The sequence below is a fragment of the Oryctolagus cuniculus genome, chromosome 5 (genome assembly GCF_964237555.1).
Source record: "Oryctolagus cuniculus chromosome 5, mOryCun1.1, whole genome shotgun sequence".
In the NCBI taxonomy this organism is placed as follows: domain Eukaryota; kingdom Metazoa; phylum Chordata; class Mammalia; order Lagomorpha; family Leporidae; genus Oryctolagus; species Oryctolagus cuniculus.
This window is the reverse complement of record NC_091436.1, coordinates 3,926,005-3,998,093: the sequence shown is the minus strand read 5'-3', so window position 1 is coordinate 3,998,093 and position 72,089 is coordinate 3,926,005. Positions and strand designations below refer to the sequence as shown.

The following is a 72,089-nucleotide window of genomic DNA, read 5'->3' as shown; positions in this document are numbered from 1 at the left end:
CCAGGCCACAGTGGAGAGCTGTACTGGAAGAGAAGCAGCTGAGATGCGAGCTGTACCCATACGGGATGCCAGAGCTGCAGGCAGAGGCTTACTCTACTGTGTCACAGCACTGGCCCAAACATTCCTTCTTGAATTGCACTGATATCTGCACATTTGAATAAGCTCTCTTCTGACTTTACGGGTTGGATTTCACAGGAAAAGCCCTTTAATTACTGTGAACATAAAAATACCACCTCAATGGACTGAGTCAGAGTGCTGGGTCCAGGATGAATTCCAAGAACGCACAGGGACATTGGTTCCAAGGATGAGCAAGAACACTGGTTCCATCCATGTGCAACAGTACTGGTTTCAAGGCACCCATAGTGGCACCACCTCCACGTGGGAGGTGCAGCATCTCTAGATCCAGATCCAGAGGAGGCATCTCTAGACTTGGTAGCCCAGAAAAGTGGTTCCATTCCTGGAGAAGTGCAATGACAACTACTGCCCTGGGAAGTGGGGGATGGTGACGACTCTGGAATTGAGGAGCGCAGTGGTTTTCCATTACTTTCATAGCTGAGGTTAGTATCAGCGAAATGTTTTCTGGATGTCCATGGTCATGTCAATGCCCTCAGTGGTGGGGTCCTCAGTGGTGAGAATCTTCCTGTTCTTTCCCCCTACATACGCTAGCCACAGCTGAAGACATCCCTCTTAGCACTGAGCTATGCCAGTGTAGGGTATGGAGTGAGTGTCACAAGTAAAGCCACTCTTAGATTTTGCCCTTCACTGTGTTGCTGCATTTTCTTAATTGTGTTTGAATTCTGGAGCTTTTCCGGAATGGATTCTTACTGAGTAGTTATTAAACAACTAATGTTGTTGGAGGTGGGTACGGGCTGGACATTCTCATCTGCCATTTGCTGAGGTTGGACTCTGATAGATCGTATTGTTACTCTAATTGACACTACAGGCATTATCTATGTTTACATTGTAACTTCAGTGGGACCCTGAGCACTCACACGGTGTACAAACTCAGCAGAGTTGTAAGGAAAGTCCAAACAGTAAGGGCAGAAAGGACACAAATTGGTGCCAATATGGGGTGCTGGCATTGTAGGTGGTGGCTTTACCCACTATGTCACAATTCTGGTCCCAGTTTACTTCCAATATTATGAACTTTTGTGGTACAGAAAGCAAGCAATGCAAACACACATACACACACACAAATCCTCTGAAAGAAAGAAATTTTAGGATAGATAAATGATACTTTTAGCTAAAAAATATTGGAGAATCACACTTATGAATACAAAGCATCATTGAAAAAGCAGGATTAAATTTTGCAACCTTTTTGAGTGCTTAGCAGTAAAATCTTCTATTAGTGGAGCGATTGTCATAGATACACATAGGTCTTGCAATTAGGACACTTGAAAATTGATAAATTTCAATACAGACTGAGAAAACAAAAGCAAAGATACATTACTAATATTAGAAATTTAAGATGTGTTGTCACTATAGACATTATAAGTATTAAAAAATAAAATGAGGGTGGCAGTTACTTGGCCTAGTGGTTTTCAAGTTAGGATGCCAACACCTCCTATTAGAACAAGATTTCACATCCAGATATGGGTCCTCACTTCCAGCTTCCTGCTAGTGTATGTCCTGGGGAGCAGCACTGACAGCTTAAGTAACTGGATTGCTGCAACCCATGTTGGACACTTGGATTCAGTTCTGGGCTCCTGGTTAGATTCAGTCCAGCTTCAACCAATGGAGGTATTTGAGGGGTAAACAATGGTTGGGTGCTCTCTTTGTATCCTTCCATCTGAGTCTCAAATCATTAATCAAAAAAAGATACCCTGAGATACTACTAAACTAGATGTTACATTACAAAGAAAGACAAAAGAGGCAAAATATGCAAACTTGCTGGCATTTCCTTTTTTAAGAAGATTTTTATTTGAATACAAATTTTATATGTATAGCTTTTAGGAATATAGTGATTCTACCCCATATTCCCAGCCTCCCACCCCTACTCACATACTATCTCCTACTCCCTCTCTTATTCCATTCTTCATTCAGATTTGTTTTTAATTGACTTTATATACAGTGGATCAAGTCTATTCTAAGTAGAAATTTCAACTATTTGCACCCACACAGACACACAAAGTATAAAGCATCATTTGAAGGCAAGTTTTACCATTAATTCTCACAGTACACCTCATTAAGGGCAGAACTCCAACATGGGGAGTAAGTGCACAGTAACTCCTGTTGTTGCTTTAACAATTAACACTCTTATTTTTTATGTCAGTGACCACCTGGTGCTCTGGACATGAGCTGCCAAGGCTATGGAAGCTTTTTGAGTTCACAAACTCTGTCGGTATTTAGACAGGGCCATAGTCAAAGTGGAAGTTCTCTCCTCCCTTCAGAGATAGGTACCTCCTTCTCTGACAGCCCCTTCTTTCCGCTGGGGTCTCACTCACAGAGATCATTCATGCAGAACAGTTTTTGCCACTATATCTTGGGTATCCATGCCTGAAATGCTCTCATGGGATTTTCAGTCAGATCCGAACACCTTAGGGGCTGATTCTGAGTTCAAAGTGCTGTTTAGGGCATTTGTGATTATATGAGTCTGCTGTGTGGACCGCTTCTCAAGTTGAAACTTTCTCTCCTTTGAAAATCCATCTATTGTTATTACCAGACACTTGGTCTTATTTATGTGATCCCTTTGACTTTTAATTCTATCTATAATATCAATTCCACACTTACTATCATCACTTTATCACATAAAATGGGATTAGTACCACTCATCTTAATGGGATTTGGATTCCCATGACAAGTTTTTAGCTTCACCCTTAGGGGTTAAGTCTTTGGGAATGTGTGCCAAACTGTATAATTCCTCCATCATTCCCACTATGCGGTAGAGTACCAGGGAGATGAAAATATAAATAATCCACCAAGTAGCTCTCATACTGCTTCACAGCCTTAGAATTTCCAAAGCCCAGAATCTTCTTCTTATTATAAACAATCTCTATCCTTGTTTAGTCTAAGCTAGGTATGGAAAATTCTTTCATACAACATTATTAGCATCTTTGGAGTTTCCTATGCATTTGGTTAGGATTCACATAATCTCTAAAGCTGTGTCTGTAATTCTTTCAGAAAGGTGTTTTTCCATACCTTGGACAATACATGAGACAGTTGTGGGACAATGGTTTCATGATGCTTAGAATCCTTTTCCACTCTGGGAGAAAGTATCTATGAACAAATGCTTCAAGCATTGTCCCTTGATTAGAGGCCTGTCTTATAGCCCCATTCCCATGCCCTCTATTACTTAGAGAACATTGTAAGGATGAAGAATTTTCCCCCCTAATTTCTCCAATCCTAACACCAAGTATCCCACACTACCCCTAAATTTTACCTACACATTGAATGCCATGGAAGAAGGGAATTTCTGAACAAACTCAGCTAAAAATTTCACAGAGGTCGTCTGAGTGATCAGAGTGCAAATCCCTGTAAAGGAAGTGAACAGGAACTTATCAGCACACCTGTCCTATCCTTACCATGCAGACACTGTCTTCTCATAACTCTTTAAACAAGAGGTGTAACGCAGATTTTCAAACAGAGGTCTTAATTTTGCTCTGTGAAAAATCTGCTGTCAGGCGGCATCGTGGCTCACTTGGCTAATCCTCCACCTCCAGCGCCGGCACCCCAGGTTCTAGTCCTGGTTGGGGTGCCGGTTCTGTCCCGGTTGCTCCTCTTCCAGTCCAGCTCTCTGCTGTGGCCTGGGAAGGCAGTGGAGGATGGCCCAAGTCCTTGAGCTCTGCACCTACATGGGAGACCAGGAGGAAGCACCTGGCTCCTGGTAGCAGCCATTTGGGGGGTGAACCAACAGAAGGAAGACCTTTCTCTCTGTCTCTCTCTCTTACTGTGTAACTCTGCCTGTCAAAAAAAAAAAAAAAAAATCTACTGTCACACAGGACGATGTCCTAAGTGAAGACAGCAAAGATATTTGGAAAGAAACATTCTGGAATTCAGGTCCATGAACCTGTATGAGGTAATGCTATCCCCTTTACGGAAACTGCCTCCTCTTTCCTGGCATTCACCACAATGTCTTTATTCAGAAACAGGGGACTATTTTACTAACAGCTGAGGCCTCTAATGACAGAAAGGAAGATAACACAGAAGTTTCTGGGTAAAAGGACTTTAACAATATTTTCTCTCTTCTATCTACACAATTTACAACATAGCAGAAAATCTCTACCTAATCTTTAATTTAAATTAGAATATTTTTAAAAGACTATGAAAGAGATATCTGTTAAACAACTACAAACTGCATCACAAAACAGAAACAGAAAATACTTGAAGACCGGTTATTGGTTGGGTTATCACACAATTTTGGTTTATGGTGAGGGTGGCTTGGTGGAGGCGATGACTTAGGAGTGAAGGTACTTTGCAGTAGGAAGGTTAAATAAATGAAGAAACACTCTAGCATTCTCTCTCTCTCTCTTTCTCTCTTTAATGTATTTCTCTTTTGCTTTCCTATTCATTTTCTTTCCTTCCACTCCTTGAAGGGAGAAGGTCATGGTGATGAGTGGGAAGAACGGAAATCAATGGTGGCTGGCTCCTCAGCGATATGAGTCAGTCCATCAGACAAGCTGGTGGCAATCACTCCGCCTGCACAGTCACCACCCTCCGCTCTGGCAAATGTCACATTTGGAATTCATTTGCATAGCTGGGTAGCACTCCCTGTGGAGGGAGGGAGTTCCATTGAGCAATCTTGCAGCTGTGGCAGCTTGAAATAGAACAGCTAATGCAATTATCAAGTGGCTTCCTCTGGGCCTTCTTTTCCAAACCCTAACCATGCCTTCTTGACATAAAGGGTGAGGGTCTCTAAGAGTGGAAGGGAAGTGTGGAAAGCTCTGAGGTACTTTATGGTTATCATGTACCCTGCATTTCTAATGCAACCATTCTTATGGTTATCATGTACCCTGCATTTCTAATGCAACCATTCTTATGGTTATCATGTACCCTGCATTTCTAATGCAACCATTCTTGGCTCTGTTTCTTTGTGTTTTCCTCTGATTGTATTTACCTGCTTTGCTTCATGGACTGAAAAGAATAACACGGTTGGGCTCGCTGGTAGGCACATTTCCTTTGCCTTGTGGGAAAACAAAGACTTACATAACTTTCCTAATGTTTAACAATACAGCAAAAGTGTTTTTGACTCCAATCTCTCTCTCTACTTTCTCTCTCCCTCTCTCTCTCCCTCCCTCCTCCCTTTCTTTTTCCCTCTCCACATGCACTCAACCACATCCCCATACATACACAGACATATGAAGCTAACATATTTTGAAACAAAGGATTTTTGTTAATAATCTTTAATTAAGATTTTAAAAAGATTTATTTATCTATTTGAAAGGCAGAGTTACAGAGAGGCAAAGACAGAGAGAGGTCTTCCATCCACTGGCTCACACCCCAAATGGCTTCAACGACTGGAGCTGGGCCAATCTGAAGCCAGGAGCCAGGAGCCAGGAGCATCTTCCAGGTCTTCCACACAGGCACAAGGGCCTAAGTACTTGGTCATCCTCTACTGCCTTTCAGGCCATAGCAGGGGCTGGATCAGAAGTGGACAGTGGGGACTCAAACTGGTGCCCATATGGGGTGCTGGCACTGCAGGTGGTGGATTTACCTGTTACACCACAGTGCCAGCCCCTAATTAAGTTTTATTATAGAAGTAAAACAGTCATAGAGTTGGATGCATATAAATTTATTTAATTTTAAAATTTGGTAATTGAGGAATAACTTAGCATTCAATGTAAAGATCTTAACTTTATTGTCCAATGAGCTTGCCCAGTGTTTAAACACCAGTGTTGCATTCAGCACTGTTCAGATGTAGGTAATTTTCATCACACTAGAAAGCTCTTGTAAGAGCTTTTCTAATCAGGAATGTCTCCAGTCCTAACAAGCACTGCTCTGATTTCTGTCTCCGGAGATTATTTCTTGTCTAGGATCCCATGAAAACGGAATTTGTTCAACAGCTCATACAATCTTTACCTGTCTGTTTTTCAGCACTTTCAGCAGAGTTTTTAATTCTCAAGCTTGTCTACACTGATCCTGCAGTTTATGAACTACAGCTCAGGTGTCCAGTCCTTGGTACTGTTCCCACAGCGGGTTTTGTTCTTGGGCTTCTGCTGCTCTAAAGTGTGCCTCCCTGCAACTACTAGACTTCACCTTCAGTTACTGGGTCAGATTTTTGCGTTTGGACCTGAAGTCTTGGATGACTCTGAGAAGACTTACCTTTTTTTTTTTAACCTTTTATGGTGAAGAGGCACTGAGCAATCGCATTCGGCCAGACTGAAGCCAGCAGCTTGCATCTTCATCCTGGTCTCCCTCGTAACTGACAAGGGCTCAAGCGCTCAGGGCATCTTCTGCTGATTTCCCAGGGTGGTAGGAGCAGGATTGGAAGTTGAGCAGCTGGCACACAAACTGGTGCCTTTTATGGGATGCCAGTGTCACAGGCAGGCTGCTTTACCTGCTACACAACGTCAGCCGCTGGTTTACCAGTTCTCATAGCCGTTGGGAGAAATGCTTAGGTTTTTTTCCATATATATCATGTTATTTGCAAACATGGATATTTAATTCCCTCCTTTCCAATTGGGATGTCCTTTATTTCTTTCTCCTCCCTAATTGCTCTTGTTAATTCTTCCAGTACTGAATTGAATTAAAAATTGTGAAATACAATCCAACTATAGGCTCCCTATGAAACTCAAGTCACAGTGTTACACACAGATGGAAAATAAAGAACTGAAAAAAGATATACTAGGAAAATTGAAATAAAAATTGAGCATGATTAGCTATATTCACATCAGATGAAATAGCCTTTAAGCCAAAAAATGTACGAAGAGACAAAGATGGCATTATATATTGATAAAAGGAATGATTCAGGAAGAAGGTGTAACAATCATAAATATAAATGCACCCAACAACGGCCTGGCCTGAATCGCCAGTATCCCACATGGGCGCCAGTTCGGGACCCGGCTGCTCCACTTCAGATCCAGTTCTCTGCTGTGGCCTGGGAAGGCAGTAGAAGATGGCCCAAGTCCTTGGGCTGCTGCACCCACTTGGGAGACCCAGAAGAATCTCCTGGCTCCTGGCTTCGGATCGGCTCAGCTCTGGCCATTGCGGCCAACTGGGGAGTGAACCATTGGATGGAAGACCTCTCTCTCTCTCTCTCTCTCTCTACCTCTCTTCTCTCTGTGTAACTCTAACTTTCAAATAAATAAATAAATCATAAAAAGAGAAAAATAAATCATTTACAAATACATGGAAATTAAATAACACACTGTTGAATGAACAATGGGTCACTGGATGAATTAAAAAGGATATGAAAAACCTTGAAACAAATGACAATGTAAACAACATCTCAAAACCTGTGGGATCCAGCAAAAGCAATATTAAGAGAGAAGTTTATAACATGAAGGTCTTACATTGAAACAAAAAAGCCAGAAAGGTCTCAAAAATGGTCCAATGATGCATCTTAAGAATCTAGGAATACAAAAAAAAACAAGCCTCTAATTTGTAGGAAGTGAGAAATAACAAGTTTCAGAGCACAAATAAATGAAATTGGAACTAAAAAAGCTTCAATGAAACAACAAGATGATTTTTGAGACAATAAACAAAACAGAAATTTAGCCAGACTAATAAAGAGAAAAACCTGGAAAAAAATTAGAGATGAAAAAAGAGGCATTGCAAAAAATAGGGCTAAAATACAAACCATCCTAAGAAACTACTATGAAAAACTGTATGCTAACAAATTAGAAAGCCTTGGATAAATGGATGAAATCTTAGATAAATCAAGAAGATATAGAATATCTAAACAGACCACAGCAGGCAACAGGATTGAAGCAATACTCAAAAGTCTTCCATAGAGGAAAAATCCAGAACCTGAGGCTTTACTGCTGAGATCTACAAAAACATTTAAGGTGGAACTAACTTCAGTACTTCCCAAAAATATTCCTGTGTGGGTGCAAACTGTTGAAATCTTTACTTAATATATACTAAATTGATCTTCTGTATATAAAGATAATTGAAAATGAATCTTGATGCAAATGAATGGGAGAGGGAGCGGGGGATGGGAGGGTTGTGGGTAGGAGGGAGGTTATGAGGGGAAGAAAGCCATTGAAATCCATAAGCTGTATTTTGGAAATTTATATTTATTAAATAAAAGCTAAAAAAACACTTAATTTTATTTTTATTCAGACTGTATGAAAATAGTGGACTAATTTTCATTCAGTGACAGTTTTCCTTTTTACATTTTTTTTCCTCATTTGATCATTCGACAATTTTGACTAACATTAAATACCTGTGCATTTATATGTAGTGTAATGTAAGACTTCAACACATATATACTGCATAAACTGATCAGGCCAGGCATCCATTCCTACCCTACCCTACCCAACCCTCCTCTCCCTCTCCCCCTCCCCTCCCCCCTCTCCTCCCCTCCTCTCGCTTCCCCTCTCCTCTCCTCCCCTCCCTTCCCCTCCACCTCCCTTCTCCTCCCCTCCCCTCCCCCTCCCTTCTCCTCCCCTCCCCTTCTCACCTCTCCTCTCCTCCCCTCTCCTCCCCTCTCCCTACTCTCCTCTCTTACCCCCTCCTCTCCTCCCCTCTCCCTTCTCTCCTCTCCTCCCTTACCCTTCTCTTCTCTCCCTATTCTCTCCTCCCTTTCCCTCCCCTCCCCTCCCCCTTCTCTCCTCTCCTCCCCTCCCATCTCCCTTCTCCCTTCTCCTCCCCTCTCCCTTCTCTCCTCTCCTCCCCTCCCCTCCTCCTCCGCTCTCCCTCCTCTCCTCTTTTTTTCCCTCCTCTTCTCTCCTCCCCTTCCTGCTCTCCCCTGCCCTCCCCTACTCTGTCTTCTTCTCTCTTCTCCTCTCCCTGCCCTTCCCTTTCATTGCATTCCCTTCCTTTTCTTCATGTGTGGAGTCCAGCAGTGCTCGTCTTCCAGGTCTTACTATAGTATGTAATTCATTACTGTAAACTTTTTTTGCCTCCATTGCACTATGGGAAATGAGAATTTTTATCTCTGTCTCACTCTTTTTTGGTACCTATTATTCAATATACCTCCATTCCTTCTGTCCCTACTCTTCCCAGCCCCTAGTACTCACTATTCTAAGTTCAAATATACTTTGTTAAATTTCACATGTAAAATATAAGATACAGTATCTGTCATTGTGTTTGACTTTTTAAAATTAATATGGTTTCCAGCTCTATCTATTTTGCTGTAAATGTCATATTTCATTCTTATTCACACTGATGGACACCTGAGTTGATTCTATACCTTGGATATAATGGATAGAGTTACAAAGACCCTGGAAGATGAAGCATTTCCTTGTGATGCTGTTTTCATTTCTTTCAAATGCATACCCTCAAGTGGAATAGCATCTATTTTTTAGTTTTTTTAACTAAACATCTTTCTGTTCTACACAATGGGATTGCCACCAATTGTATATAAACATTCCTTTTTCTCCATATCCTCATCAATTTTATTATTTTCTTTTTATAATAGTATTTCTATCTGGAATAAAATGCTATCTCAATGAGTTTCTAATTTACATTTCCCTGGTGGCTAGCAGTATTGAACAAATTTTCATGTATTTGTTTTTTGTCTTTTGAGAAATACCCATTCAGATCTTCATGTATTTCTTTCTTTTTTTTTTTTTTTTTTTTTTTTTTTTTTTTTTTTTTTTACAGGCAGAGTTAGACAGTGAGAGACAGTGAGAGAGAGAGACAGGAGAGAAGGAGAGATAGAAAGAAAGGTCTTCCTTCTGTTGGTGTTGATCCAAAGCCAAGAGCCAGGTGCATTTCTTATCTGGATTGTTTATGTCCTAGTTGTTGAGTTTACTGAGCTCCCTGAGTATTCCAGATGTATCACTTCTCAGGTGAATAGTCTGAAAATATTTTCTTTTGTTCTGTTGGTTGTCTCTTCACTCGGTTCATTGTTTCTTTTGATATGAAGAAGCTTCTTAGTTTGATGTAATCTTATTTATGTTTGCTTGGCCAGTTAGACTTTTGTGGTCTTCTCCTGGAAATCATTGTCTATGCCAATATCTTAAAGTGTTTTCCGTATGTTTTCTTCTCATGGTTTTATAGTTTTAAATCTTACATTGACATATTTTACCCGTTTTGAGTTGATTTTAGTATGGGTGAAACATAGGTTCAAATTTCAGTTTTGTGCATATGCCTATTTTGTCTTCCTATCACACTTTATTGAATAAATGATTCATTACCCAGGGTATGACTTCAGTGGCTTGTCAAAGATTATGCATTCATTTCTTGGTTCTCTATACTGTTCTATTTGCCAATGTGTTTGTTTTTAGCCAGCATTATGTTTTTGGCTATAATTACTCCATGGTATATGTTGAAACCTGGCATTGTGTTCCATCCATCAATGTTCCTTTGTTCATTTTTTGATTATTAATGGAATTTTGTGCATCTATATGAATTTTAGGATTGTTTCTTCTAATTCTTCACATAAAGTTGTTGGTATTTGGATGAGGATTGTGTTGAATCTATAAATCACCTCAGATAGTAGGGACGTTTTAGTAATATTAATTTTTCAATCAATGAAAAATAGTAAGTATTTGCATTTAGGTTTGCATCTTCTTCAAATTATTTTGTTGTTAGTATTTTGTAATTTTCATTGCAGAGGTATCTCGCATCCTTGGATAAATTTATTCTGAGTTATTCTATTTTTGGTAGTTTTGGGGATAGAATTGTTCTTATTATTTATTTCTCAGGGTGGATGTTGGATTTTATCAAATACTCTTTTTCAACTTCGATTTTAATCATTTGTGATTTTTATTCTTTGTTCTCTTGAAGTGATGAATTAGATTCATTGATTCATGAGTTTTAAGCTATCTCTGTATCCCTGGGATAACCCCGTTTGATGATGATGTGCGATGCTTTTCTTGTGTTGGCATCTTTGACTATCTACTAGTTTTAAAAGAAATTTGGCAGCTATTTTCTTTTCTTTTTCTTTTTCTTTTTCTTTTTTTTTTTTTTTTTTTTTGACAGGCAGAGTGGATAGCGAGAGAAAAAGACAAAGAGAAAGGTCTTCCTTTTTGCCATTGGTTCACCCTCCAATGGCCGCCACGGCTGGTGCGCTGCGGCAGGTGCACCATGCTGATCCGAAGGCAGGAGCCAGGTTCTTCTTCTGGTCTCCCATGAGGTGCAGGGCCCAAGCACTTGGGCCATCCTCCACTGCACTCCCTGGCCACAGCAGAGAGCTGGCCTGGAAGAGGGGCAACAGGGATAGAATACGGTGCCCGACCGGGACTAGAACCCGGTGTGCCGGCGCCGTTAGGTGGAGGATTAGCCTAGTGAGCCGCGGTGCTGGCCAGCTATTTTCTTTTTTTAAAAACATTTTATTTATTTATAAAAGCAAAATTACAGACAGAATGGGGGAGACAAAGAAGTCTTCCATCTGCTGGTTCATTCCCCAAATGACGGCAATGACGAGCTGGGTAGATCCAAAGCCAGGAGCCAGGAGCTTCTTCCAGGTCTCCCACATTGGTGCAGGAGCCCAAGGACTTGGCCCATGTTCCACTCCTTTTCCAGGCCATAAGCAAAGAGCTTAATCAGAAGAGGATCAGTTGTAACACAAACCAGCACCCATATCGGATGCCGGCTTTTCAGGCAGAGGCTTGGCATTCTATGCCACAGCACCATCCCCAGCATATATTTACACCAGAGATATCGGTCTATGGTTTTATCTTTTGCTGGGTCCTTGTCTGATTTTGGAATATGGGTAATGTGGACCTCATAAAATGATTCTGGGATGTTTTCTTGAAATTGTTTGAAAATATTGTGTCTTAGTTCTTCCTTAAAAGTTTGGATTGAGGCTATTTGATCCTAAGCTTTTTGGGGGGACATTTTATTTATGCTTTAATTTTCTCAACTTTTTCATGTCTACATGATTCAATCTTGGAAAGTTGCATGTACCCAGAAATTTATGCCTTACCTTTCTATTGTTTGCAATTGTATTATTGCATTCTTGTCCATAATAATCTTTAATGATCATTTGTATTTCTTTGTTACCAGTTGTAGCATCTCCTTTTTTTGTCTATGAGTATTTTTTGTTTTAATCTTCTTTTCAAATAATTAATTTTTATACACTGATGCTTTATATATTTAATTTATATTTCTTTCATTTCTGTTCTTATCTTTATTAATTATTTCTTCTGGTTTAGGTTTGACTTGTTAACTTTCTAGATCCTTGATATGCATATTTAGGCTGTTCAGTCTATATATTTATACGTTTTGATGTAGAACATTTTGCTGTAACCTTACCTGTTGGTACTGTTTTAGCTGTATTCCATAAATTTTGATATGTTGTGTTTCCATTTTCAATTATTTCAGAAATTTTAAAATTACTCTTTGATTTATTCAGTGACACATTATTCTTTCAGGAGCATATAATCATTTCCATGTATCTATATAGTTGTTAGTTACTTTTTTATTGACACCCAATTTTATGTCATGTTGTCAGAAAAAGGTTTACATGATAGAATTTTAACACTTTTGAGGTTTTTTTAGGCATGTTATGATCTAAAATATTGTCTAGTAGAGAATGTCCCATATACTGATGATGAAAAGAAAGCACGCTGTGTGGCTTTTGTATAGAATGTTCCGTAAATGTCTGTTAGGTTCATTTTGTCTATACTATAGTTCAATTCTGATGTTTCTATGTCTTCTTTTTTTTAATTTCAAAGATCTATCCAGCAATGAAAGTGGGTTGTTCATGTTCTCCAATATAATTTCACTGGAGCTATCTCTCCCTGTAGACCTAACAGCACTGTTTTATAAAAATTTGGTGTTCTAGTATTACATGCACATATGTCTGCATTGATCACACCTTCTTGTTGAAGTCATCAGTTGCTCATTAGTTAGTGACCTTCTTTGTCCTTTTTGACAGTTTTTGTTTCACAGTCTGTTTTGTTTGATGTGAGTATAGCTACTTCTGCTTGAATTGGTCTCTGCTTGCATGGAGTATCTTTTTCCATCTGTTCACTTTCAGTTTCTGTGTGTTATTGTCTGGTGAAGTGACTTTCTCAATGGCATAATGTCATTGGGTTCCGTTTGTTAATCCATATATTCACTGCATATTTTCATTGTAGAATTCAGTCATTTACATTCAAAGTTGCTGTGGATTGGTATTTACAAGTGCTGTAACTTACAAAAAAGTCCTTCTCTTTAGTTTGAATCCTCTTTTTTTTTTCTTGTGAGTATTGCATGTTTTCATGTTTTTAGGTTGAGATTTTTTTGTGTGTGTGAATCCATTCTATTTGTGATGAATTCTTTGTCTTGGAGTTCTTTCATGAAATACAACTTCACTTGGTAAAGAATTCTTTATTACTAATTATTTTTCATTGATAACTAGGAGTACGTCTTCTACACCCTCTTGGCCTGCAAATTTCTGTGGTTACATCTGTGATTATTCAAATGAAGGCACCCTCATAGTGACTTTTCAACTGCCTATTGCAGATTTTATAATTTACTTTGTGTTGTGTTTTGTGAGTCTGACTATAATGTATTGTGGTAAATATCTTCTCTGTTTGTATTTATTTATAACTTAGATTGGATGTTCATTTCTTTCTTCAGATTGAGGAAGTTGTTTTTTACTATTTCCTTGAATAGTCTTTCTATGACTTTCTTCTTCTATATCACAGGAGTTTCCAGATTTTTCAAAATTAGTTTCTTTAATGGTATTCCAAAGGTATTGGAGCCTGTCTTCATGTTTTTTCCCCCTTTTTAATCTGCTTTTATTTTTGTCCACCTGGGATATCTAAAAAGCCTTGTCTTCAAGTTCAAATATTCTTTTTTCTGCTCAAAATAGCAGAAGAAAAATGAAAGTTTCAACTGTATTTTTTATTTGACATATTGAATTTTGAATTGACAAGATTGCTGTTTGTTTTATTCAACATCTTTATCTCTTTGTTGAATTTCTCATTCACATGATACATTCCTTTTCTAATTTCCTTTTACTACATACTTGTATCCCTTTTTATCTCTTTGATTATCCCTATAGCAATTCTTTTGAAGTATTTATTAGGAATTTCATCAATGTCCTATTCTTGGGAATATACTTTTAGCCAATATCACATTTCTTTTCTATTATCACATTGCCTTACCTTTAACTACTTCTTGTGTCCTTGTGTTAAGATGTGGGCATCTCATACATTAGTTGTCTCTTGCTTTATGAAGAGTAATTTTCAAGTACTTAGGACTATTCCTGAGGATGTGTCTTTGAGTGTCAGTTTGGTAGGCTTCTTTGGCTTTAGTTCCACTTGGATGATGCTGACATGTAGAATCTCTATACCCTCTTCCGTTGTTATCACAGCGGTGGCAGGGATGGGGGAGGGCAGTCTCCTTTGATTGCTAGCAGGGTGTATATGTCCAGTGGCATTGTTCAAGGTCATAGCAGTAATTGGGCCAAGTCCAGAATGTGTATGAGTAACTTCCTGGACCAACTAAGCTAGGTTTGGCATGAGAAGGGGGAATGGTAAGGTCAGAAGCCAGGGCTGCAACCAAAGCCAAGGTGAGATGAGCTTCTGGAAAAAAAAAGAGGTATTAATGAAAGGAGGAAGACAGAAATGTAACCTACTATGGAGTGAATTTGGAAGTACAATATATTACGTTTTATGAATGATCTGGTTTATTTCAATTATCATGATAATTTATAGAGATAAGTATTATTTCCATTCTGTAGATGAGAATAGTAAGGCTCACCAAACCTTACATGAGCAGCTGGTGAAGTTAGCATTGTCCTTAGAGGGGAAAAAAAAAAAAAAAAAAAGCAGAGCCTGTGCTTCAGACGCCTTCATTACAGGCTTTCTCTAGTCCCAGCTCTGCAAATAAGGAATGCGTGACTATCAGAAAAGGGATAAGCCTACTTGCGCTCTGGGTTGCTGTCTCTTCAAAAGTTTTGGCTTTGTGTGCAGGTAGGAGTCTTCATATGTATGTACATAATGTTTTTCTTGGCTCAACCTGGAGTTGGAATTAAGAGGAGTTAGTGTTAGGCCAAGATCTTGGGGAGAACTCTGAAGATTTTTTATTGAATCCTAGACTTCAGTTCTTATAAAGCTTTATTTAACAAGGTAGTAGTTATTTAAAATTCTGGTAGATTGGTTTATATTTTTTTTATTCACAAATGCATTTTATATACATAAATAAGCATTTTGGGTCTTAGGAGTGGTAGGACTGAGTAGAGTCTCAGTGGAAAAACCAGTCTTAAAACAAGTCTGTTAACCTCCAAGATCTAACAATTCTATGACTAAATCTGATTTATCTCCACCCTTTCCCTTTGTGGAAGAAATATGTGGAAGTTCTATCAGTTCAAATCAACACCTCCTTTATTTTCCTTTTTCCTACCTAAAATATGGAAATTCCACATAGGATCTTTTTTCATAGCATTCCAATTTACCCCAAGGAATGAAATCTGAACACCTCACCATGCCAGTGCTATAAACAATAAACAGAACTTGGCCACATCTCACATCTTTCCTGTAGCTCATTCCATATTCCCTTTCCAATTCTAGGCTCCAATATTTTGCAGCCAAAAAACTCATTTGTTTTTCTTCACCAGGTTATAACCAAACCCAGTAGAATCTAAACGAATTGTTGTTTATTCACAAAATACTTATTGGATATTATAGTTCATGTAAACCTCAAATAAAGTTAAGTCATTTTCACAACAGAGATAGATTAATTTGGGTGCAAGAAAATCTTTTATAGAATTCCAGACCTCTATTTTAAGGAATGTGATCTTGTACAAATTTTGAAGACAAAAAATCCCAGACATCAAGATATCAAGAATGCTGTGTCAAAAAACAATTTACAAGGCTGGAACTGAGGCATGATGGGTTAATCCACAACATGGGTATCCCTCTTAGGTGCCAACTGAAATGCCAGTTGCTCCATTTCCAATCCAGCTCCATGCTATTGTTCCTGGGAAAGCAGCAGATGGTGGCCCAAGTGCTTGGGTCCCTGCACCCATAAGGGAGACCCAGATGAAGCTCTTGGCTTTGGCCTAGCCTAGTCCTGGTCATTAAAACCATCTGCAGAGAGTGAACCAACAGATCAAAAATCTCACTCTCTCTCACTCATTCTATATATATAACTCTGCCTTTCAAACAAATAAAATAAATCTTTTAAAATATTAACAAATCCAGAACATTAACAGGATTTTTAGAATAATCTTAATTTGTTTTTTAGATTTTCTTTATTATATAATAAATTATGGAATTGTATGCTTTAAAATTAGAGAAAGTTTTTAAAATAAGAATACATGAAGAACAAGTGCCACGGTTAAGTTGATTGGTTTTTATATTTTACATTCAGTGATATCCAGGATTCAAGGAAACATGCTGTGCTTTCACGATTTGTCTTAGCCTAGAGGAAAGTCCTGCAGTGTGTGGGGGAGGGTAGGCAGAATGCACTCCTACAGCAGTGAAGCAGCACTCAGGAATTCAGCACATTATTTTCATCTGTAATTTAATATTTAATCATGGAAACAAAAAAGGCCACTAACTTTTCCCCATTAACCACATCATTAAAATTTTTACTTAGTAATTCCTAATATATGAGAATATCCTCAAGTTTGGGTGCACTTTAAGTTGGTTGGATCACTTCTGCTGATTTGATGCAAGAATTTTTTTATGTATGATTTATTTAAATCACATTTGTTTTCTATTCTCTCTTCTTTGCTGTACCAAAATGACTAGGTAGCATTTCTAGATCTAACTGTTTTTATTTAGTATGTAACTGTACAGAATTTCGTTTTAGAGTATCCGGTGGTGAAGCAATCTGAGCCTGCCTGGGTTGTTTAGATGTTGTAGGTGTTTAGTTTGTAAATTAAATTAATCTAAGTGAAATAGTGCTGTTCAGTTTCTCTGTTTCACTTGAATTAGCATTAGCAATTTCTGACTTTCTGGTACTTGTTCTGCTGCAACTACATTGCGAGTTTTATGAAAAACGGGTTCTCCACAGCATCCCTCATGACACACAACGCCCGTGAGTTTTATGAAAAACGGGGTTCTCCACAGCATCCCTCATGACACACAACACCCGTGAGTTTTATGAAAAACGGGTTCTCCACAGCATCCCTCATGACACACAACGCCCGTGGTGTCTGTTGTGATGCCGCTTTCCTTTAACCTCCATGTTGGTGTTTGTTTTCTTCATCAGTCTGCTAGAAATGTTTCTCTGTGTAAACAAGCTTTTAAAAGAGCAGGCATTTGGTTTTAATAATTTTTATGTATGCTTCTGTTCTTAATTCCACTGATTTCTCCTCTAGGCTTTTAGGTTTCTATTATGGCTGTTAAGATCTGTCCAAAGTTGCCTTGTTGTTCACTTCATGATCATTTCTTCTTTTTCATGTCCTTTCCTTTGGCTTTTCTCATATATTATGACACCTGTGGTGCATATGGTTTTCCTTAGTTTTATCTTACTTGGGATAAAATTTCTGCTTCAGCTAGGGCACGGCTCATTTTTTTAAAATAATACTGTGAAAATTCTTTGCTAATAGAACATTATTTTAAATTCAAGCATATTTAAGGCATTTCATACATACAATTTTAAGCACATAATGATAGTTCCTTTCTTTCTCTTCTCTCTCTCTTTCATCCTTTCTTTCGCTTTCTCTTTCTCCTTTTAATTTCTGCAATGCATAATTTCAATTTACATTATAACAAAGGCTTAATTATCAACTAAATAGAGTTCAACAAGTAGAAAGTGGAAAGACTACAGTTCAACAGGAATATAGACAAGAGCTATAAACACTAATGAAATCTCAAAATGTCAATGTCACTCATATACATTATATTTTTTGTATCTTATGTATTAGCTACCACGAATCAGAGGACACATCAAAGCATTATTATAATCCATTTTCTCCCTATTCTGATTCCGGAGCTCCTAAGCACATAAATTAAAATGACTATATGAACCCATTGCAAAATTCTTTTGTATTTCATTTCAATTTTAAAACTTACTCTGTCACATTTTACTTTCTATTTTTTTCTGTTGGATTTCTTTTGATTTTCTTAGTTTTCTTTCCACAATATGAACTCTGTTACTAAACTTGTTCATTGACTTTTAATTTCTTTTATTTCTGAGATAAACATAAATTCTCATAAAGTTGCAAGAAATAATACGATATATGGACATCTATAACATATTAGTTAATTTTTCCAAAAGTTGATTGTGATATCTTACAAGTATTGGATACAATACTACAGCTATGAGATTTATAGTAGTACAAATTACTGAATTTACTCAAATTTAACAAGTCTTATTGCAGTGTATGCGTGTGTTTTGAGAATGTGTACTTACATGCAATGTAATCTTATACATAGAATCATGTGGACACCACCATTTGAACATACAGAACAACTCTGTCAGAAGGATTCTTCCTGCTACTCTTGTAGACAGAAAGAATTTCCTCACCAGTATCCAATAATACCTAATCTATCCTCATTATGGAGCTGAAATATTTATTTCATAATTTGTATTATAATTCAATACTATTTTATCTTGTTGCCAAATTAATCCAGTTTTTACCATGGATTTTTAGCTGACTCTTGTCTTTTTAACATATCCTCATTCCTTTTGGATATTTTTAAGACATCCTTACTTTCTGGTACTACAGTTTGCAACAATTCATTTTCTAAGAGCGTATGCTATGTCTGTGTTAGATTTGGTTTGTGTTGTCATATTAAGTCTTCTGATGTAGGAACAAGGGTGTTTTCCTATTTATTTGGGTCTTCTTTAATTTCTGTCTACAAAGTTTTTCAGTTTTCTGTTTTCAAGCTTTGTAATTATATTAAAGTTAATCCTAATTACTTCTTTTTGATGTTATTATAAATGAAATTGTTTTCTTAATTTTATTTTGGAGAAGTTTACTGTGTAACTGTATAGAAATGCAAATGCAAATGCTATTAGAATTTGAATATTTTATATGGTAATTGCTGAAATAATTGATTAGCTTTAATTGGTTCCTTTGTGATTTCTTTAGAGTGATCATAAGATCCTATCACCATGGCCGGCGCCTTGGCTCACTAGGCTAATCCTCCGCCTAGCGGCGCCGGCACACTGGGTTCTAGTCCCGGTCGGGGCGCTGGATTCTGTCCTGGTTGCTCCTCTTCCAGGCCAGCTTTCTACTGTGGCCAGGGAGTGCAGTGGAGGATGGCCTAAGTGCTTGGGCCCTGCACCCCGTGGGAGACCAGGAGAAGCACCTGGCTCCTGCCATAGGATCAGCACGGTGCACCCGGCCGCAGCGTGCCGGCTGCTGCGGCCATTGGAGGGTAAACCAACGGCAAAGGAAGACCTTTCTCTCTGTCTCTCTCTCTCACTGTCCACTCTGCCTTTCAAAAAAAAAAAAAAAAAAAAAAAAAAAAAAAAAAAAAAGATCCTATCACCTGCAAAACAGAGATAACTTTACTTCTTCCATTCCGATCCAAGTTTTTTCTTGAAGTTTAACTTTGGTTGGAGCATCCAGAAATACTGAATGATGGTGCAAAGAGTCGTCACCATCTCCTGGTTTCTGATCAGGAAATGAAATGATTTCGAATTATAACATAGTTTGATGGATCTGGGATTTTGTTTTTGGATTGCATCAGATTGGGAAGTTTCTGTCTATTTCTAATTTTTGAGCATTTTATGATGAAAGAATATTGGGTTTTGCAACATTTTTATGTATCTATTGAGATAATGCTATTTATTATTTCCTTTGTTCTAAGAATATATTACTTTGATTGTTTCTGAATGTTGAACCACCCTTCAATCCTATGACAAATCTTACTTGTGCAAGCTTTATAATCTTTTTGATAAACTGCTGTATTCAGTTTGATGTGATTTTGTTTAGGATTTCTGCATCTAATTCAAAAGGGATAATAGTCAACAGTTTTCTTGTGATAGTTTGGTATTAGGTAACACTAATTTCATAAAATGAGCTTAAAAAATTCTTCCTTCTCCTGTATTGGTGTTAATTCTTCTTCAAATAATTGGCATAATTCATGAATAAAGTTATTTACGCTTGCATTTTTCTTTGCATGAGGCTTATTTATTTATTTTTTTTAATATTCAGTCTCCATACTCATTGTGGGCATATGCATGCTTTCTATTTGAGTCAATTTTGGTAGTTTGTATTTTTATAGGAATTTGTGCATTTCATCTATATTATTAAACCTGCTGGCACACACTTGTTTAAAGTGTTTGTTACAATCTATTTTATTTCTGCAGCATCATTAGTAATTTCCCTTTCTCATTCCTGAGTTTGGTCAGTTGAAACTTCTCTCCTTTTGTTTGCTAGGCATGTCAATTTGGTTGATATTTAAAATTTTCTGGCTGTGTTGATTTTCTCTATTGCTTTCTAGTTTGTAGATGTGGTGAACAGTTATAATCTGTTAGCTTCAGTAATGTAGATATTCTTCATAAGGCTTCAATCATATGGAAGTCCTAAGAGCAAATCCAAGATTCATCTCGGAAGAAATTCTGGGTTACAACTATAGCCCCAGTTCCTGCCTGAGTTTCCAGCCTGTGGGCACAGTCTGTGGATTTCAACTTGCCAATCCTCACAACCTTGTGAGCCAATTCAAACATACACACGTACATATGTACGTCATCAACAGGATCCTATTGATTCTGTTTCTCTTAAGAACATTGATTCATACTGGTTCACACCACATATATTTACCAACTTATTTTTGCAGTTATGAAGATCCCTTAGCTGAAATTATTGCTCTGAAATGGCCTAACAGAGCTTCTTAAAGTCATATCATTACTATGCTTTTAATTTGGCATTCTATATTAAATAAAAGCTTTATTGCCCTTCCATTTATTTATATTTGTATTCTTATATCAATATAAATAACACGGAATGCAATCTGTTACTGATATTTATTTTTATGCTCAAGTTGTGTCAGATTTGGCCAATGGAATTTTTGGCAGACCTGATTGTTCTATTCTTATTTAAGCACTTTCATGCCAAAGAGAATGATGATGCAGGGACAATGTCTAGTACTCACTTCTCACTCATGAAAATAAAAATTTCTGTAAGGATTCTGATAAGTTTAGGTTAACAGTACCTTCTAGAAACAAAGAACATGTTGCCAGGAGTGCTCACAGATACTGAATTATTGTTATTGCCTTACGCTTTTGGACAGAGTTCAAACCAAGTACTTTGTGTGCAAGTGTTGTCCTTGGTTTGCTTCTATCATATTATTGTTGTGGTTTTGTGAATTGATGTTTATTAAGATCTACTTACATGCTTCTCGTCTTTCCTCTAACTCATACACTTAATCTGCAATCACTTCTCCACTTCCTCAAGAAAGCTTCTCTGATTGGGACCTGGTGAAAAAAACAATCATAATCTAGCTTGCCTGAAAATACAGGATTCTAAAAGTTTTCTTTGAAGATAGATGTGCCAAAAAAGAAGTGTCTAGACTGATAGTGTACCAGGGTATCTGCCACTTCTATAACTGGGGCTGAAAACCTGTTCATCAATTTGTTCTGATCAGTTTATAAGTTACCTGATTTTCTCTTTACAGATTTTATGATTGATTGGTTTCTGATACTCTGTAATTTCACTGAAACACACCTCCATGAACATTGAATGTTTTCTGACTGAAACTCAGGGGACTCCCTAAGTGCGTATGTTGGTATGTTTCAGTAAACCTGTGAAGTTGTGAGTGGCATCTGATTAGTTCTCCTCTCTATTCTTTCTGGAGTCCGGATGCTATGTATGCTGGGCCTTCTCTCACTGTTCTGTGAATCTCTTTTCTTCTTTCATATGTACTCTCTCCCTTTTGCAGAACACATACTGCATAATATCCTGTGGTCCATATAATTCTCTCAATTTTTCACAATTTTTCTCTAGTTGTGCTAATTTTGTCCCATTTAATTTCTATTGTAATTTTACTTTAGAGTTTGTGCCTGATTTATAGTTGTTGATTGTCACATATTATATTCTAGTTTTTCTTCATAATATTTGTCAGTTTTACTTCCTTAACATATCAAGTATACATTGCATACAATGATTTTAAAATCTGTAGTGAATGTGTGCTTTTCCTGGTAGCTGAAAATAGTGTCTTTTTATTCTTAAATTTAGAGATTTTGTGTGAGGGTTTTTTTTTTTGTTTTTGTTTATGTTCCTTATAGCTCAAAATTCTCAGTCAGAAAGCAGATTTCAAGTATGTTTCTTCCAAGTAGGTCTCTTTCACTTTCTGTCTCTCTCTCTCTCTCTCTCTCTCTCTCTCACTCTCTTTAATTTTGCTTCTGTGAGGGGCCAGGAGGCACTGCCAGCCCAATATTAACATAAACTAAATGTTCAGCTTGGATGTGAAGTCAAGAGTGTTTCTGTTTTATCTGTAAAATGTACCACCTATCAGATTAAGAACATTTCTTTGATTCCAATTCTCACTCTCTTCTCTCCTGTAATACATGGCTTCATAAATTTATTTGACTCATGAGAAACTGGTAAATATACCTGGGGATAATTCTGACTTCAGAGTTTGCTTGCCCTGTGGTTTCATGATTTATTTTTGTCTCTGGCCAGGATGTTATGTAAGAATCTTTAAATCCTTGCTTTAAATTGTAGCTTAGTAGAAGTGAATTTAATCTACCGTTCCTTGACATCCAACATGTTGTTGATATTTATGGGCTAGCAGGCTTATTTATAACAATGTATTTAACAAAACAATTTTTATATTTTATGTAAATATTTATATACACAAACTATTGCAATAGAAAATTATATTAACAATGCTAGTTACCATATATTTCATAAAGACTTTAAATGTTTTAAATATTGAAATGTGGAATGTGTATTTTAAATTATATTACTGTACCCCTGGGCATGGTGACATAGGTTGTAACTAATAAACTGTACAAGCATGAATATTTATATGCAAACATAAGCATGCATATTTAATCATGGTGCTTCTTCTGATTATTCCAACACTGAATGAATTAAAATACATTCCCAGGATCAGAACCTTGACTATTTATGGAGACTGTAGTGAGAATTCATTGCCTTACTTGTGCAACACCCAAGAGAAATCCCCTCTGTCAAGAGTTTCACATCCATTTTAGGAACACATTCACCATGTTCAACCCAGGAACATTATTTCTTTGGAACAACATTCAGGAAGATGCCCCTGGGAAATACAAAAGGCAAATCATAAAGTTTAAAGGATTGCTTTAAAAAGTTGAAGAAGTAAAGACTGTGTTCAGTTGCTAAGATTGTTTGGTGGTAGCTCCATGCATTTTCTTTAGTTGGCACAGTTAGGCTTTGCTTATGTTCAGAGAAATCCAGAAACAGTTGGAATATAGAGCAGAGAGCCAGAACACAATAACTTTACTCCATATACAGATTTGGTCTTGTGGGCTCCCTCTGAGAACTTCAGCATGTTCTGCCTTGGAGTGTGTGTGTGGATGTTTCTGACCCACCACACACAGCAGTAAACCCAGCGCTTGGTCTCAGCCCACATGCACAGCACTACATCACAGTTCCAAGCCAAGAACAGGAGGACAAGGGTTATAAATGCTTATCGCCCAGAGACAGAGAAAACACTCTGGATCTTAGAAAGATGAGAGTTTGTTTTCTGCTTTAAAATATCTCTTAGGGGCCAGCATGTGGCATAGTGGGTAAAGCTGCCACCTGTGTTGCCAGCATCCCATACAGGACTCAGTTCACGTCTCAGCTATTCCCCTTCCAACCTAGCTCCGTGTTCATGGCCTAGTAAAGCAGCAGAAGATGGCCCAAGTGTTTGGATCCCTGTTGCCCTTGTGAGAGACCTGGATGAAGCTCCTGGCTCCTGGCTTTGCCCTGGCCGCTGCTGGATGTTGTAGCCATCTGGTAAGTAAGCCAGCACACAGAAGATTTCTCTCTCTCTCTCTCTCCCTATAAATCTTTTTAAAAAATCTTTTAAAATGCTAAATGTGATATATGATTAGACATTTTGAATGCAACTTTTTCTTTAAAATCTTATGAATTTTATATTTTAGCACAAAGACATAGAATTTGACCAAAGCTACACAGTTAGCAAATGCAATAGCTTTTCTCATGTTTTCCATTGCCATAACTTCATATACTGTATTCAAATAAAGTCAGAGTTCAATGTACAAACCATGATAAAACCTTACATTCATATATTATTTGAAAACATTTGTAGACTACTTTGTCCATGACTACAAATGCTAATAAAACCAAATGAGTTTTGAATGAAGGTGCAGAAGCATTCAATGGAGAAGATCATCTTAAACAAATATGCACACACAGGAAAAAATAAAAAAAGAAAACACTCATTAAAGCTTACTTTTTGTAGAAAAGTTAATTTATAGACCCAAATGTGAAGTATAAACTGTGTCTTCAGACAACACAGGAAGAAACCATTGCACATAGGATGAAGCAGAAATAGTACACATGAAACCAAAGGCCCAATTTATCAAACACAGAACAAATACAATGGTGTTCACCAACATTAAAATCTTTTGCTCTGTGTAGACTTATTTAAGAGGATGTGAAGGGAAAACAAAGACTGGGAGAAAACATTACCAAATCACTTATCCTGTAACATATCCTGTGGAGTATTTATTACATTGTACATTCATTACAGATATACACATATATGTATATGTATAAGTGGATATATATATATATATATATACACATAGTTTCTAAATGTAACATTCTAAATTTAACATCAAGAAAATAAGCAATCACATTAGAATATGAACAAAAATCTTGAGAGATATTTCAACCATGGAAGAGGATACACAGTTGCAAATATTTATTTAAAAAGGTGTTCCCATTATTGTCTGTTAGGGAAACCCAAGTGTAAATTAGAATGAGATACTAATACGCTAATAGTTAAAGTAAAATATTGTTCGTTCACAGTAAACCATGTTATGATCAGGATGTAGAGAAATTCAAGCACAGTACATTTTTTGACACTCTAACATGTGCCTAACCACTTTGTAAAACAGTTTGGCTATTGGTGCTCGGGTATCTGCACTATGTAATGCAGAAATTATGTCCTTAGGGAATGAAAACAACTTCATACAAAATCCTAGAGTAAGTCATGATCTTCCTTAATGTTTGTGTAGTTTACTTAGGACTCTATAACTTGGTAACATGTCCCACACAAAATCATGAACACAGTTGTCCATAGTGGTAGGATGATATTTCAAAAATTCATGGTAAATGGAATTAAAATGTTAGGTTATCTGGTGCAAAAACATGAAAGTCATGCAGCTTTTTCATAGCATACATTTTTCATGAACTTTTTAACAACCCTTATTTATCTTGATTTTAAAATGGTTTTGTGTAGCAGTCACTGTGTCATAGAATGGTAAGCCTCCACTAGCAGTGTCAGCATCCAATATGGGCCCTGGGTTCCAGTCCCAGCTGCTCCACTTCCCATCCGGCTCCTAGCTAATGAGCCTGTGCTCCTGGGAAAGCAGTGGAGGGTGGCCCAAATGTTTGGGCCTTTGCACCCACATAGGAGACAGGGAAGAGGCTCCAGGTTCTTGGTTTTGGCCTGGCACAGCCTCAGGTGTTGTGGTTCCTTAGGGTAGTGGACCAGGAGATAGCATATATATTCATATATATCTATACATAGATATATATATATCTCACCTTCTCCCTCCGTATTTATGCCTTTCAAATAAATGAATAAATCTAGAAAAATTATTTTACACGAAATAAACATCTTACAATGCCAAATTTGTATCAAATGAAAAACAGACAAATTAAAATTAATGGCATGTCTGTAAAAGAAGTATTATCTATAATAAAAAGTATGAAATTATGCTAAAATATAGAACCTAAACAACACTATATTAAGTGAAAGAAGCCAGTCATAAAGGAGTAGATTTGTTTTTCAATTTTTAAAATTTGTTTTATTTATTTGAAAGGTAGAGTTGCAGAGAGAGGAGGAGGAGGAATAAATGGTGGAAGAGAGAGAGAGAAGGAATCGTCCATCCACTGGCTCACTCCCACAATGGCCACAACAGCTGAGGCTGGGCCAGGCCGAAGCCAGAAGCTTCAGGAGTCTCTCCCAGATCCCCACATGGGTGCAGGGGCCAACGTACGTGGGCCACCTTCTGCTGCTTTCCCAGGTACATCAGCAGGGAGCTGGATCAGAAGTTGAGCAGTGGGGCCAGCACTATGGCGCATGGGTTAATACCCTGGCCTGAAGTGCCAGCATCCCTGATGGATGCTGGTTCGAGGCCTGGCTGAAGAAGGAGATTTTGAATAATTCTATTGATCTGAGATTTCTGAAACAGAAAAATTCATAGATTTTTGATTGCTTGTGGGGATTGGGTTTCTTTTGGGGATGAAGAAATATTCTGTAGTTAGAATGTGGTGATGGTTGCCAAACTCTGTGAATACAATAAAATCCATCAAATTGTACCTTCTAAAAGTTATGACATTTATGACAGGAATTAGATCTTATTAAAGCTGTTAAAATAGTTTATATACTTAATCATTTCATTGTGATACACTTTTTGCAATGTCAAAATTGCAGTGAGAGAGACAATTCCATAATTACCAATGCTCAAATTGAGAGTAGAATTCACCAATATATGATAATTAGCATTACATCAATGTCAAATTCCTGGTTCTGATAATGTGCTATGGTTTTGTAAGATGTGTTCATTGGAGGAAGCTTGGTAAGAGACACATGAGAATAGATTGTTTTTAAATTTTTTTTTGAATTTCAATGTTTTTAAATTACAATACTTTTGAACATAGGACTATAAGGAAAGAATCTTTCTTTTTTTTTAAGAAAGGAACTTCCTGACATATTTGGAGCCAGCATTGTTATAGATCACAACCCAGTTGAATTCTGTGTTCCTGCTATTGCTGTTGGTTGGACATTTAGCTTTTGAACTTCAGCCTTGTAGTGGTTCAGTTATGCCCCAATCTGATCTCTTTGAACTTTGAAGTTCCAACTTTAGAAAACATTACCTTCAACATTTACAGAGATATTCAGTAAAGAATACTGTGGTTCTAAGTAACACAGCACTTACAGGTACACAGTGTACTAGGCATTGGAAAACAGATAATACAGGACTCAAGGTAGTGAATTAATGGAAAAGTAGAGGTTAATCATATAAGCAGCAGCCTATTAGATACAGATCAGCTATCTATTAAATACACATTGTTGTACCAGTGTTTTTTTTTTTAATACAACAAAATGGGTGTGTTGACATTGCATGTTCCTGAATAGAAATTTGTCATGTTTTACCCATGAGCCAGTCACTGAATCTCTGTGATCACGTGAGTTTGATGAAAAGAAAGGAAGCCCAAAGAGGAACCTGTTGGGTCTGCCAGTTCCAGAGCACGTTTGGCAGTTACAGGGCAGTGCCACCACTGAGTTAGAAGGGCTATCACAGTCATTGAGCTGTGCTGACACACCATCCAGGCAGCATCTGGTGCTTTATTTCAAATGAATGCCCGCATTTCCCTGTGAATGTGCTTGTGTGTGATGAATTATGTGGGCTGTCTTGATTTCCCACAGCTCCTTCGAAGGAGAGGACACTACTTTTTACAAACCCACTACTAGACTTTGTACCAGCTGAAGCCATCAGAGGCATGCAACAGAAATTTGAGTTTTACCCTGAAATCTTGCTCATAAGAAGTGATCATTAGCCCTATACAAGCTTAATGAAACATAGAAGAAATTTTCACTATGTACATGAGTATTTTTGGAATATTGACCAGATTTTATGAAGGAGCATTGCTATTGGAAAACTATTATCCTTGCTCCAAAGAAAGAGAAAGTCATCAAAACTGATTGTGAACCTCGTGCAGTTCAGAGAAAAGTCTCTCACTGTGCTGTGACTTATCCTCTTGTCTTTGGGTCCATTGGAAGGCAGTAGTCATGAACCACTGCATAATTGTTTGCAGGATGATCAGGGGATCAGAAACACATTTAGCATTAGAGCATTATATTCCTTTTGAAATGTATTAAATATTTCTCTATGACATTCTTCACAGATAGCATCTTAATTTTAGTATATTACATATTTATCATGCTTTATCGTAGGAAAATGGAGCTACTCAATAGAGAATAAGATATATTAATTATAAAGTAGCTATAACAATGCATTGACATAAAAGGAGGTATATATGGAAAATTTACAGATTACAACTTCATGTAGACAGAGATGAACAACTAACACAACACAAATAACTATGAATATATACATATGTTTTTCATTTTTCTTTTTTTCGATTTTTATTTAATAAATATAAGTTTCAAAAGTACAACTTTTGAATTATAGCAGCTTTTCCCCCCATAACCTCCCTCCCACCTGCAAACCATCCCATTTCCCACTCCCTCTCCCATCGCATTCACATCAAGATTCATTTTCAATTATCTTTATATACAGAAGATCAACTTAGTATATACTAAGTAAAGATTTCAACAGACTGCATCCACAAAGACACACAAAGTATAGAGTACTGTTTGGGTAGTAGTTTTAGTGTTAATTCACATAGTACAACATGTTATGGACAGAGGTCCTACATGTAGAGCAGGTGCACAGTGACTCCCGTTGCTGATTTAACAACTGACACTCTTATTTATGACGTCAGTAATCACCCGAGGCTCTTGTCATGAGCTGCCAAGGCTACGGAGGCCTCTTGAGTTCGCCAACTCTGGTCTTATTTAGACAAGGCCATAGTCAAATTGGAAATTCTCTCCTCCCTTCAGAGAAAGGTACCACCTTCTTTGATGGCCCGTTCTTTCCACTGGGATCTCCTCACAGAGATCTTTAATTTAGGTTTTTGTTTGTTTGTTTGTTTTGCCACAGTGTCTTGGCTTTCCATGCCTGAAATACTCACATGGGCTTTTATCAAGATCTGAATGCCTTAAGGGCTGATTCGGAGGCCAGAGTGCTGTTTATGGCATATGCCATTCTAATTGAAAATGAATCTTGATGAAGAATGGGATGGGAGAGGGAGTGGGAGATGGGATGGTTTGCAGGTGGGAGGGAGGTTATGGGGGGAAAAGCTGCTATAATTCAAAAGTTGTAATTTGGAAACTTATATTTATTAAATAAAAGTTGAAAAAAAAAAAACAAATGTGCTCCTCATCCAAAGACCTTTTTTTAAAGGTGTATTTATCTATTTATTTATTTATTTATTTTAATTCAGAGTTACACAGAGAGAAGGAAAGGCAGAGAGAGAGAGAGAGAGAGAGAGAGAGAGAGAGAGAGGTCTTCCATCCACTAGTTCACTCCTCAGTTGACCGCAACCGTCGGAGCTGCACCGATATGAAGCTAGCAGTCAGGAGCTTCCTTCAGGTCTCCCACGTGGGTGAAGGGGCCCACAGACTTAAACCAACTTCCATTGCTTTCCCAGGCCATAGAAAAGAACTGGATTGGAAGTGGAGCACCTGGGACACTAATCAGCCAGTACTGTAGGCGACAGCTTTACCTGCTACACCACAGTGCTGGCCCCCATCCAGAGACTTCTAACTAGCATTTTAACAATTTATTTATTTGAGAGACAGAGCGAGAGTGAGAGAGAGAGAGAGAGAGAGAGAGAGAAAGGGAGAGAGAGAGAGAACCTTCTAGTCACTGTTTCTTTTCCCCACTAACGTCCAAGACAGCTGAGACAGGGCAGGCTGCAGTAAGGATCTGGGAAATGCTTCAGGGTCTCCCACCTTGGTGGTTGGGACTCAAGTACTTGGGCCATCATCTGTTGCCTCGCAGGTGCATTAGCAGGCATCTGGGTCATAAGCAGAGCAGCCAGGGCCTGAACCACTGGGATGTGGGCATTTTAAGCAGCATCCTAACTGCTGCACGACGACACCCACACCAGCGTGATTTTCTTCTTTTTAATGAGAAGTGTCCTGCACTGTTTTCTTTGTACCTTCTGTGTATCTTTCTGGGTGATTCTTTTAACAATTTTCCCACTCATTTTTAAATAATTTGATTATGGTGGGCCTTGTTTGTCTGCTCATCATTCACTGAAATTCCTGCCCCATATTTTTATAGTTTTCACTAAATTTGGAAAAAAATCAGCCTTATAGATTAAAATACTTTTTACTATGATTGCAGGTATGCATTTATACATTTTTTGGCTTCTTGATGTCCCAAAGTTTGTTGATCTCTGGTCATTTTTTTGTTTATTCATTTTTTTTGTCATTGAGTTTCCTTTATGGAACTCTTGCTGCTATGTCCGTGAATTCACTTATCTTCCTTTTTTCCTGTAATATACAATGTGTTCTGAATCCCGCTCACTATATATCCCATGTCAGATCCTTTATGTCAGGTAGTTTATATCTCATCACTGTAAATTTGACTGAGTATCGCCTGCTTACCTCTCTTCTCCCCTCTCCCATCTGCAGAACTTGCTCAAAATAGCTTCTTTAGCATCCTTGTCCAATGATTCACAGTCTGCTCCTATGGCAGTGTTATTCTCCTCACTGTGAGTCATCTCTCTTGCTTTGTCCATGCCCAGTCATTCGGTACCTGATGTTTGACATCGTGAATTCTGTTTCGTGAGCGGCATTTTTGCCCTATCTGTTACCACATTTGGACTGTGTTCTAGGATTTGGACAAGCTGCTTGGGAACAGCTGACCTTCCCAGCGCTGTTAGTAAGCATTCTCACGTAAGAACAAATCTCCCTAACATGGCGGCAGTGTGGCTCTGTCCAGAGGGGATGGCCCCTGGGCACTCTGCTGTGCACCACACACACCATCGCAGGTCCCCTCACTCTGCCTGGTGAAAAGCACAACATGCCTGGCTCAGTGTACTCTTGGGATGGTCGTGGTGGTGGACAAAATGACCAGATTTTGCAGCACTTCGGATGCCTCTTAACCATCCCAGAAGACCACCCCTGTGAATCCTGTGCCCATATCAATCCATCGTCTCTCTTATGTTCCCCTCATCACATACAAAGTCTTGCCCTATGAGACAACCTGGGACTCCCAGGCTTCCAAGTTATGTATATGTTCTTCATCACACCAGAAATAGGAACATCCGAAACAAAGAAGTTAACGAGTCTAATAAATAAAAGCTGGGATGGGGTGGAATTCTGCTGAAGAAAGCTTTTATAGCTGTTTGATAGAGAACTCCTTCCTAACTCGTTCATATCTGTGACATAGATAAGTGATGTGATTATTCCCAACCCCTGGCAACTGAAACTTTATTGCACTCCCTAGAATCACACATAATTTTTTTTATTTCTCTGGTTGCATTCATATACTCTTCTTTATCACAGAAATCACATATTAGTCGTATTTATTTTCTATCTCAGTGCATTAAAATATACTTCTTTTCATAGAAAAGTGTTCAACTTCTGCCCCCTTTTTGAAGACTGATTCCTTTGTGTCTGTAACAATTATGACACAGAGTAGGGTTACTGTGTCAGAATGTGGCGATGCTTGTAGTTCTCAGTGGAGGTAAAAACACAGAGCATGAAGAGAAAATAGGACACAGAAGATGCATTCTTCTCCCTTAAAAGGACCAAGGAGTTCTGAGTGGCCTTCAGAAAAGCACACAGGGAGGTCCAGACAGAGCTCTCGCTATCGGAGCAGACATCCTGGCCACAGAGAGTGATCTCTGCCACTCTTCATGCACACCACTGTGCCCCTCACACAGGTGAGATACACACGAAAGAAATCCTGCATCTCCCACCTTTCTGAATTCTTAAAATAGTATTTTAACTATCTCCGTGACCTGGATTTAAGTGCTGAAAATGCCTTTGAAAATGTGTGGCAAGACAAACAGCTATGAGTGCCCCATTCTTGGAAATATGGATATAAAGAGATTTGAAATAATATTGTTGCAGGAAAGAAAGAATAAAGGAAAAATTTACTTCATCTTCATTATCTGCTACAGAAGTGATGAAAATAATGGATTGTGTATGTGTAGTGAGAAATATTGCTAAATATCAGCAAGCAATAAAAACAGGTTCAGATGACAACACAACAAATATTTGTGTAAGATGTAGGCTACAATAGAAAGGACTCTAACAGAAATTATAAAGGACATAATAGTCTTATATTTGTGTTATGTTTTCAAGAAATACAAAGTTGACTTTAGAGGCATACTTACTGTATTATATCCTTCTGTATTCAGCATTTACTGAATTGAGTATCTACTTGTATAACAAAAGTGTGATTATTTTCATGTCCAAGATTTTTTACTTCTTGAAGAACCTTTTCAAAATGTATTTCATATTTCTGCATGGCTGAAGAAATTTAAGTTCAAAGAAGCTAAGAAAATTGACTTACATCATATAACTAGAAGTGCCAGGGAACATTTTAGATATCACTATGGTGGCCTCCAAATTTCATATTGTTTTCCCCAAGGACATAGAGAAGAATGGAGTTCAAGACAATGGACCTCAATCTTTAGCACAATTAAGAACTTGAAGTTTCTCCACAGCACTGTTTATGCCTCCATCATACACATTGTGTTATGGTTATGGTATTCCTAGAAGTTAATTCCAGTACCCATTTCCTGTACCCTAATGTTAAGCTCCTTCAATCAATTCATTATTATTTCTCTGTCTTATATGTCACTTTAATAAAAGAGATGTAAAATATCTTTGAATGAGTGGAGAGGGACACAGGTAAAAAACCCAGTTTCTTTGCTTTCTTTGTTTTTATTTAACACTTTGTAAATTTACTTTTTGCTTCCTTTTATATGAAAGACAGAGAGACAGAGATAGAGGTAGAGAAAGAGACACCTTCCTCCCATTAGTTCTACTTCCAAATGTTTACCGCTACCAGGGCTGGAACAGGCCAAAACTGGCAGCCAGGAACTCAATTTAGGTCCCCCAGAGGGTGGCAGGGACTCAACTCTGAGAGGTGTATTAGCAGAATACTGGTATCAAAAGTGAAGTTGGGACTTGAACCCAGGCATTGTGACATGGAATGCGAGTACTCCGTTGCACCAATATCTGCAGGCAAGGAGTGTCCCACACTCACGTTTATTTTCACAAAAGTGCAATTATCAGAAAAATTGAAGCCTACCTTCAGGATATACCAGGACTAAGCAATCTGGACATTTAACAAGTAGGCTGTCAGTTCAGTCAAAGCCAAAATCAACTATTGGGATTGCATCAAATTGAGAAGTTTCTGTACTGCAAAAGAAACAGTCAGGAGAGTGAAGAGACAACCGACAGAATGGGAAAAAATATTTGCAAACTATGCAACAGATAAAGGGTTAATAACCAGAATTTACAAAGAGATCAAGAAACTCCACAAAAACAAAACAAACAACCCACTTAAGAGATGGGCCAAGGACTTCAATAGACATTTTTCAAAAGAGGAAATCCAAATGGCCAACAGGCACATGAAAAAATGTTCAAGGTCACTAGCAATCAGGGAAATGCAAATCAAAACCACAATGAGGTTTCACCTCACCCCGGTTAGAATGGCTCACATACAGAAATCTACCAACAACAGATGCTGGCGAGGATGTGGGGAAAAAGGGACACTAACCCACTGTTGGTGGGAATGCAAACTGGTCAAGCCACTATGGAAATCAGTCTGGAGATTCCTCAGAAACCTGAATATAACCCTACCTTTCGACCCAGCCATCCCAAACTCCTTGGAATTTACCCAAAGGAGTTTAAATTGATAAACAAAAAAGCGGTCTGCACCCTAATGTTTATTGCAGCACAATTCACAAGAGCCAAGACCTGGAACCAACCTAAATGCCCATCAACGGTAGACTGGATAAAGAAATTATGGGATATGTATTCTTTAGAATACTATACCGCAGTAAGAAACAACGAAATCCAGTTATTTGCAACAAAATGGAGGAATCTGGAACACATCATGCTGAGTGAAGTAAGCCAGTCCCAAAGGGACAAATACCATATGTTCTCCCTGATCGGTGACAACTGACTGAACACCAAAAAGGAAACCTCCTGAAGTGAAATGGACACTATGAGAAATGGTGACTTGATCAGCATAGCCCTGACTGCTAATGGACAACTTAATACATTATCCCTCTTAGTATTTTTTTTTTGTCTGTTCTACTTAATATGACTGGTTTAATTCTGTAATTATCACACAGTTATTCTTAAGTGTTGAAAATTAACTGAAATGTGATCCCTGTTAAACATAAGAGTGGGAATAAGAGAGGGAAGAGATGTATAATTTGGGGTATGCTCGGGCTGACTTGCCCCAAATGGTAGAGTTGGAAACATACCAGGGGATTCCAATTCAATCCCATCAAGGTGGCATGTGCCAATGCCATCTCACTATTCCAAGTGATCAATTTCAGTTCACAATTGATCATAATGAAAGGACTAAGAGTCAAAGGGAGCACATAAACAAGTCTAGTATCTGCTAACACTAACCGATAGAATAAATAAAGGGGAGAGTGATCCAACATGGGAAGTGAGATACTCAGCAGACTCATAGAATGGCGGATGTCCTAAATAGCACTCTGGCCTCAGAATCAGCCCTAAAGGCACTCGGATCCGGCTGAAAAGCCCATGAGAGTATTTCAGGCATGGAAAGCCAAGACACTCTGGCAAAAAGATCTCTGTGAGTGAGATCCCAGTGGAAAGAACAGGTCTTCAAAGAGGGAGGTGCCTTTCTCTGAAGGGAGGAGAGAACCTCCACTTTGACTATGACCGTGTCTAAACAAGATAAGAGTCGGAGAACTCAAGGGGCTTCCATAGCCTTGGAAACTCATGACTGGTGCATAGGGAGATTACTGATGCCATAAACAGGAGTGTCAATTTGTAAAGTCAACAACCGGAGTCACTGTGCACTTACTCCTCATGTAGGATCTCTGTCCTTAATGTGCTGTACACTGAGGCTTAATGCTATAACGAGTACTCAAACAGTATATTTCACTTTGTGTTTCTATGGGGGTGCAAACGATTGAAATCTTTACTTAATGTACACTAAACTGATCTTCTGTAAAAAAAAAAAAAAAAGAAATTATCAATTCCCAACTTGACTCTCACTGGGATTAAACATGACAATAGGACTGATCTGATTTCATCATCATTTAAAAAAAAATCATCTATTATTTTTCACTTTATGTTTCTGTGTGGGAGCAAACTGTTGAAATCCTTACTTAAGGTATACTAAGCTGATCTTCTGTATATTAAGATAATCGAAAATGAATCTTGATGTGAATGGAAGGGGAGAGGGAGTGGGAAAGGGGAGGGTTGTGGGTGGGAGGGACGGTATGGGGGGGGAAGCCATTGTAACCCATGAGTCGTACTTTGGAAATTTATATTCATTAAATAAAAGATAAAAAATAAAAAAATACATAAATCTTAAAAAAAAAGAAAAAAAAAACAAGTAGGATGTCAGTCAAAACAAGGCTAAATAATAATGTGCCTATGAGGAAAGGCTAAAAAGCATGATTGCAGAAGATTAGAAAAATAATAGTTTCAAATCAACCTGAAGAAATTTTTGAGTTTAGGAGTTTAGGATATGGTACATTGTGAGCTTTAAAATGATGAATGTCAGGAGTTGAATTGCTTTATCTTTCAATATTACAAATATTCAGAACAGCTTAATACTTTTACATTTGACTTCATAAAAAGCCCAATATTTTAAACAGAATACATAGCTTCAAATCTGTGTGCATACTCTTCAATTTTAGGCTGAAATAAAGACTTAATCCAGGAAATCCTTGTCTTGATTTATTCCCCGAGTAGTAGTGATGAATTACTCTGTGTCATCTACATTCCCAAGTCATGTCACTTTTATAACCCTTAATGTGCAGCTACAAGACAGACAGGTGCAGTTGTGTATAAGGGTTTCATCTGCCTGAGAAACAGACCCGTACAGGGATTTAAACCACATAATCACCACTCTCACCTCCAGAGCCAACTGACCCAGACAATAAAGGCTGCAACAGATACCTGCTGAGCTGTTAGGTTGATGAATGGGAAGTATTTCAGAGTACAGCATCTGGAAAAAAATAATATAATCCTATAACCAGTTGCCCAGCCCAGTGGTACCAATTTAGAGTCAAGGCTAACTCAATAGGCCCGTCTCACCCAGAGGCCAAGCAAGGCTGTGCTGTGTCATTTCCTGAGAGACACAAGATCAACACAGCAAATATATAAGACTGATGTAATCAGTCTCCAATCCAAGTGGGATTGCACACAGATTTTTCAAGCTTGCCCTTTACCTCTGCCATAAAACTAAGAGAGCAACACCATTCATTTCCTAAGTGATTTAATTAGCCAGTATAAATAAAAACCTTGAATTAGATGAAGTTGGATGTGGTTACAAAAGAAAAAATCCTGCTATGTGTTCATAATAAATAGGAAAAATTTCAATTAAGTAACAACTGGCAATTCACCTGAAACATATCCTGGATTCTGTGACTCGAGATACTAAAGCATGTAGTGGAGATCTCTTTATTGCACATATTGTCATGTGCATTCAGGCACAATTAGGACTTCAGTACAGAGTATTTGCTTATTAAAAATCGTGGAACCATATTTATTTGAGAGGAAAAGTTAATAAAGGCCGTATTTGATTATTATTGCTTGGATTTTGTTTTGCTGTGTGGATCTCACATGATTTGTTCATTCCTTTAATAGCCAAATTCTGGACTTAAGAAGCTGACAACCAGTGCATTGAGATTGCTGGTTTTGTGACTAACTGGCTAGGTTTTCTAAATATTTATGTAACTGAGCCAGAAAAAAGTAAGCCTAAAACTCTAGATATGTTTTTCTTTTTTGTTACAAAGTTTTTCCTTAACAATTCTGTTGCTACAATATAAATTAAATGTATGCACTATATTTATGTTATATGTATATTTTATACCTCAAATATGCTGTTGACTAACTATATATGAATATATATATGAATATGTACATACCTACATAAGTATTTTAGCATATATAAAATATGCAGCATAGTGTAAATAATTACATAGTACGGGGTGTAGTCGCCATTGAAAACAACTTGACAAAATAGACAGCCAAAGCATATATAATTTTAATAAACTTATCAATCACATGGACTTAATCGTTATTTATAGAACACTATCCAACTGTTACAGAATATGCGTTCTTTCTTAATACACATGAACTACTCACCACAACAGAGTATAACCTCTACGCTAATGCACTTAGTAGATTTCATTCATACAGAGTGTGTTCTTCACTTAGTAGATTTCATTCATACGGAGTGTGTTCTTCACTTAGTAGATTTCATTCATATGGCGTGTGTTCTTCACTTAGTCGATTTCATTCATATGGAGTGTATTGCTTTAGCGTAATTAACTCAGAAATCAAAAAAGAATGAGAGTTTCAGATATTTGGAAATCAAGTGGCCCACTTATAGAAAGCACATGGACCTAATAAGAATCATAAAGTTGTTTAGATAATATAATAAATAAAATTAAAAGAAAAAATACAATAAATTTATGAGAGATGGCTAAAGAGAACCAAGAGAAAAAAGAATATTCAGTATGCATACTTGAAAGGAATTTTTAAATTAATGACCTAAATTCGTAACAACAAAGTGATAATTCTCAAGACAGTTTTATGAAAATAACAGATACATTAAACAAAAGTATCCAAAATGAAAGATGAGTTTTACACCAAATGTCAAAAAGTCAAAACAGGATACATATTTATGTTATGAGGCTTATGTAGTCTACAACTGAGACAAAAATACCAGAAACAAAATGAAACTGATGCTGTAAACAGCTCAAAATCATGAAGCAATTAATATCTTTTGAAATTTTCAATAGTGACCTCATCAGAAGCATCACTCCTCTTTACTTGTTTTGTACAGTACTAAACAGGGTTTCAAGCAGGCACAAGGAAGTCCTACATATTCCTGTTCCAACCAACCAACCAACCAACAAAACAAGCAAATTTAAAAAGTTAGCTACAGAGAAAACTCCAGGAAAGGTGCTGTCGCTTATGAGTGCTATCAAACACTTAAAGGGGAATAAGACCTATTTTATTCAACCTCCTTCAGAAAATAATGAAAAAAACGAGCCTCCCCCACACATTATGCAATGCCAACACCATCTTCGTCCCAAAACGTAAGAAAGATACTTCAGGCAGAGAAAATGACAGACCAACATACCTCATGGAAATACTTGCAAAAATATATAATATAATATCCAGTTGAACCAAAACTGTAAAAAAATACTATATTTTGAAAAAGCAGTATTTTTCCAAGAAATGGACAGCCTGCTGAACATATGGCAGTCATGTAAACTATTCACCAATAATAAAGAAGAAAAATACAATAAAGAAGAAAAACATGATTTTGATTATTAAATAATAAAACAATTTGACATAATTATTGAACATGATTCTATAGTCTTTAATGGTAATGAATCATAACAGCTGGTTATAGAAGATGGCCCCTCAATGAAGCAAAGGTTGCTTAGAGAACTCTACAGTTAACATCTGGTAGTGACAGGCTGTTGAATTTTTTCCTTTTCAGACTGGGAGCAACTTAAAGTTCACTCTTTCCACTTTGTCTAACATGGTATTGAAATTGTAATAAGATAAGAAAAATAAATAAAAGACAGAGAGTTCAGAAAGAAAGAAGAAGAACATACTGACATGTATTTATAATTTTGAATATATTAAAAGATAATAATTATATATAAACACATAAAATTTTGCATATACAATCCTGAGAAATCAATAAAACAAAATTAAAGTAATAACTAAATTTAGCCTGATTGCAGAAGGTTAAAAAACAGCAATCAATTTAATTTTCAATGTTAACAACAAACCACCAAAAGACGAAACTTTTAAAATGTTTATTACAATAGCATCAGAAACATTAACTACTGTAGAATTCATTTAGCAAAAACCATTCATTCATGACTTTTGCACACGTAATGCCCCCCAAAGACCTCTCCCCAAAAGCCTTTACCCATGTCCGTTTGATTGCTTTCCACTATCTTCCACAACTTGATCTAAGCATCTTTGTATAACCATTTTGGAAAGTACATTATGTGCTAAATATTGTTATTTATATATTTATTTATTTAATTGACATAACATTTTAAATTAACCTTAAAGCCAAAAAGTTGTTGTTTCACTAAATAAAGAGTTCCATAAATAGAAAGTAAAACTACCACAGTGGAGCAGGAAAATAGGCAAGAGCTATAAATATTCAAATGCAAAAATGTTCAATTTCAGTCATACAATTCATTTAAACTATAGTAGTATATAATTCTTTACAATCTGAAAAAGATTTAAGGCAAAGTGTGACAAAACACTGTGTTTACATCAAAACTATTTTACATATGTACCTTATATATTTCCCAAAAGACTCTGTGATAAAATATTAACTTGGATAATTACTTATTTCTACTCTTTTGCCTACTTCATTTGTAAACTCTTGAGTGTGAATTACAGGGAGTAGATGGTTGTGAAGTGTGTTCACTGCCACACAATATTTTCCAAATATCAAAGATACATTTCATTTTATTGCTGGAGAATTTCCATTGTATAAGTATAAGAAATTTGGATATAAGTTACCAATTGAAGTTCAGACTCCAGCTTTTGGATTTTGGTTCTAGCTGCTATAAAACATAAGTTGGGTAGGGCTATATTTCCATTTCTTATAGGTATTAGGATATTCCTTAGAAAATGAGGAAGTTTCTTTGCCCACCCCCACATATCCTCAGAGTTTTCATCATAAGCTGATGCTAAATTATGTCAAATGTTCTACTTACATCTCTTAAAATGGTTGTATAATTTTTCTCCTTTTAGTTTCTTAATAGGTGAATTATATTTACTGGATTTAAATGTTAAACTAGTATCATATTTCTGGGGAGAAAACAATGTGATTGTGTTATTATATTATAAATGAGATATGTTTCACAATTTTTATTAGAGTCTGTGGAGTCTCATTCTTTTTTTTTTTTTTTAATAATGGCTGTTGTGGTTTGAGCAAGATTTGATATTCAAATCCATACAGGTGATTAAAATCACCAGAGTATAAGTTGATGGTACCAAGGGGATGAAAAGTTAATCTAGTTATGGTGTCATGGAGGTGAGCCTTGTTAGGGGTCCTTAGCTCTCTGGGCACCTGAGAGGGTTGGTTACAAAGAGCCAAAGTTGTGTCCATCTGTTCCCTCCGCTTCCTGGCTCACCAGTGAGCCTCTCTCCATACATGCTCCTTTGCCTTTCTCTGGCCTCACCAGATGGCTGAACCGATGAATGAGACTCACTTGATCTTGGACCGTGAACTTCGAAATCTGTGAGCCACAATAAGCCTGTCTCATCAGTACTGTGCTTCAAGCATTTATTGTGGTGGCTAATTAATCCAAGGTCCTTCATTTTGCTACAAACATTATAGCAGCCCAAAAGATAAGGTGCAGTGTGTTTCTTCTATTTTCTTGAATCTTGGTCCATAACTTCTGTTGTTTCTTAAATGTTTAGTAAAATTCTTAAGTGAAGTCATATGTATCTTGAGTTTGCCTTGTTATAAGGTTACTAACTAGAATTTTAATTTTTCTAAAAAAGTATGGAATATTCTCATTCTTTCTCTATAAATTTGTACCTCAAATTGTATTATGGGATGGCCTGCAAGAAAGACTGTGGATTAAGTGTCTGACCATACTTAGATCTTAACACATACTTTTAAAAGGCAAAATTGGAATTAAGTAGAGAGAGGAGGAAAGGGAGTGTCAACAGAAAGTGTTGAACATGTAGCAGGTGCACATAAATGAGCATAACTGGGGGAGGGGCAACAGCAAAAAGAAAAAGAAAAGAAAAACAATAAAAAGTCTCAGTATCAAGTTGAATAACATAAAATTTCTAAATAATCAAGTAGTTAAATTAAAATGCTGAAAGAATTCTTTCTCAACAGTGGAGATATTTAAAGTGTAGTTTTCTTCCAATTTATACTATGTCTACATTTTTAAAAGATTTATTTATTTGAAAGGCAGAGTAACAGAGGGGTGGGGAGAGTCAGTCTTCCATCCACTGGTTCACTCCCCAAATGGCTGAAACAGCCAGAGCTGGACAGATCCGAAGCCAGACTCAAGAGCTGCTTCTGGGTCTCTCACGAAGGACTTGAGACAGAGAGAGAGCAAGCTGGATTAGAAGTGGAGCTGCTGGGACTGGATGGGATATGGTACTGCAGGCAGCGGCTTTACCTTCTATGCCATAGAGACTGCCACTACATATTTTTCTAATGATTTATTTCTCACTCATAAATGTGTTCTTTATCACATGAGAATCAAGGAAGACACTCTCATTGTTAATTCACATGACAGAGTGGAAGATTATTTGAATATCCTCTTACCAAGTCCAAGTTCACTCACTCAGGTATTCCCTTTAAGACCTTTCTCGTTGCATCAACATTAAATTTATATTCAAGTTAAATCATAACTCTGAGTGATTAAAACAACTAAATGAGTTCCTACTATACTTGTTAATCTAAAACTTTAATTTATATAATTTCTTAGAAATATAGTACACTATACAGCAATTAAATAATATCTCTAAAGTTTATCAGCTTTGATTTTATACATCTATTTTCACACACATAAACTCACACATACACACATGAACACAGATGCCATATTCCACAAAGCATTATTGTCAATTTCTACTTAGTTTTGGCTTTTTCCAAGGAGAGCCCTGCTGCTTCCCACAGTTCCCACCTAATGCGATTCCTATTAGCAGGTGTCTCCTGCTGCATTTTTGGCTGCCTTTTACTTTCAGAAATAGCTTTAATTTGGAGTCCACTAGTGGCACTCTGTTCCCCTTGTCGCTCTGTATTTATCCTTCTGAAAACTCCTTTCCGTCTATATCTAGAAATCTTGTAGGGGAGAGAATTTCAGATTCATGGGCTGGTCACCTACCCTGATCAATCCATTCATTACTTTTTAATGGAAAACATAAACTGCTTTCCACAATTTTAAAATGTTACAACCCAGGTGTTATTTTTATAATCTGTTTTTCCTCAGGCAGCAAGTCCAATCAAGTATTGAACACAAAAGAACAGATTTCATTTTAAGGATTAAAATAAGTCACTTTAAAAAAAGAAACATTTAAGTCAAATTACAGTCCAGAGAAGAACAACATAGGCACACATGAGTTTTGCATCATAGGTATCTCATTGCTATGTCATTAGGTCTTACTGCTGTTCAATTAATAAAAGCTAGTCACATTATTAAAGACTTCTTAAACCAAAGGAAAAAGATTAGCAACTCACTCCTGTTTATGTATTTTGGAAGAGAATTATCTTTACTCTAATTCTCTTCAACTCTGATTCTTGTTTTATCAACAATTTATATTGAATTTGTTATCCCAGCTTTAAATCAATAGTTAAAAGACAACTTCTCCCTTTATTTTTCCATTTGATTATAGTATTTCTTCCCTTTGGTACCCATTAAATTACTCATATCTTAGGAAAAGTATGAGCTATGAGTATATTGAAAAGGGAAGAATAACATTTATGCAAGTTTGAAGCATTGTTTAACAGGTATTATCTTCTCTCCCCACCTATAGTTGACAATAGAGGATGCCTCTTAAGTCTGTGATACAATAATGTGGTGTTTGGTCAGTGGAATATCAGTTGGTGTGAAATGAGCAGAGGCCCTAAATATGCTGTATTGATAAGGCTTTACCTTGGGACAACATTCTCTAGCAAGATGGTGAATCTTCATCCTGGGCCCAATAACACACACATGGAGAGAATGCTTGAGCTGTGGACACTGGAGCCACCAGGAGGAAGCCTAACTCCCGACGTAGGGCCGCCCAATGCAGCACTTTCTAGGTCAGCTTGATGGCACTCATCCAGCATATTCAACACTTGAGAAACACTTAAGTGGAGAGCAGAAAAGTGTTTGGAAAAAATGGAATTAAAACTATGAGTTTGGTTTGATGCATAACATTTTTGATCATGACATTCTTTTTCAGAATATAAAGAAAATGTGAGTTATGAAAAATCAAGCTTGAACTGCAAAATTATTTTGCCTAAGACTGCGGATGATTTGAGGAACACTGTTCCTGAAGGTGACCTCACATGTGGTAGCATTTGTACAAATGCAATGCACACAGCTTTCTTTTCCTTTTTTTTTTTTAAAGATTATTTATTTATTTATTTATTTCAAAGGCAGAGTTACAGAAAGAGAGAGGGGGAGACTGAGAGAAAAGTCTTCCATCTGCTGGTTCACTCCCCAAGTGGCCACAATGGTTAGAGCAGGCCAATCAGAAGCCAGAAGCCAGGAGCTTTTTCCAGGTCTCCCATGCTGGTGCAGAGGACCAGGCACTTGGGCCATCTTCATCTGCTTTCCCAGGTTACAGTAGAGAGCTGGGTAGGAAGAGGAGCAGCCAGGAGTAGAACCCAAGCTCATATGGGATGCCAGTGCTGCAGGAGGAGGCTAAGCCCATTATGCCACAGTGCCAGCCCCTACACAGTTTTCTTGACAGATTCAGGGAATTCTGCATTCCAGCATGGATATTACCATCGCCCCCCAGCCCTCCCAGATTCTGTCTGCCTTGCCTCCAGTAACAAATCAAGGCAAGTGTCTGCTGATTCAATTCCCAGTTATCCATCGGGCTGGAATAAGGGGATACCCCTTTAAAATTAGAGATGAGTTGCTGATCTTTCACTGAGCACCACAAAGGAAGAAGAAAATCGATGGATTTCTTTGCACTGAGGGTTCTGAGAAGTTGCTGTAGTAAATAGTCATTCATATTGCCTAACTCTACATTCATTTTCACCATTTTATAGTGGTTCCTTTTGTTCACAGAAATGAAATTCTTCAAGAAGCATTTATAATTCTTCGAAATAGAGTTCTGAGGGAAACCTATGTGGGCATCTACACTATAATTAAGACTATATCAAGCTTATATATAAAATGAAGTATATTTTGCCCTTTTAAAAATGGAAAGTAAATTTGGTATTTGTTGGAGTTGATTTCTCAACAAGGTTGCAGTGGATTCATTTCTGAGAGGAGGAGCGTGGTTGGGGGCAAGAGGCTCGAAGTCACCACACAGACCCCGGGGGGTCGGGTGAAAGCAGGCCTGAGACGAGAAGCCCACAGACTCATTTATTTGAGTTAGTACAACAGCTTATATAGCCAAGACCAGCCAATGTGGTCAAGGGCTGGTCTATGCCCCAACCAATCACAGCCTGTTGCCAGTCAGGTTCTTGTCGCCAGGCAGTTTCTGAAACCATCTAATCACGGCTTTCCATCAGTCAGGCTCTGTTGTCATGTGGTTTCATCTGTTGTCATGTGGTTCCCAAAGCCATCCAATCATGGCCTGTTGCCCGGCAGTTTCTGTTGTCAGCGGCCATCTTGGCATGACCTTTTCACCTCAGTGGCCATCTTGGCATGACCTTTTCACCTCATTCCACCACAGGTATTATCCAAGATTAGTTTTTTATCACGTAAAGTATAATAAAAGAGGAGATTTTTCAATAGTCTGTAGTTAAATATCAAAAGCCAGGATACAACTGACTTCCATTGAACACTCCACTCATCCATAGTGGAGACACATTCCTTCAATCAATCATGAAATACTCAAGAAAAGAGATCATATCCTGGTTTACAAAAATATTTTAAGACAATTAAAACAAACAAAATCACACAGATTATGTTCTCTGATTATAGTGGAATCAAATTAGAAATCAGTAGCAGAAAAACAATATAGAAAAATTACAAGCATAATCTTCTCAGTATGCCATTAGCCAAAGAGAGTATTTCAAAGAAAAAACAATACACATATACGAATGAGAGTACAGAAATATGAATAAGTAATTTTCTTCCTTATGTTCTGTCTGTGGAGAGGTCATAATTAAATTGACAAGAGTACTGAGCACACAGTCCATGTCAGTCATTTTACAAGGATTTTCTGTACCTTTATTACTTAATTGCTTCATGTTTTTATTTTTCCTTTCTTGATTCCATCTTGATTTTAGTTCTACCTCTTTCTGTCTTTATCATCACCCCAATATATAAGCTACTAAAACGTGTACTTACACAGTCTGCCCACATCTGGAAATTTTATGTTGAAAATTTTGTCATTTCTGCATTGAATCAGTCAGGTTTTCACTACGTTAGGGTCTGAGAGAAGAAGCTCCCCAGGAAAGAAGGTTTGTTTGAGTTCATGACATTGGAGCTGGCCATTGCTCTGGTCTCTGATGATAGTGACAGGTGGTGAGCTGTGTGCAGACGGCAGATCAGGCAGTGAATCAGGAAGCAGAGAGAGAAATTGAGCCAAATATGGCATAAACAATTCACTGTCTCTGAGGACACATCCAAGAGACCCAAATACTTCCCACTGGGTTTCCCTCTGAGTTGCCATAAACAGATCAAGCCTCCATATTCAGCCCATTATCCATTAATGTAAAGTTTGGGGGACCAGCCTCCCAATGCAGATATTTTGGGGGACACCCAAATTATTTTAAAGCCTTCACATGAATTTTCAACAATTGTTGGTATAAATGCACATTTTAGACGTGATATGTTTACTTTTTTATTGAGTCAGATTGTGTCACAAAAATGCCATTGTTCCAATCTATGCAGTGGTTCCCTGGTATGAAATCTGAGACCATGCTTATATTTTTCTTATAAGATTATTTAAAATAGTGCTGATTCATATTAACAGCCAAAGAAACAGAATTTTAAAAGAGTAAAACTTAGAACTGTAGATTACTATTATAATGAAATTGTATAACCGTAAGGCTAGCATCTCAGTTTGTAAAGAAATGAACCCAATGAATGAGATACAATGTGTTTGAGCTCCTTCTCATGGGGCACTTACTATTTGATATAGCAGCAGATGAATGGTTTTCCAAAGTTCACAGAGTGCAGGCACTTGACTCCCGTATCGGAGTGCCTGCATTCCAGTTTCAGCTTGCTCCAGATAACAGATTCCTGATAATGTGTACATACTCCAAGAGGCTGCAATGGATGGCTCAAGAATTTAAGTCCTTGACACCCATGTGTTGGGAGACCCAGGTTGAGTTCTGGCTTTTGGCTCGGCCTGAATGTCGTAGGCATTATTTGGTAATGGAACTAGCAGAAGCACAATCTCTCTCTCTCTCTCTCTCTCTCTCTCTCTCTCTGAGTGTGTGTGAGTGTCTGTCTCCACTTCTCTGCCTCTCAAACTTAAAAGAAAAACAAGTTCATAAGAAATATGTATCATGAAAAAATCATTTATGGATTTCAAAAACTTTCGGCACCAAAATAAATATATCTTAATTCTACTTTTCATTTACTCTCTGAAATTGCCTAAGAATTATTTTGTTATTTCCTTCTCTTTCTTCTCAGTCCAAAACTGGTGCATTAGCCATTTATTTTACTTATCATGAAATTTTGACTAGTAATTTAATATCCCTAACTGGAAGTTTCTTTAGAAATAGCTTCAAATACAATATTTGTAGGTTAAAAAATTGGAAATGTGATAGAAGAAAGAGTGATTAGTGTTTAAAATGATTCCCGGATCTGTAACAACTAAGAACCATGGCAACCTCAAAGCGTCAGCGACATTGTAGTGGTTAAAGGCATTCTGAGTCCAAATGACAGTTTTTGAAAAGAGTGGAGATAAATTATTCCACTTATTAATTCTGCACACAGAGCTTCAGAAAGTCCCTAAAGTAAACGAACCAAGTTGCTAGGAGGGAAACACTAAATGTGGAAAAGAGGATGAGCTAATTACATAATTATTGAAAAACATTAAACAGCCAGCAGATCCGAAGGGGTTTATCCAAACAACTGTGTATATGAATGTAGCTTCTTGTAGGATGTTACCAATACAACAAGAGACGGAACTCATGTAGAAGGACACTAAATAGTTCATGCTTCATTGCTATTCCCATTTCAACAAATTTCTCTAAATAATTATAAATCTCTTAGAGTGGAAATATCACACTTTATTACCTATTTGCAAAAATTCTCTTTATTTTTATTCTAAACATGGGAAGCCCTATTTCTCTATGACACATGATCTTAGACTAAAAAAATAAAGACAAAATATAATGGATGATCTGGTTGATGTGTGAACGAAGAATGTTTTTAAAATTAAGTGCATTTTGAATGTTAGATAAACTGCATTTTCATTATTGTGGATGATTAGAGCCAAGCCTTTAGCATTTCAATATGCTGGGCTTACACAGTAAAATCTTAGAATGTGGTCTGGCTCCCTTGCTTTCATTAAATTGCTGCCTCTCTGCAGGAACCCAGACAAAGGGGAGCCTACATCCCTCTGTGTGACTTTCTGTGGGAAGCCCCCATAAAGGACTCCTGATTGTGAATAAGCCTTTTGGTAGAAATGTGAGAGCCCCCACTGTGCTAAAACAAGAGCAGAGGCCAACAGTGGAGAATGGGTTCCTAAAGTTTTGCCAAATCATGGAAGGAAAATGCATGGGGCCAATTTGAAAGCCCAGCTGCATCTTTCTAATCTAAATATATATGTGAGTTAAGGAGTTCAGCGTTTTCAGTTCGGAGTAGAATTACAGCTCCACTAGGATGGTGATTAAAAAGATTTCTTTAAAACTGTGTGAAAATAATGTGTTGTGATCTATGAAAGACACCATGAACTCAAACACAACTCTTTGCCAATGGTTCAAATGAAAGGAAGCTTTCATAGAGTTGAACTAGAAGCCTCAGAGTGCATCAATCACTGACTGAATCTGGCAATTTCCCTGTGTCTGCTCAGATCAATTCACCCCCTATTTTCTTGGCCAACGTGGAATCTGCTACACCCCAACCGAGACTTGTACTTCTCGGGTGGTCCATGGAAACACATCGAGCTCAGTGTTGACAAGAAGCTCAGCCTTGCATTATTTCTGTGTGCTCAACATGTTTCTTCCACCTATTCAGTAGCTCCTGATCTGACACCACCTTCTGAGATTGGGGAAAACTGAATCCATTGGGTTCTACTGCTTTCAGACACATAGAGACTACAGGTTCTCAGCCTCAACACGCCCAGTCCCACAACAGGGCTTTTTCACCAACGGTATTGGACATGCGCAAGATCAGGGACACTGCTAACAGAACTGAAGCCCCTGCTCTGCCATTCTCTAGTATCTGTGTCTGAAACTCAGTTTCTCAAATAGAACTTGCTTTACCTATAAGAATTGTGTAAGGCTCCTAGATGGATAAGTGGTTTTTTTTTTTACAAACTGTTAAATTATATACAATGTAACTTATTAAAATAGCTTTACAGGGCCGGCACTGTGGCATACCAGATAAAGCCGCTGCCTGCAGTGCCTACATCCCATATGGGCACTGGTTCCAGTCCCAGCTGCTCCACTTCCGATCCAGCTCTCTGCTATGGCCTGGGAAAGTAGTAGAAGACAGCCCAAGTCCTTGGGCCCCTGCACCCTCATGTGAGACCCAGAGGAAGTTCCTGGCTCCTGGCTTTGGATCATTGTAGCTCCAGTCCTTGCAGTCAATTGGGGAGTGAAGCAGCAGATGGAAGATAACTCTCTCTCTCCCTCTCTGCCTCTCCTTCTCTCTCTGTGTAACTCTGACTTTCAAATAAATAAATAATTCTTTAAAAAATAGCTTTACAGACATAGGTTTCATCTTCTCAACTAATTAAACACCACTCATTGAGTAAACCATACATAATACTCCATTGACCTAATAAATTTTAGTAGAAGCACAAAACACAGCGGATTGTAGGCACTCAAAACATTGTATTGAGACAAATACTGGTTCATTCATTACCAAACTGAGAAATCAGTCTCTCAGTCAACCATGTATTTCTAAACCATGTATGCTGTTGAAAGCACTAACACTATGGCTTAGATACCTGGTAGATAACTCGTAACTTTCAGAAAATCTTGACTATGTCCATGTTCAAACTTTAGCTATTGCTTTCAAGAATTTGTAAAGACTTGGAGAGACAATCTACAGCTATTTGTACATGAGTAGACTTACTTTGGGGAGCTCCATGCAATACTGGTATTCAATATTCATAGTGGTTGTGCCTGAGACAGGCATAGTAATCAAAGGAAATTATTGAGGTTAAAGGCCAGATGTCTTAAGGCCTCAAAATGGAAAAAAAAATCACGAAAGTAGAATTAATGGTCACAGACACTATTCAATGTTTGGGGGTATAGTTCGCAATTGAAGCAGCTCTGCTTTTTTTTAAAATAAACACACTGGCCTTATGAATAATACATGGGTGTTTGGCTGAATGCCTAGTGATTGCAAAACCCCTTTGGGGACAGTAGGTTGAGAGTCTGCATTTTTTAAAACATACAATAACAGTAATAACAATAATGAATCTTAACTCTTGTTTTTCCATCTTTGCTATAGAGATACAGAATTTATCAGATGTCTATTTTTTTAAAAAAGTTAAGTATCATTATGCTCTCAAAACTGTATTTGTGAAATATGTGAAATTTTTTCCCTTTATATAAGCAAAAAAGTAAAAGACTTTTTTAAAAAGAAAAGAAAAAAAAATAACAGACCATCTCCCAAGATTGTACCAGAGTTTAGGACTCAAACTCTTTCCTAGTATGTTAGTCAGGCTCTTCGATTACACACCATCAGTGGGCAACCCCATCACACCTACTTGCTTCTCATTAAAGGTAGGGATGCTGTTGCACACTGAGCAGTGGAATCAGGCTCCCTAGCTCCCCTGAGGGTTAACTGCCAACTCAGATTTCTGTTACTGCTTCCCTTCACACCCCTGAAACTGATCCTTTCATAGTAGGCATTGCTTTTCATTTGTACTTCATGGATTTTATAACATTGTGTAGCTTTTAAAGGTATTTTGTAGTCATTATTTCTTAAGAATTTGTATTAACCCTCTAAGATGGACTGGATAAATGAAACAGGTGAGACAACTGGCCTACAGAAATCTTGTGTGGCATACCCGGCAATTCACCAGCTCTATAAACACAATTTCTTGCTTTTCAAAATTGTCAGTTCCAACCTTATTCTTTGTTCAAACTATCTTGCACCCCCAATTTATCTACCACCCATGTCTCTAGCCTCCCACTGTCAGCTAATGATTTCCCCTTCTACACTAAGAATACTGTACTCTGTAGGGGAGTCCACTAGATTTTCTCCAGCACAGCCATGATCTTGGCTGCTTGCTCATACACCTTCTATTCCTTCCTGTACTGAGGACTTCCCACCTCCTCACCCACAATTAATTTTCCCCAAACCTTCTGCCTTTGAAGTCATGGCCAAATCCTAAAATGCCCAGGGATTAGAGGTTAAGAAATCAAAAACAATGTTGTTGTTAAGAGATTAAAACAAAAACAGCAGTGTTTCTAAGATGCTCACAGAGCTAGAGAAAAACTTTCAGCCTTTCAGTGGGGGGAGGCCATGTGAATCCCTAAACTTTCTATTTTTCTTGCACTAACAAAGGTGATAATATTATTAATTAATTAATGTAGAATAGCATTCACACAGTCTGAAACTTGAACTTAAAATTTACTGGCTGTCAGAAGGAAATGAAGCCCAATATAAAAGAAAAGGATACTAGGACAAGATAAAGGGAGGGGCCAGAGAAGACAAGTGTCATGATTTGCATAGGAAGTATCTGCCACGTAGAAATCAAAAGAAATTGTAGCTAAAAGTGTTACCAGAGAAGCAAAGGGTCCTTGTATTCCCGCAAGAAAGAATTCAGGAGTGAGACAGAGAGCAGTGGAAAGCAAAATGGCAAAGTTTATTAGGGTAGGGACATCTGTAAGAACGGATGGGCACATTTCCTGAGAGAGAGGACCTGAGAGAGTGTGTAGGTTCACATTTAGGCTGGGGTTTTTAAGGGGATGGGTCTTGCCTTCCCACCTTTTCTCTCCTCCTCTCTTTCTTTTCCTCAGGAACAAAGGACTTGTTGGGTGTAAATAAGAAAAAGTCCTTTCTGAGTTTTTCCCCCTGAAGTTGTCAGACAGGGGAAGCCTGGGTGATGTCGCCCTGCCTTAGAGGAAGGATGGTTATCAGGCCAGGTAGAGGGGGCAGGACCCCCTGGCAGGTCATCAGGATCTGGGCGGGACCTGTAAGTGCAGATAGGCTGCACCTGGAAGGTTATCAGGTAGAAGGGTCAGGACTCCCTGGACGGTCATCAGGGTCTGGGCAGGACTTTGAAGTGCAAGATGCTGGGCTTCTGGAGCTTCCGCAGTGGGTGCTGGTCTTCAGGCCTTTCTCATACACACATAGGCTCAGTTTCTGACTTCCTACCTAACAAAAGTACAATAATTCATATCTGAATTGAACACTCTTACTAGATACAAGTTCAATGACAACATTCGTAATTTTACATACCAATAACAAAAAAATCACTTACATGTAACCAAATATGCAAATTTTAATGAATTAATGTGGATAAAATTCATGAGTACTATCTCACAATAAATAAACACTGTGCATGACTTTCACTCCAAAATTTCTGAGAGATTCTTGAGAATACTCAAACGACCTAAACACACTGCTTTCAGGGATTTAAAGATTCAATGTTGTAAAGGTAAACTTGCCCTCAAAATGTACTCTAGCTTCAAAGAAATCCTAAAAAAATCACAGCATATTTTCTTGGGCCAAGTGTGGAAACTGACAGGCAGATTGGGGCATTTTTATGGGAATAGATGTCCCAAGATAATGATAAAGTTAGAATCTTATGCTCACAAAGAACGAGTTTTACACAACTCAGTCTGTAATAGAAAGACACAGTGGATATGGAGAGGCAAACAGCAGAGGGGACAGAGGGAGATGCTGTTAAGTCCATGAAAGTGGACTGAAAAACCAGCCTTCTAAGTAGACATGTGAGCAGGCCCATTCATGAAGAAGATACACATGGCCGGTGGATCTTTCATATCATTAGGATCATAGAATATGGTACCTTTTGTAATAGTTTCTTTTATTTGGTATAACACTTCCAATGCCTGCACTTGCTTCAATGTGAATCAGAATTTCATTGCCTTTTTTTTTTTTTTTTTTTTGGCTAAAACATGTTCTCATTGTCTTACAGTGCCATGTTTTGTTTAACCACTAATCAGTGAATGGAACACTATGATGGTTTTGCAATCTTTTTATTCTGAAGTTTTGTGTCTTCTGTCTTTATGGAGAGAACCCATGTACAGTTGACAAAAAATCTTATGGGTAATGTGCAAGGCTTGAAGAAAAGCAATTTAAAATTCTAAGATATATAGTTTATTCCAAGCTGGGGTCATAGAAATGGTGACTCTGATCCACATGGTCCCTGATGTGGAGTGGTTTGACTCATAATTTTTCAACTTCATGATGGTGCAAAGATGATGGACATAATAGTGTTTCAAATTTTGAAGTTGGTCTTTTCCCAGTTTGAACATATGAGGCACCACACACATTCTCCATACTGGGCAGCAACAGCAAAGCTCAGATACCAATCAAGTCATGAGGAGAAGCAACCCATATTCCACATTGTCCTTTGACTCAAAGCCATGATGTTTGCCTGTTAGGGATTTTAAATGAATTTTTGACTTACAGATATATTTAGGTTATGATGGCTCTACCTGGACATAACCCCTTCATAAGTCCAGAATCATGTGTACATCTCTTACCATTTTCAGGAGAAACTTTACAAAATTAACCTTTTCAAAGAACTCAGTAAAGAAGGGGTCTTCTTGCATTTGAATCAGTCTTTTCAAACAACAAGAATCACATCCAACAAATATATTGAGCTCTTATTCTGTTAGAGTCACAGAACTCCTGGATTTAAGTCAAATGGAAAACCAGCCAAGAGCTGCAGATGAACAATGGGGAAAAATGGTGGAGAGAACTTGTGATGCAGAGCACAGCACAGCCAGTTTTCACAGGCAGATTGGGGACCAGTGCTTATCTCAAATGTCTGGAGGTTGACCCTTCCCTGAAGTTCTGTAACGTATTGATGATTAGTCTGTCTATCCAGCCCCTGCCTCTGCACCCACCATGTCTTTCATAAAGAACACACTATGCAATTGGAGTGCCTCTACTTTCATGTACTATGTCAGTCCTTCTCGCCTTTACAATGTTCATGGTCTTTTGTAGATGGCAATCCTGGTTGCCAGCATGCTCCATCAATAAAGTCTTTGAAGGAAAACAAGTTTCCCATGATTTCAGCCTATTAAAGAGCATTTGTCTACCTGGAATTAGAGTCCTTCTAGTTTCCTTATATGTTTTAGAATGTAGCTTTTTAATTTAAAAAAAAAACTAATAATTTGTCTAGTTTTGAGAGCAAGAGTGACAAGTTGCTGCTACATATAACATCTAAATGGCAGTAAAATTCTATTACCATTCGTATTACTTTTTGCTAAAACATCCCTCAAAATTTTGTAACTCTGCATCTGCTTCTGTTTCAGGGCTAGTATTGTGGTTGCTGTGGGTTAAGCCACTTCTTGGGATGCTCTGTCAGCCCCTGTGAGTGCACCAGATGGAGTCCCAGTTCCTACACATCTAATCCAGCTTCTCCTGATGCCGTCTGGGAAGGCAGTGGATAAGGCCCATTTGATTGGGTCCCTGCCTCACATGTAGTAGACCAGGTTGAAATTCTTGGCTCCTTGTTTCATCCTGGCCCATCCCTGGTTGTGGTGGCCATATGAGCAGTGAACCAGCAGAACAAAGACCTCTCTCTCCCTCTATGTCTCTCTCTCTGACATTCTCTACTTCAAGTAAAAAAAAATTTTTTTTAAAGAAAAAAGAATATATTTATATTTCTCTTCATTTCTCTCCTCTTCCTGACCACATATTTGGGTATTTATCTGTGAATTTCAAAGCTTTTGCAGTTTCATATAAAAATTACATTTGTGTTTCACTTTTAAAATTAAAAACAACTATCCTTATAAGAATATATAACACTTTCAATAGATCCTGAAATATCTAAATCAAAATTTGATCATGTTGACATTGAATAGTAAATATATTTAATTTAAAGTAATAAATTTTGGAACTCAAGGTAGGCAATTTTCTGTAAAATTACAATAATTTTAAGGTAAATTGCTTTAATAATTCTTCAGAACAATAAGAAATGTAAGTTAAAAACAAATTCACACAAACAGGTACAAGATTGAAAATAAATATGTAATACAATTGTAACACCTAATTCAATTTATGTACTTGATATAGAGTTTAGTCATAGCAGATAGGATAGCTAATAATGCACGTCAACGATCCAATAGGTATTTTTTTTTTTCATGCATCTGGGTAGCATCTGAAAACTGAACTGTTTGTAGAACGAAGAATCATTCTGTGACTGACATGCCCCTCATTTGCGTGGGGGAGCAGACCTTTACAGTTGAATATCACACAATGAAGTCTCCAGTAATCCTCTTTCATATTGATCTGCTTCTGCATCCTGATGTTTTTTGAAAATGCTTCCTTCATTGTGCCATTGCTAGGTCATTGCAAAAGCTAGTGTTTGAATGACTTTACTTATCTGAAAATATCATTTGAGGAAGAAAACAAGTGAAGCATTTTCCAAATAACCTTGATCTCACCCAGACCCAAATTATAATCTTCCCTTTTCCTTAAGAGGATCTGACACGATAAGAACCAACGTTTGTGTTGCTCTTTGTTGTCATTGTTCTGCCTGGGCAGGTGAATAAATGAGGTCCGACAAATTGTATGGGCACCGGAGACAGCCAGAGGGCAGCTGAGACAGCTGATGACATGTCCTTGCCTTGTGATGACATCTCATTGAATGACAATAAGCTTCCTAGGGCCAGTCTGGGACATTATGCCAGCAGGAATGATGGCCGTATTGACTAACTGGCAGTACTGACAGTAGGAGATACCATTCCATCACCTGTGGGCTTGTCCTAGGCAGCACATTTTGGTTTCTCTTTGGTGGCTTCTCGCTTCTCCTCATCTGTCATCCTTACCCATCCCAAATTCTCCAGTCTTTATACTTTCTGTGAAGAAACTAGTTATCAAATATTTCATTTTAAATGGTGATGTGTGTGTTCAAATTTAGTCTACACAAAAGGACAATTGATCAAGATTTTGAAAGGAATCAGTCCTTTCTAATATGGTATTTATCATGTTATTATGTTCAGAGCACTGCACAAAAAAGAAAAAGGGAAAAAAGACTGTAAGTATCAGGAGTAATATTTGAAATGTACTGGAAAGATATCAATATTAAAGATGAGTGAGTTTATGAACATTATCCAGTACATAACTGACGTGTTAACATCCAGTATGCCCGACTCCATAAAAGCTGAAGTCCAGGAGCTCGCTCCTCCACAGGTATCTCTGTCCTCTGACCCTGCACCAGAGAGGCTACACCAGGATAGTATTACAGGCTCCCTAAATACCTTTTCATGTACAGAGTTGAAGCAGTCAGAGAGTGGGACTTCCCATGCCATGTGAGCCTGTTAACTTGCGTGATAATAAGTGCTTTTAGATTTGGCAGAATTTGCTTTCATTGTAAAATAAAATTTGTGCATGAGATTTTGAGAGAACAAATATGGATGCCATTCACTTCTAACTTCTCATATCTAAAGATGTATTTTCATTTATAGCTCAGTTTTGACTCTTTGAGTGATTTCAGATGAGTTTGTAATTTTAAGATATCCATTAGATAGTCTCCTAAACAGTGTCAAGTGATACAGATATTTCTCACTTCTACCTAAAATCGAGGGCAGTTTTATCTTCCAACTTTTATCACATTGCCATAGAAATATAGGTATGATGGCTTGTCTATGGCTGGAGTATTTTAATTATTAATACCACAGGGAGGCCGGCGCCGTGGCTCACTAGGCTAATCCTCCGCCTAGCGGCGCCGGCACACCGGGTTCTAGTCCCGGTCGGGGCGCCGGATTCTGTCCCGGTTGCCCCTCTTCCAGGCCAGCCCTCTGCTGTGGGCAGGGAGTGCAGTGGAGGATGGCCCAGGTGCTTGGGCCCTGCACCCCATGGGAGACCAGGAAAAGCACCTGGCTCCTGGCTCCTGCCATCGGATCAGCGCGGTGCGCCGGCCGCAGCGCGCCAGCCGTGGCGGCCATTGGAGGGTGAACCAACGGCAAAGGAAGACCTTTCTCTCTGTCTCTCTCTCTCACTGTCCACTCTGCCTGTCAAAAAAAAAAAAAAAAACAAATACCACAGGGATACAAATGTTAAAGCATGCAAAAGTTAGAATAATCACACATTTATGGGCTTCACTGTGAAATGTAAACAAATTATTTCTCTATAGTTGTCTTTCCTAAACTTACTAAAATTCTGATTTATACTTAGTATGAAAAAAGTGTAATTGAGCATGCTACAAAAGAAATCAAGAAAATGGGATTCACTCTCATAACTTTTGAAATAACCGGATTTCTTCCCCCTCTTTAAATAACTAAATGTGTCATTAGAAGGGAACCTATTGTGACACTAATTATAAACTTTGATATCACTATAGTATTTTTAGATATGAATTAACTCAGGACTTAACATTCCTTGAAAACTTGCTTCAATAGTTTAGCACTGTGTCTGCTATGGTCAGGCATTTAAGAAGGTCAGAAATCACGCCATCCTCATCAATGTGGCCACCAAAAGCTGAACAACAAAAAAGTCAAAATGCTGAAGAAATGAGATTTGAGGTCAAAGCAATGCCTGAAAAATGGAGCACAGACAAACAGACAAGAATCAGATTCCCATGGTGGGCTCTCTCAGAAAACACTATGGCAGCTAGTCCTGAGTTGAGGGCCATGGGCCTGGAGAAGCTGAGTGTCTTGAATATCTCAGGTCTTATCTCAGAAGTGTTTTCACAACAGGGGAGATGGAAATCAGAACAACAGAGGGAATGTTCCTTATGACATAGCTACAGCAAACTACACACAACCTAACTCACAGCCAGAGGAACACAAAACCTCAGGGGAAAGGATAAGATATATACATACATATGTATCTTATATAGTTTCATTACCCCAGAGATTGCGAAATGATCACACCAGGAATTTTGAACAGCTATGATTACTATGCTAAAAAATCTAATGAAAAATGTGAATAGCATGCAAAAACAGATGGGAAATGAAAGTGGAAAGAAGCTATAAGAAAAGATCAAAATAAGGTGGCAGAAATAAAAAAAATACTGTAATAGTAATGAAGAATGCTTTTGAGGAGCTAGTATTAGACTGGATTCAGGCAAGTAAAGGCTCAGTGACCTTGAAAGATAGAAGTCAATAGAAGGTTCCACAACTGAAATGCAAATAGAAAATAATTTTATAGCTGTAATACAATAACCACAAAATATGAGACAATTTTAAGAGAGGCAGTCTATGCATAATGTGAATAACACTGGGAGAAGAAAACAGGAACATAAAATATTTGAACTAATAATTATATTTCTCCAAAACTAGGTGCAGACAGCAAACTATCTATCAAGGGACCCTTCGAAAATATCAAATAGGGTTTATTTTTAAAAATCAATACCTAGATTTAAACTGCAGAAAATCGAAGACAGAGATAAAATATTAAAATAAATCAGTGGAACAAAATAACTTGCATACAGAGGATTAGTGTAAAATTACATCAAACTTCTGTTTGGTCTCCAGGCAAGCAAAGAGAGAGTTGAGTAAAATATTTAAAGATTTTAAGTGTAGAACTTCCCATCTAGAATTATGTATCTCTTAAAATGATTCTTTAAAATGCATAGAGAGATCACTAGTTTCTGGAGAATTGAGAACAAATCAATGCCTGCAAGTTTGTCAGCCTGGATAAAATGAACCATATCTTTGAAGGATACAATCTGCTAAAACTCACACAAAAAGAAATAAATGATCTGAATAGGCTATATCTATTAAATACATTGAATCCATGGCTACTGACCTTCTAAACAGAAATTACCAGATGGGTTCTTTGAGGGAATGAATTCTTCCAAATATTTAAAGGAGAAATAATGAGAATTCTTTATGATATATTTCATCAGACAAGGGCAAACTAGACATTTTCAAATTCATTCAATGAGGCTTTAATTACCCTGCCACCAAAGCCAGACAAACTCATTACAAGGAAAGAAAACTAAAGATGAATATGTCTCATCAACAGAAATCCAAAACATGCAACTTCACAATGTATTAAAAACTAAGTACCTCAACCAAATAGAATTCATCCCAAGTATGCAAGGTCGGCTCAAGATTAGAAAATCAGTTCATATATTTGGGCACATCAAGAGGCTATAGAAGAGCAAATGATCATGTCAATATTCGTGGAAACAGCACTTGATAAAACTGTTGGTAAACTTGGAAAAGAGAGGAACTCCCTCAATTTGATAAAGAATGCATAAAAAAACCAAAAACATGATGCTAATATATTTAACTTGAAACTTTATCTGTAACAAAAATAAATATTGTGGTAAAATATCTTTATAATCTTGAAATAAAGATTTTCTAAACAGAACTAATGAAGCTTGCATTAGCTAGTTCAGGCTGCTAAAGCTATGAGGGCTATGTTGTTTAAACAACTGAAATTTATTTTCTCACAGTTGTATAGATCTGAGAGCACACACTGTCGGGTCCTTGTGTGGACTCTGTTCCAGCCTTAAACATTGATTCATTCTTGTGGCCAAAGAAGCAGTCAGAGAAGCAGCAGCAGAGCTGGTTCTCCAGGGACTCTTCCTACAAGGTTGCCAATTCTACGAGGCCAAGTCCCCATGCATGAACTCTTCTATCCCTAATTACCTCCAGAAGTCTCATCTCCAAAAACTGCTCATTAGTGCTCAGGGTTCTGAAGCATGAACTGAGGAGGGCAGGGGTGGCACCCTGTAGCCAAGAATCAACCAGGAAGGAAATCTTTGAGGGAATTTCGTCCATCAGAATCCACCAAAGGAGGAATGAAAGGCAACCCATAACTGCGGGAAGCTATTTCCAAGAGATACACTTGGCCATGTCCAGGGTGTATAAACAGATCTTCCGTCACAAAGAAAAGACAGACAACTCAACAGGAAAATAGGCAGAAGATTATATCCAAATGACCGAAAAACATAAAAACTACTGAACACTATTTTTCAACAGAGAAAAGTGAACTGAAATCAAAATAGACTCTCCGGCTTACAGGATGGCAAAAATGAAAAAGACAAACGATATCGAGTGTTGACAATGCTTTGATTCTCACTGCTTTTAAGCAGATTCTTAGGTTAATCAGCAGGCCCACTCTCCTCAATTCCTTTTAAGTGGAAGGAAGAAGGAAATAATGGATTTTGGAAGATCTATTGACTTCTAGGGTTCTCTCTTAGACCATATGATTCTGATATTTTGTTAATTTAATATGCACAACCTGAACATCTCCCATAAGCAAGCCATCAAGTGCCTAAGAGGAAGAAAAACATATTTGCCATCATTCATATCTCTTAAGAGCTGTCTAAATCATGAGGATTTATGAACTAGATACAAATACAGCACCTAAACCCATATATTTATTTACAGAAGTGTTTAAGACTTGGAGAAGATATTATCGTTTCCAAAATGAGAAATAAAAATGCACTCAGCCAAGATACGAACATTAAGTTTCTACCAAACTTAACAGTATATCAACTTCATTAGGGCATAAACTGTGTATTCATCAAAATTGTATTACACATGAAGATAATTAGTTTGAGATTTCTTAATAGTGCAGGAAGAAAAAATCGTAGTTGGGCCGATGTTTAGCCTAGGAATTAAGATGCCACTTTGTCAAATGCCATCCCAGAGTATGGGTTCAAGGCCAATTCTCTCCTGAATCTAGCTACCTGCTAATGCACACCCATTATAATACCACATACAATCTTCAGCTATATTGACTATTTCCAGCTTGCATTGGTTCCAAGTTGCAAAGTCTCTATTCTTACAATTTTCCCCTAAATGGCAGTGGGGGAGGGGCATGAACAGCATGTGAAATGGGACTTTGAGTGGCACACAGAAAGGGGTGGTCTAGCAAAGAGGAGGGTGTATAAGCAGCAGGGACAGGGGCTGTCACACAATGGGGCAGGGCTGTGGCAGGCTGGGCTGCTGAGCAGTGCTTGGAAAACCACAGCTCTTCTTGCTAGTGCTACCTGCCTGCCGACATCAATTTTAATAAAGATCTGTTCTGGTTGTGAAATGTTATTGTGTAGAAGTTTACCTAAATAGGCATTAAATAACTAAATTTTCAAATATTCTAAAAACATTTTGTACTTTCAAAAATGTTTATATATATATATATATATATATATGTATGTATATCAATCTCTTTGGAATTTTCTTTCCACCTTTTTGGCACATTTTATTTATGCGTGTTATTAATTATTATGAGTGTTTCAGGTCATTCATTAATAAAATATGGCATTTCTCTGGCAAGAAAATCCTATTAATGGTTTGCTATAAAAGCCCTATAAATGGAGTTCTAAGTACTTTATCAGCTTCCTGTCCTCTTTTTGAATGACAGCTTGAATCATTAAAAGCAGTCAGCACTAAAATGATTTATTTCCATCTAAATAGAGATTACTTGATTTAATTAAGTACGCTGTGTGTTTCTCGATTGCCACAAAGTGGTTCCTGCAAACTTCTGACTCATTGCTTAGTGTTCTCCTGGCCTCAGTGGGATACTGAGAGGATTCAGGTTTTAGAACTTTTAGCTCTACCTTGCAAATGGCTTTAAAAATTTAATAACTCTTCAGAAATTCTGTGTAAGCTTATGAAATTTTTATACTTCCTGGTCACTTTTTACATGAAAGTTACCATGCTTTCAAATATCTCTGTGTATATAAGCATCAAAACACAGAGTCTAATAATGACCCCACAAACATTAGGATGTACACTTGAAATATCTCTTGGCATTTGTTCATTAAACTAATTCTTTTTTATTATCTGTACAAAGGAACAATTTTTATGTTTGCAACTCTCATTTTTCAGGTTTGAAATTTAAAAATGTACCAGATTCACAATCAAAAATAAAATTTGCAGTTTTCATACAATGGCTTTCCTGTATTTCACTGAATCTCTTGTATTATAAAATCATCCAGGTATTCCTGAAAGTCATATTTCCCCTGAGCATGACCATATATTCCTTCTCTTATCTTCTCATTGGCTACTGGATTGCAGGGATTTGAAGTCAAGGCAGACAGAAGCACGGTTGATAGAAGTCCGGGGGATACCAGCACCTACAAGTGTGGGTAGCAATTGAGAGCTCTGAAGTCAAATGACCTTAGTGTGAAAACCAATGTTGCCACCCCTACCTATGAGGGAGGCCACGTTTCCACTCTGAGTCTCCATGCTTGCTTCTGTAAAATAACAATTATGAAGCTACAAGTACCATGTATTGCAAGGAATAAGCAGGTTACTTACTGCAAATTATTCAGTGCAGCTCTGGCACCCAGTAAACACTCAATGATTGTTGACTTTTATGAGCCGCAATTGACTTTGCACCGTTTTATGCTGGGCTTTTACCCTTTATGTACATCATCTCCCATTTGCACCATATCTTTGCAAGATAGACAGTGTACCCCTCTTTTACAGGCAATAAACCAGGGCTATGAAATGATTTGCCAAAGATCTTAGAGGGAATGAATGCTAGAGGTCAATCCAGGGCTAAACCTTAAATCCTCAATGTTATCGTTCTTATATCATCCCTTCAGATAAAGAAATTAGAAAAACAAACAAAAACTGGCATTGGATGCTCCAAATAACATAGAAAACCTGAAATGTGGTATATTTCAAAGATGAGAGGGGAAGCAGACTGATAACCAAAGGGAAGTTGGCAATGCTTGAATGGCCTGGCCAGAGCCCACAATGTCACTGAGGTGCGTCAGACAACCACCAAGGACTCTTGTCCAAGTGCACTACAGTGGGGATGGAGCGCCCAGCGTCAAGCAGTCCACAGCTGTGCAGCCACACTCCCCTGTGTGGGAGCTCTCACCAGCTCCCTGATGGTTAGGAAAGAGCCTCTGGCTTTCAGCACTGTTTAGGGTATGAGGCTCCTTCTGCCTCATTTTTGGAGAAGGCTGCAAGACACATGCTTCTGCTCTCTAAAATCTTGATGCATCAGTTGCAGGTACAAGCGCACGAAAGAAGAAACTTGATTTTCAACCTCATTGCTTCTACAGTCTTACTCTCAGCTGATGACATGAGTTTATATTTCTCTGATAAAATACTAGCAAATAGAAGAGCTTTCCACAAAACTATCCATCAAACACACACACTTTAATAGAATCTCACTCACATGCTGATTTCTCAGTCCGTGTCCAGAGATAAATAACCCATGCTCCTTTATTTAAGCCAACTCCATTACTTGTGCGCTGTCGCTCCCCCTCTTCGTGGAGGAACGACACAGGACCCTGCGCTGTTCTTTCGTCTGCTCGGCCCTCCCCGGGTTTGCTGCTGGTTCTTCCCGGGTTGGCTACTATCCCTTCCACCTCCGTGGAAGGGCAGTTCCCCCTGGCCACATTCCCCACTTCCGCAGGGGAGTGGCACACCGCCGGCCGGCTTTCTCGGGGGCTGCACGGGTTCCCTTAGATGTTCCCCATAGATGTTCCCCGTGAATGCCGTCTCTCTCCTCCTTTATAGTCCTCCTCCGCCAATCCTAACTCGGCTGCCCACACGCCGAGCACGCCGCTCTCCTCCAATCAGGAGCAGCTCCTGCAGCTTGTCAAGTTGGTGAGAGGCAGCTGGGTAGAAGCTGTTTACTCCTCTCCCAGCGCCATATTGTGGGAGAGCAGATGCATAGAATAAGTCTTAATTCCAGTAACTCAGTCCAGTCCGGATTGCTCCCCACAGATCCCCCTTTCTTTTTATTTTTGGCGTTGATACGTGCCTGTCTTCGGTGTCCCGTGGCACACACTCTGCTCTACTTGCTAGAGTTGCCACAGGTTCTTAAAAGTCCCATCAATCAGGCAAACCGAATCCGGGTCCTCTCTTCGCCATGTTGTGAGGAGGTTTTTAGGCACTGATGCATGCCTGTGTTCGGTGCCCTGCAGCGCATGCTCTACTCTGCTAGAACTGCCCGCAGGTGCTTACAAAACCTATCAGGCAAACCGAATCCAAGCCTTCTCATTGCCGTATTGTGGGGGAGACTTATTAGTGTTGGTTTGTGCCTATCTTCGGTGACCTGCAGCTCATGCTTTGGTCGAGCTGCTTGCTGGCGCTTACCGCCTTAAATCAGGCAGACCGAATCCAAGCTCTCTCATTGCCATGTTGAGGGGAGGCCTTTCTATTTCTCTATTTCTCTATCTCCGGGCATTCCTATTTCTCCCATTTTACTTCTATCTTCCAGCATTCCTATTTCTCTTTTACTTCTAAACTTCTGTTTCTCTTATCCCTGCGGCTTTCCGGCACCTCGCCCCGCCGGCGGGTTCCCGGCTCTGCGCCGCTTCAGCCCGCGCGCCTCTCTCATCTGCGCAGCTTCCCGGCTTTGCGCGGCTCGGCTTCGCGCGCTCCGCGGTCTCCACGCTTAACCCTTTCGCGTCTAAACCACGGCCTACGCCAGCGTTCCCTATCTATTCACGCCCCGTGCTCTCTCTGCACGCGGCGGCTTCCGCGAGTAACACAGCGTAGCTTGCGTCTCCACCACTAGCATTCGATCCAAGTTCCCCGGGCTAGCCTGGCGAATTCAACCCAGCGTACGTCTCCGCCCCACGATTTGGCTTCCCGTCCTTTGCTCCCCGGGCTAATCAGACGGATCCCAATCTGGCTTACGTCTCAGCTTCTGGTTTCAACTTTTCGCCCCCTATTCCCGGGCTAACTTGAGAATCCCAAAGTGGCTTTCGTGTCCGCCTTGGCCTGCCCCCCACGGCTTCAATTTCCCTAACATTTTTCTCTACCCGGTATGTTTCCCCAAGCTTTCCTCCAACAATACTCCTCCCTCATTTCTCCTGGCCTCTCCCCACAGTCCGCGTCCGAGTCTGTTTGTTCTAGCTTTCACTTTCGCTTTCGACCTTAGAGATTTCTCCCAGCTTCCCCCAGTAGTCCGTATCCGAATCTATGCCTAGGCTTTCAATAGCTTCTTCCGGCACCCTTTTCGTCCGGCTTTTCCCTAGGCTGTTTGCTAGTCTCTCTCTCCGGTATTTTCCCAATTCTTCCCGTTTCTTCCCGTTTCTTCCCTCCTAAGTTTGCTATCCGTCCTAGGTTTCCTATCCGAGCTAGGTTTCCTATCCGAGTCACGGCACCATTCTGTCGCTCCCCCTCTTCGTGGAGGAACGACACTAAGCCCTGCCTAGGCTTCATATCCGAGTCACGGCACCATTATGTCGCTCCCCCTCTTCGTGGAGGAACGACACAGGACCCTGCGCTGTTCTTTTGTCTGCTCGGCCCTCCCCGGGTTTGCTGCTTGTTCTTCCCGGGTTGGCTACTATCCCTTCCACCTCCGTGGAAGGGCAGTTCCCCCTGGCCGCATTCCCCACTTCCGCAGGGGAGCGGCACACCGCCGGCCGGCTTTCTCGGGGGCTGCACGGGTTCCCTTAGATGTTCCCCATAGATGTTCCCCGTGAATGCCGTCTCTCTCCTCCTTTATAGTCCTCCTCCGCCAATCCTAACTCGGCTGCCCACACGCCGAGCACGCCGCTCTCCTCCAATCAGGAGCAGCTCCTGCAGCTTGTCAAGTTGGTGAGAGGCAGCTGGGTAGAAGCTGTTTACTCCTCTCCCAGCGCCATATTGTGGGAGAGCAGATGCATAGAATAAGTCTTAATTCCAGTAACTCAGTCCAGTCCGGATTGCTCCCCACAGTGCGCAGTTGTCACCCAGTCAAAGCTTGCCACAAGAGCTCCAGGCCTGGCCTCATCAAACACTGCTTCCTCATATGGAAGGAAGATAAACAACTGAAGAAGGACAGTAGAGATGGCCTGTCCTCACAGCTCCCTAGTCCTAGTTCTGTTTTATTGCATTAAACCTCTGAGTCAGTCGTGTGCTCATTGAAGCAAAAGAAAAATTTCTAAGACTCCAACCATTCTATTAACATATATGGAATTAATTCAAATTTACTTCTTGCTAAATATTTCAACTATAAGGGGAAAATAATTCATAAATATCTTGCGAGGATGTAAAATGTAATTTTAATAAGTAAATTCCTCTTGATTTCCTAACTTTGTGAGCATGAAAAATTTCCCCACTAACATTTGTACTCAAAATTTTATCAAAATTAATTTTTGTCTATTTTCTGGATTGTTAAGATATCTGAGAACAATATAGCATGGTATGTAGTTTCATAAACGATTTACAAGAAAATGAAGGGATATGGATACACACACACACACACACATATATATATGTAATCTCTTACATCTATATACATATGATGGTGGTTAAGTTTTTGAGTTATCCTTGTCTTCTGGAAAATCTGAGAAGAGCAAGTTGAAATAAACAATCTTTCATTGTTATGAAATTTTTGAGAAGATATGAAATTTCCAAATGTTACCCAAGAACAAAGAAAGAGAGTAATGGATTTGTGGATGAAGCCTTAACGACACATAATGTGGTGAAGACAGGGAGGGAAGTTAGAGAGCTGTGTCTCACATCAGAACTAGCACTAACTGCAGGGGATTTCTGAGAGATGAAGGGAAAAAAGACATTGAACAACAGAACAAACAATCCAATTAGGAAATAAGCAAAGGGCCAAAATAGATGTTTCCCCCTTTTACAGATTTATTTATCGGTTTATTTGGAAAGGAGGGAGGTGGAGAGAAGAGAGAGAGAGAGAACGAGAGCAAGAGCGAGAGAGCTGAGACTAGGCCAGGCTGAAGTCAGGAGCCTGGAGCTTCATCCAGGTCTCCAAGATGGGCAGCAGGAAATCAAGTGCTTGAGCACGTTCTTTTGCTTTCCTAGACACATTAGCAGGAGATGAATCAGAAACAGAGTAGTCAGGACTTAAACTGGAACCTTGATATGGGAAGGGGGCATCTCAGAAGGCTGTGTCACCCATTGTGCCACAAAGTTGGCCTCTTGAATATGCAATTTTTAAGAGAAGTGGCCAACAAACACATTAACAATGTTCAGGATCACTAACCATCAGAAAAACACAATTAAAAACCACAGTGAGGTATCATCTCAGGTCACTTAAAATGGTTATTATCAAAAAGACAGGCAATATCTAATGCTGGCAATGTTGTGGAGAAAAGAGAACCCTAATACGGTATTGGCAGGAATGCATATTCGTACAACCATTATGGAAAACAGTGTGGAGATTCCTCAAAAAACTAAAAACAGACTTATCATATGACACAGCTATCCCACTTCTGATTATATTCAAAGAAAATGAAGTTGGTATATGAAAGAAATATTTGTTCTCCAATGTACATTACAGCCCAATCCACAACAGCAATGATATTGAATCAACCTACATGTCAATCAACTGATGACTAAAAAAAGAAAATGTGGTATAGATATTCATGATGGAAAATTACGTGGTCATAACAAGAATGAAATCCTGACATTTGCAGCAAAATGGATGGAAATAAACTTCATTATGTTAAGTGAAATACCATATTGAGAAGTACAAGCACCGTGCTTTCTCTCATATGTGGAAGTAGGCATGCATGTAAATAGATGTTGGATAGGTAGATAACATGTAGATTCCATATACTTGATACATATGTAGATTTTTATATTTCATCCTTAATGATTTATACTCCTTACATGACAATATGCTCATCTGTCCTCATTTTATGGTCTGTTTCATGAGTCTCATATTGTGTGAATTAATATATCTATCTCTTCTCTCAGTGTATGTGTATATACATAATGCTTACAAATGAAGAAAGAATGGCAAATGTTAAACACGTATTACAAGTCCTGTCACTACTTCCGAGCTAGCCTCCCGCTACACTCCTGCGAGGCAGTAGTCGATGATCCTAATGCTTGGGTGTCTGACACCCATCTGGGAGAGCCAAATGGAGTTCCTGACTCCTGGCTTTGGCTTGGCCCAGGCCTGGCTATTGCCACCATTTAGGTGGTTAACCAGCAGGGGAATCATTCTCTCTTTTCCTTTTTGTCTCCCCCCTTGTCACTGTGATTTTCAAATAAATAAATGAACTTAAACAAGAAAATGTTAAAACATCTAACTTCAAACATTAGAATGAAGAAGCAAGATACGGAGAAAGACCAGCATGCCTAAAGTTATGAAAAGAAAGTTCATAGGAAAGAGGTTCTTATTCTTAACACCACTCATAATAAGATTATGTACATTTAAAATCACCCCAAATGCCATTTCTTTCCTGACAGATTGACAAAAATTCCCCATGACAAATAGTCTGATATCAAGGTAAAAAGAAAATATATATTCTTGTAGTCCTTGTGAGACTACAAATTACAACACTATTAAGGAACACAACAGACAATGTACAATTTTTAAAACATGGAATTATTGTACTTATCCAAGAAATTCAAAAGTTAGAATCTGTCTTATTTATGTATATATTCTATTACACAAAAAAGCACTTACACTTACAACTACATGCTTATCATTTGTAGCATGGCTATTTATAGCACAAGAGTATAAACAAGTGGCTGGTACTGTGCTGCAGTAGGTTAAGCTGCCACCCCATATACTGGCACCCCATACGAGCCCTGGTTCAAGTCCTGGCTGTTCCACTTCTGAACCAGCTCCCTGCTAACGCGCCTGGGAGGCAGCGGAAGACGGCTCAGGTGCTTAGACCCCTGCCACCCAGGTGGAAGTCCCAGATGAAGTTCCTGGTTAATGGCTTCGACCTGGCCCAGCGTCCCCTGCCACTGCAGCCCTTTGAGGAGTGAACCAGCAGATAAAAGATCTTTCTGCCTCTCCCTCTTTCCCTGTAACTTTGCCTTTCAAATAAAAAAATTACATCTTTAAAAAAGGAGTAGAAACAAAAAAAGGTTTTCTATCCTGCAACTTTGCCAAATTCTTCTATGAGTTTCATAATCTCTTGGGAGTCCTGTGGTTCCCAACAATCAGGATCACATCATCTGCAAACAAAGATAATCTGATTTCCTACATTCCCATTTGTATGCATTTGATTTATTTTCTTCTCTAATGGCTGTGGCTAAAACTTCCAGAATCATATTGAATAGTAATGGTGGCAATAGTATTTGTCTGGTTCCAGCTTTTCCCCAGTCAATATAATGCTGAGAGTGAGTTTGTCATATAAAGTTAGGTTCCTTCTATACTTACTTTACTCAAGGTTTTTAATCATGAAAGTATTTTGTATTTTATCAAATGCCTCTCTGCATCTATTGAGATAATCATATGTTTTTTATTCTTCAGTTTGTAAATATGCTGTATTCTGTTTGATTTGCATATGTTGAAGCATCCCTGTATATCAGGGATAGATTCCACTTGGTCCAGATGAATTATCTTTTTGGTGTGTTGATGGATTTGAATAGCTAATGTTTTTTTGAGGATTTTTTTTATTTGATAAGTAGAGTTATAGACAGTGAGAGAGAGAGACAGAGAGAAAGAGGTCTTCCTTCCGTTGGTTCACTCCCAAAATGGCCACTACGACTTGCGCTGTGCCGATCTGAAGCCAGGAGCCAGGTGCTTCTTCCTGGTCTCCCATGCGGGTGCAGGGGCCCAAGCACTTGGGCCATCCTCCGTTGCCCTCCAGGGCCACAGCAGAGAGCTAGACTGGAAGAGGAGCAAACAGGACTAGAACAGACACCCATATGGGATGCCAGTGCCACAAGGCAGAGGATTAACCAAGTGAGCCACGGTGCCGGTCTTTTGAGGATTTTTACATCTGTTCATCGAAGACATTGCTCTGGTTTTCTTCCTTTATTTGCAAACTTTATAGCTGATAAAGGGTTAATATCCAGAATGAATAAAATTTCAAGAAACTCAATCACAACAAAATAAGCAAACTAATCAAGAAATGGGCTGAGTATATGAACTGGCATTTTTCAGAGTATGAAATACTAGTGACCAACAGACCTATGAAAAATTCTCAGATTCACTAGCCATCATTGAAATGCAAATAAAAACCATAATGAGGTTTCACTTCACCACAGTGAGAATGGCTACCACCCAAAAATCAAAAATAACAAACGCTTGATAGGATGTGTGAAAAAAGGTACCCTAATACACTGTTGGTGGGAATATAAACTACTACAGTTTGTGGAAGACAGTAAGGAGATTCCTCAGAAATCTGAAAATAGATCTGACATATGACCCAGCCATTTCGCTCCTGGAAATTACCCAAAGGAAATGGGATCAGCATATGAAAGAGTAATCCATATCTCCTTGATTACAGCAGATCAACTCACCATAGCTAAGAAATGGAATCACCCCAGTTGTCCATCAACTGATGATTGGATAAGGAACATGTGGTATATATACACGAAATGATACTACTCAGCCATAGGAAAGAAAAATTTCATATGAAACAAAATGGATGCAGTTGGAGACCATTATGCTTAGTGAAACAACTCAGCCCACAAGAGACTAATATCAAGTTTTCCCTGGTTTATCATAACTAATATAAAGAGTACCAAAAAATGAAATGTATAAAAATCAAATTGACACTTTGAGATTTGATAAGCTTTTATTTATATCCCTGTCTATACTCCTGAGAAACAGTAGTTTTTCTACTTACTATTTGTTGAATTTTTTTTTATTTGGTGGAAGGTTAATCTTGTGACTGTAAAGTAAATTGAAAGTATGTCATTGCAAAAAAATAAAATAAAAATAAGGAAGTTAGGAGAAGGGAGAGTAGGAGCCAGCAAAAGAGGGTTTGGTGGGAATGACCATTATACTCTTAAAACTGTACATATGGGGGCTGGGGCTGTGGAGTACCGGTTCCCCATATGGCCGCTGGTTCAAGTCCCGGCTGTTCTACTTACAATCCAGTTCTCTGTTATGGCCTGGGAAGGGAGTAGAAGATGGCCCAAATCCTTGGGCCCCTGCACCTGTGTGGGAGACCTGGAAGAAGCTCCTGGTCCCTGGCTTTGGATCAGCACAGCTCTGGCCATTGCAGCCAAATGGGAAGTGAACCAGCATAAGGAAGACCTCTCTCTCTCTCTCTCTGCCTCTCCTTCTCTTTCTGTGTAAGTGTGATTTTCAAGAAAATAAATAAATCTTTTAAAAAACTGTACATATGAAACGTTATTTTTTCCCATTGTAAAAAAAAAAAAAATCGGGGCTGGCGCTGTGGCGCAGCAGGTTAATGCCCTGGCCTGAAGCGCCAGCATCCCATATAGGCGTCAGTTCTAGTCCCGGCTGCTCCTCTTCCAATCCAGCCCTCTGCTGTGGCCTGGGATAGCAGTAGAGGATGGCCGAAGTTCTTGGGCTCCTGCATCCATGTGGGAGACCTGGAGGAGGCTCCTTGCTTCGGATCAGTGCAGCTCCATCCTCTGTGGCCAACTGGGGAGTGAACCGGCAGATGGAAGACCTCTCTCTTGCATGCTTTTTCTCTCTCTCTCTCTCTCTGCCTCTCCTCTCTCTGTGTAACTCTGATGTTCAAATAAATAAATAAATCTTTTAAAAAATAAAAATAAATAAATAAAAATATCAAGAAAAGATAGTTTTAAATTTCAAAATAAATGAACCCCTATTCTAGGTAATACATTCAGAAAAATGAAAAAACAAAGCCACAGACTGGGAAGAATATTTGAAAATCATTCATCTGGGAAAATACTTGTTCCCAGACCAGTGAGGAGCAGTCATAACATGGTATCAGTGGGGAAGATGGAGAGCATGGGTTGTCTACCAATAGCTCAGCTCCGAGGGAAGGGGCCAGACAATGCATTGTCAGCACACGCTGGTTTTTATCAGCAGTGTTTACTGTGATGTTATATAGGGAGGATATGAGATGTGACTGTTTTGGGAGTACAGATAAAATAAAATTTCCATAAAATTGGGGCATTTAAGCTCAGGAAAAAGAATATTTTATGAGTCCTATGCAGAAAAGGAAAATTAAGTGGGAGGGACGCCCTCTGTAAAACCTTTCAGTTTCCAGTTTATTAGCCAAGATTGCCTAAAGAGATATCCTACCCCATGTGTTCAGCTTGGCCCAGGTGGGTTCCTGCTACATACATGCAGAGTGAGAGAAGCAGGTGATGAGAAAAGCAATTAACAAAGCAGACCTCAAAATATGTCAGGAAAAGGACATGCTCTGTCTGCTTTGTGCTTATTGACAGTAATGCTGAGGGGAACCAAGCACATCAGAAGAATAAAAAGAATTTGTGAGCATTTTGACACCAAAGAAACTGCAAGACTCATTTTTTAAAATCCTGCGACAATTTGGTCAGTCTCAGAAATTAGCCTCACTCAAGCCTCCACAGTCAGGGAACAGCCTGCAAAGTCCCAGCCCCCAACGGGTGGCCACACACCTATCCCATGTCACTGACGATGTGCGGGGACAAGCACACGGAGACTGTGGTGGGCAGCAAGGCAGGGACGTGTGCACAGAGACTGTGGTGGGCAGCAAGGCAGTTCGTTTCAGATATCAGGAGCCACTCTAGTGGAGAACTCCCCACACCCAGAGGGACACCTTCCCAATGTCTTCTGAGCAAAACTGCCACAGAAAGGCGTCTCTTCAGCAAAAGGGAGCTTTTCTTGTTACTGCTTGGTCACTGTGTGTACTGGATAAGGGAGGGCAGGAAATGCCAGCATCTTTTAAGTTCCTCTCTCTGTAACTCTGCCATTCAAATAAATAGATAAATATTTTTTAAAATATTAGATCTCAAGTCCTATTTAAAAATGTTCATGGGAAGCCATTGTTATTTAAAAATTGTATATTTAAAAATTCACAATAAACTTAACTTTTGATTCCATTTCTCTGAGTTCACGTGTATGAACACAAGACTTACAGACCATTCAAGATGCCATTTCAGAGGCATGGTTGACAACGCCACTCAGGACGCAGATGCAGCTGACACAGGTGTATGACAGGCACATGCTACTTACATCCCTGGATTACATACCAATCTCTGCCTCTGCTCTGGAGTCCTGTGGTTCCTGTTCTCCTCCCTGCCCAGTTTCCTCCACAACCTGCACTGCCATGTAGGAGACAAAATCTTAGTAACACGGCTGTGTATCCTCTGCTGGAAAGGAAACGTGAGGAGGGGTGCACCTTGCTTTGTTCAGTGCTGACCCCAGGGTGAGGATCCGCGGTGCCTGCTTGTGTCACGTATTTAGTGGATATTATCAAGTACGACCCAGGCATGTTGAGCGATGGGTCCATGGAAAGGAGAAAAAACAAACACTTCCTTTCATCTTCACTGTTCTATTATTACATGTTTTGTCATAAGGCAGTCAGCAGTTTTCAGGGATCTCTGTGGTGTGCGCCTGAGATCCCATGATTCCTATTCCCTTA

At 38.6% G+C, this 72,089-nt stretch overlaps 1 long non-coding RNA gene across 4 annotated transcripts; it reads left to right on the top strand.

Moving 5' to 3' along the window:
• The first annotated feature begins 20,980 nt into the window (after window positions 1-20,980).
• On the top strand, window positions 20,981-60,791 carry LOC103349951 (uncharacterized). 4 transcript variants are annotated; one of them, XR_007923122.2, is made up of 4 exons: window positions 20,981-21,188; window positions 21,561-21,671; window positions 23,735-23,869; window positions 58,350-60,791. It is a non-coding gene; the product is annotated as an uncharacterized lncRNA (long non-coding RNA). The 4 variants fall into 4 exon arrangements; XR_011388419.1 differs by lacking the exon at window positions 58,350-60,791 and adding an exon at window positions 25,934-26,438 and having other exon boundaries at window positions 20,985-21,188; window positions 23,735-23,873; XR_007923123.2 differs by lacking the exon at window positions 58,350-60,791 and adding an exon at window positions 53,254-53,591 and having other exon boundaries at window positions 20,986-21,188.
• The last annotated feature ends 11,298 nt before the right edge of the window (window positions 60,792-72,089 follow it).